The sequence below is a fragment of the Caretta caretta genome, chromosome 1, assembly GCF_965140235.1.
Source record: "Caretta caretta isolate rCarCar2 chromosome 1, rCarCar1.hap1, whole genome shotgun sequence".
In the NCBI taxonomy this organism is placed as follows: domain Eukaryota; kingdom Metazoa; phylum Chordata; order Testudines; family Cheloniidae; genus Caretta; species Caretta caretta.
The window spans coordinates 103,506,994-103,579,082 of NC_134206.1; the positions used below are offsets into that span (position 1 = coordinate 103,506,994).

The 72,089-nt window shown below is 42.4% G+C and overlaps 1 protein-coding gene across 1 annotated transcript; it reads right to left on the minus strand.

Annotated features, from left to right (window-relative positions):
* Nucleotides 1-4,272: 4,272 nt before the first annotated feature.
* On the minus strand, nt 4,273-19,521 carry SLC10A2 (solute carrier family 10 member 2). The gene is made up of 6 exons (XM_075125078.1): nt 19,127-19,521; nt 12,761-12,879; nt 11,608-11,696; nt 9,209-9,384; nt 6,127-6,284; nt 4,273-4,433 (listed from the first exon to the last, which is right to left on the minus strand). The coding sequence occupies exons 1-6, from the start codon at nt 19,519-19,521 to the stop codon at nt 4,273-4,275; spliced, it is 1,098 nt and encodes a 365-aa protein (XP_074981179.1).
* Between the last annotated feature and the right edge of the window lie 52,568 nt (nt 19,522-72,089).

Consider the following 72,089-nt stretch of genomic DNA (forward strand, 5'->3'; position numbering starts at 1 on the left):
TTTCACTGAGAAACAGTGTCCCCTTTGTTCTCTAAAATGTATCTTTTAAAATACTACCCTCCCTTTTTCTCCTCCTGCAGCAGGTGCAAATGTTTCAATGCGGCCCCTATATACTCTGTCCCAGAGGCTGGTCCAGATTAGAAGGCAGAAAAAACAAACTCAGGAAGACATGTTTGCCAAGCTCATGCAGTCCTTCCACACTGATAGGGCCCAGTTGAATGCATGGAGGCAAACAATTGAGGAGTCACATAAAGCATTACATGAATATGAAGAGAGGAGGGATGTGCGCTTTGAGAGCAGGCAGGATGCTATGGTCAAGCTCATGGGGGAGCAAACTGACATGCTCTGTTGTATGGTGGATCTAATGCAGGAAAGGCAGCAAGACCACAGACTGCTGCTGCAGCCCATGAATAACCGCCCTCCCTCCTCCCCAAGTTCCATAGCCTCCTCACCCAGATACCCAAGAACACGGGGGAGGGGGGGAGGCTATGGGGACCCACACAGTCAACCCCAGAGGATTGCACAAGCAGCAGAACGCTGGCATATCCTAATTTTTTATTTGGTTTCTGGACGTGTCCTTCCCTCCTGCTCCACCCCCCCGAACCCAATACCCTCCCTCCCCCATCTAGCTTCATATTTCTCTCAATGCTTTGTGTAACAAATACTAAAGAATGGTTTTTAAACAATTGTGACTTTATTTCCTTTCATATATATATATGGGGGGGGGTAACTTTAAGAGAAACAAACACAACTCTCACACTGTACCCTGGCCAGTCATGAAACTGGCTTTCAAAGCTTCTCTGACGTGCAGCGCGCCCTGCTGCGCTCTTCTAATCGCCCTATTGTCTGGCTGTGTGAAACTGGACACCAGGGGAGTTGCCTCAACCTCCCACCCCGCCATAAATGTCTCCCCCTTACTCTTACAGATACTGTGGCGCGCACAGCAAGCAGCAATTACAATTGGAATATTGGTTGTGCTGAGATCTAACCAAGTCAGTAAACTGCGTCAGTGTGCTTTCAAACGTCCAAACACACATTCTACCACTATTCTGCACTTGCTCAGCCTATAGTTGAACTGCTCCTTACTACTGTCCAGGGTGCCTGTGTACGGCTTCAGGAGCCATGGCATTAAGGGGAAGGCTGGGTCCCTGAGGATAACTATAGGCATTTCAACATCCCCAACAGTAATTTTCTGGTCTGGGAAGTAAGTTCCTTCCTGCAGCTGTTCAAGCAGACCAGAGTTCCTGAAGATGTAAGCATCATGCACCTTTCCTGGCCATCCCACGCTGATGTCAGTGAAACGTCCCTTGTGATCCACCAGTGCTTGCAGCACTATGGAAAAGTACCCCTTGCAGTTTACGTACTGGTCGCCCCGGAGTTCCGGGGCCAATATAGGGATATGCGTTCTGTCTATTGCTCCGCCGCAGTTAGGGAACGCCAGTGCATTAAAACCATCCACAATGGTCTGCACATTTCCCAAAGTCACTACCTTTGATAGCAGCTGGTCAATGATTGCGTTGGCTACTTGCAGCACAGCAGCCCCCACAGTAGATTTCCCCACTCCAAACTGATTTCTGACTGACCGGTAGCTGTCGGGCGTTGCAAGCTTCCACAGGGCTATGGCCACTCGCTTCTCAACTGTGAGGGCTGTTCTCATTTTGGTGTCTTTGCGCTTCAGGGCAGGGGACAGCAAGTCACAAAGTTCCATGAAAGTGGCCCTGCTCATACAAAAGTTTCTCAGCCCCTGGGAATCGTCCCATACCTGCAACACTATGCGGTCCCACCAGTATGTGCTTGTTTCCCGGTCCCGGAATCAGCGTTCCACAGCATGAGCCTGGCCCAACAGCACCATGATCTCCCAATTGCCACATGCCATGCCATCCGTGTCCATATCCTCATCAGCATAGTAATCGCGCTGTTGTCGCTTCCTTGCCCGGTTTTGCAGATACTGCTGGATAATGCGCGAGGTATTTACAATGGTCAAAACTGCAGCGATCTGATCGGGCTCCATGGCTATGGTGCCTGCATGGTTAATCCTGGAAAAAGGGCGCAAAATGTAGGAGAGCAGAGTGGCAGTGGAAGCTGTGCTGTTTGGTTCATGGTAGCCGAAAAAAGGCGGTAAATGGTTGTCTTCTGTGGCTTTCACGGATGTGGGAGCCCAGGACAGACAACATGAAGAAGCTCGGAAGCGTGGCAATAGCGGGAGAGCACAGTTGGCGGCGGAAGCTGTGCTGCTTGGTTCATGGTGTGCTGAGCAGAGTTGAGTTGGAGAGGTGTATTCATAGTAGCAGGAGAGCAGCTGTGCACCATCTGCTGAAAGAAGTATGGCGTCTGCACGCCAAAAAGGCACGAAATAATTGTCTGCCTTAGCTGTCTGACGACACATACCCAGAAACTCCCGCGAGCATGTTTTTGTCCCATCATGCACTGGAAGCTTAACCCAGAATTCCAATGGGTGGTAGGGACTGCAGGAACTGTGGGATACCTACCCACAGTGCACCGCTCCGACATTCGATGCTAGCCTTGGTACTGTGGACGCAATACGCTGAATTCACGCGCTTTAGTGGAGACACAGAAGACTGAATGTATAAAATAGCTTCTGAAAATTCGAATAGAATAATTTCTAAATAATTTCGTACTGTAGACGTACCCTGAGCTAATTCCCAGAGCAACCAGGAGGAGGCCATCTCAGCTGTGAGTGTATCCTGTGACACATGCTTTAATATGATACAAGCAAGACAAATTATGAAACTTAATATATTTTCAAAATACATTAAAAGAATGTACAGAAAATTTTCATTTCAAAAGCTCAGAGGTGAGCAGAAAGGAATATTACATGAGCAAAGCTGAATTCTGCCTTGCTTCTCAGTTTAAACAGGAACAAACATGAAGACCGCTCCCTAACCCATGTGAGGTTAACAGTAGAACTCCCATTGACCCAAGGGGAACAGAATCGGGTCCAAAGACATTTACCACAGCTGTTGGAGTTAAATGCTTATCTTTTGCTTACTGAGTTTCTTTTCACATTTATGATCTCTCCAGATTAGGCTGCTGTGCACCTGCCTGTTTAAATAAAAGTGAAGATGGTGGTATGTGCTAGTTCATGCCAAATACTGAGCACTTCCTAGAAGGTTAGGAACACTCAGCTCCCAAATCAATACAACTTCAGCCTTTCCAGCGCTTTGCTATGTGATGAATGATTTTAGGACCCTTTCCCCCACATCTAGTACACTAAAGTAATTCACTCTGATACTGAGCATGTTTCTGAAATAGTGAAAAACTGTATGGCAGGAGCTTAAATTCCTTTCCTAAATTGTGTTTTCAAAATCCATATTTTGGATAGAAAATATAAAGTGCTTTAATGTGTGCGGTAGGGAACTTACAATACCTAGAAATGTTTGCTTGAGTTAACCAATCTCTGAAAAAGAGTGATCATTTCCATGTGTTGATATTTGGCTCATTCTTGAGGTCCTTATTTAACTAACCTTTCATTGGCTTCAATGTAAGTTTTCCTTGTGCAAGGACTGCAGAATTTGGGCTATTGAATATGTTTGGGGTTTACAGAGTTACTGTGTTTGCTTGGAATTGAATTTGGATCACTCAGGCATTCAGGGGGAGATTTTCAAACAGTAGCCTCCAATTTTCAGGAATAAATAGGTGCATTTTTATTCACAATTACCGTCCATAGTTTAGATAATATAAATCTTTAAATTCTTGATATCACCAGCCTATCAGGCACCTTCATATCTAAGTGACCCAAACTGAAGACATGAAAATTTTTACTGCAGTGAATATAGGCACAAATTGAGATATTTTTTACTTATTAAAATAATAGTTTTAGTGTAAATTAATCTTTTCATTACCAATTCCTCTTGTAAGCAATGGCTTGAAATTGTGTGGTTTCCATTACCACCCCCGCACCAAGACCATGAGAAATAAACTCACTTTAATCCCTATGTCCGTGGAGGAACACTGGGAATTTGAGGGTCCTGATCTGATCTGCCTATTGTGATAAACAGCAAATCTGTCAGATTAAAAACAACAAATTGCTTATGCAAACGCTTATGCCTGAAATTTTGATCAGCTTTCCTCTAGGTTTACTCTGTTCTTTTCTTGGTCAAATGGACAATTATGGAACACTAAATATTGTAGTAAATTAGTGTCAAACCTAGATTTGCATCCTAGTGGTACAAGCTTCATTCAAAAATTAAAAAAGAAAACCACAAAAAAACCTTTCACCAGTCAATCATTGCGAAACTCTTTTACACAATGTCAGGAGACGATAATGTTGTTCATGTTTCTTGTACTTTTTTCATTTGCTGTAAATCCTCCATTCATCTGGGCATATGTTTCTGGTATCGATTCAATTTCACTTGCTGGTTCTGTGAAGTCTGTCTTTGGTGAGGCACAGAATCTTTTGTGCAAGTAGTAGACTAGGAATCAATATATATATGTTACAATAAAGGCAGAAATTATAATAAACTACAGAAGCTACTGTAATAAGATGGTGCTGTAGGGCTTTTACCTTCCTAACATTAATAACAGCTACTGTTTAATGTTTAACATAGCTTTTTAAACAGAAGTCTGTCAACAGTAACCCATCCTGGAAAAAAACATATTTGAAATAAAGATAAATATTTGTACTGCATTGGGAATTTGACTGTCTTCTGATCATCCAGTGGATTATAGGCTTTAATTGTATTGTTTAATTTAGAACAATGTCCCTGGCACCAATTCTCAGTTCTGACTGTACTTGGTACAGGAGCTGAGGGAGTGGGGGAAGAATAGTTAAGTGACACATTTGTACCTCTTGGATTCCGGGGAGGGTGGATGTGTGTGAGATTTTGTGTCTTTTTAGACGTACAAAACAGAACTTGCAGTGGATGGGGACAGTGGCTAAGGTGTCATTGTCACCTTTTTGACCTTCCAATCCTAGGGGGTTCTCAAAATTTGAAGGGGCCTGGCAGCCTAATTTATGGCAGATTCCCTAGGCTGGCTTGTAGGGCTATAGCTTGGCCTGGAATCTCTGCGGTGCTGCATGCTGTGCTCATGCCCCCTACATGAAAGCTTGTGAGGAGTTATTGAGGAGGCAGCCTTATGGCTGTCTTTCATAATGTTTGGGTTAGAGGTATCTTTCCCCTGGACAGAACTGGAACTTATAATAACACCACCGCCATCTGGCTAGTTTATAACATCATTAGCTCTCAAGCTGCTTTAAAAGGAGAGCAGTATAAATTATCCCCATTTTACAGATGGGGAAATCCAGGCACATAGCTGTGAATAGACTTAAAAGCAGCTGACCACTGACAGACTGAGGACTAGAACCTAGGGCTCCTGACTTCCCAGCTAGTGCTCTATCCATGAGGTCACACTGTCTCCCCTTTCTAAGCCCCCACTGCTCTGGCCCATTTATGTGGTGTAAAAAGATAGGAAGAGGGATGAGGCTTTTACTTTAGCTACAATTCCAGCATATCTATGTTATCACAGTATCTGTGTACCTCACATTCACTAATGGATTTTACCCTTACAATAGCCCTCTGAAGTATTATTCCCATTTCACAGATGGGGAACTGAGGCACAGAGTGACTTGCCTAAGGTCACACGAAGTCTGTGGCCAAGCCAGAAACTGAATGCAGGTCACTCGAGTCCCAGTTCAGCGCCCTATCCACTAAAACATCTTTCATACAGGAAGTAGAAAAGAGTAGCAGCAGGGGCAGCTATAGTTTCTGCTGTCCTGGTCCTGTATGGGCTGTTGCAACTGCTCAGAATAGTTGGAGTGCACTAGGTCCAGTCACATCTGCTCTGTGCTAGTGCACCTCCTTCCTACCCTGGTCATACCCTTGGCATGCCTTCCAGGGGATGCTCCTGAATTGGGGGCATTCCAGATGGCCAGTTCTAGATGTTTAGAGCCCCTTTATGCTGGAGTAAAGGGCCCAGCCAGAATGCAGAATTGAAGCTCATGTCTCCTATCTTTTGTACAGTGCCTAGCACAATGGGGACACGTTATTTGGATTATCATTTAATATTGTATTTTTGTATTCCAAATGGTCTCATTATCTCTGGGCACCCAGGAATAAATAATAATTAATAAAGCTATTAATATAGTAGAAGATATCTGTGGCTTACCTCCTACAAACATTAAAGCAAACACTATCTGGAAAATACTGTAGATGAGTGGAAAAGTAAACATCAGTGCAAGCTGTTCAGGCTTGAAGGACAGCTGCACTATAGTTGTACACAGTTGAGTGTTCTGCATGCCTGTTTCCAGAGCTACTGTACGACATCTAAAGGGAATGATAAAAAGAAAAATTTAAAATAGTATCCTATTGTTCCAATGTACTTTGAAAGAATACAAATGAATATAAGAGACCTACAATCAGAGATATCCGGGCAGAAAAGAACCATCTAGTTTACTTAATTCAGTCACAGAACTCAATCAAATGGGAGCATTGGAAAGGACCCATTTCACAAATGTACAGAGACCTCTGTAGTAATGCAGGATTTTCTTCTCAACATCTTTCACGTGGTGATATATCATTGCTCGTGCTTGGAAAATTGTCCAGTGAATTTAAGGTATGATTGTATGCCCCTTGAAGTCAGTGGGAGTCTATGGATTTCATGGGCTTTGGATCAAGTTGTTAGTGACCCACAGCATATGACATATCAAACTTATTTGCAAAGTTTGCAAATGACATAGCATAGATTGATAAAGTGGTGGAAGACTGTATAACATAGCCACAAGGGTGGGATGAGGGGAATTTACATACTGTCTAGTATATGTATAATATACAAAAAGTGGAAACATGGATAAATGTCGAAGGATGCATACAAAATAATAGCACAAGCATGTAGAAACAATCAGAAAAGCTAAGGCACAAAATGAGTTACACCTAGTAAGGGACATAAAGGCAATAAGAAGAGGTTGCATAAATACATGAGGAGCAAGAGAAAGATGAAGGAAAGTGTAGATCCTCTACTTAGCAGCGAAAAAGCTAATAACTGACGATATCAAGAAGGCTGGGGTGTTTAATACCTAGTTTGCTTCAGTCTTCACTAAAAAGGTTAATTCTGTCCAGATGTTTAAAACAATTAATATTAACACCAAGGGGGAAAAAATGGAAGCTAAAATAGGGAAAGAACAGGTTAAAGAATATTTAAATAAGTTAAATGTATTCAAGTCAACAGGTGATGAAATTCATCCAAAGGTACCTAAGGATCTAGCTGAAGCCATTTCAGAACCATTAACGAGGATCTTTGGGACCTCACCCGTCTTCCATGAGTGCTCAGAGGGCTGGAGAAGGACAAACATAGTACCTATCTTTAAAAAGGGGAACAAAGAGGATGCAGGTAATTATAGACCAGTTGGCCTAAGTTTGATACCTGAAAGATACTAAAGAAATTATTAAACAATTTCTTTGTAAGAACCTAGAGGATAACAAGGTTATAAGGAATAGCCAGCATGGATTTGTCAAGAACAAATCATGTCAAACAAACCTAATTTTCTTCTTTGACAAGGTTACTGACTTAGTGGAGTGGGGGGAAGCTGTAGATGTAATATCTTGATGTTTAATAAGGCTTTTGATGCAGTCCCACATGACTTTCTCATAAGCAATCTACGGAAATGTGGCTTGGAAGAAATTATAACAGGGTGAATGAAAAACTGGTTGGTTGACCAGATTCAAAGGATAGTTATAATTTGCTATCAAATTGAGAGAACTTATATAGTGGGATCTGATGGGGGGTCAGTCCTGGGTCCAGTAGTCAATATTTTCATTAATGACTTGGATAATGCAGTGGAGAGTGTGCTTGTAAAATCTGCAGATGACACCAGGCTGGGAGAGGCTGCAAGCACTTAAGAGGTCAGGATTAGAATTCAAAATTACCTGGAAAAATTGGAGAAATGGTCTGACAGCAACAAGATGAAATTCAGCTTAGACAAGTGCAAAGCATTACACTTAGGAAGAAAAAAAATCAAAAGCACAGCTACAAAATGGGAAATAACTGGCTAGGTGGTAGCACTGCTGAAAAGGATGTGAGCCTATGTATGCATGTGCATAGTGGATCACAAGTTGAGTATGGGTCAACAAGGTGAAAAAGGCTAGTCATTCATGCGAGGTAATTGTCCCACTCTACTGAGCACTAGTGAGGCCTCAGCGAGAGTATGGTGTCCAGTTCTGAGTTCTAGTTTAGGAAAGATGTGGACAAATTGGAAAGAGGAACAAAAATGATAAATGGTTTAGAAAACCTGACCCATGAGAAAAGGTTTTTTAAAAAAACAACTAAATGTGTTTAGTGTTGAGAAAAGAATTATTCCCCCCCCCAAACATGTTAAAGGCTGTTATAAAGAGGTTGGTGATCAATTGTTCTCCATGTCTACAGAGGGTAGGACAAGAAGTAATGAACTTAATCTGCAGCAAGGGAGACTTAGATTAGATATTAGGAAATTTTCTAACTATAAGAATAATTAAGCTCTGGACTAGGCTTCCAAGGGAAGTTGTGGAATCCCTGTCATTGGAGGTTTTTAAGACCAGGTTGGTCAAACACCCACCAAGAATGGTCTAGATATACTTAGTTCTGCCTCAGTGCAGGGGGAGAGGACCTTTCAAAATCCCCTCCAGCTCTATATTTCTATTATTTTATATTGCTTACTACTGGATCCTGTAACTGGGCTATGTCCTGTGAACCAGGAGAGCTAATTTAGAATCTCAGGGCCATTTTATCTGCTGACAGAGGAGCTACAGTGAAGGCAGTGTGAATATGTATATGCATGTGTGCAGGAGGTTGATATGCAGTGATGGCTCCTGATTTGTCAACCTTTGGGTGACACAGCGCTCTTCCAGCTGAAAGCTAGTCACAGTGATAAGACACCTATTGTGAAGGAGAAGGGCAGTTGCAAATGGGGGAAGACACCCTCCACTAAAACATCAGGTGCACAGACATCTGGGTTTCCTAGGGAACTCTACTGTATTCCCAACCACTTTGAGGAAGGCTGTGTGGAAATAGAGAATAGCCAGAAACCATAACAAAAAGTGTTAAGAACAAAAGTTTCACTTTGATGTATACACAAAGGTGTGGGCTGTGATTCCGTAACATAACTAGCTCTTAAGAGTGAGTTAGTGCTTAGTCACTAAATAAAAACATCGTATGGGCCAATTTTTTTTTATGGCTGAAATAAGATTACACACGCTTATCACAGAGCAATCTCTACCTGTGCCAAGACTGACCAGCGATGCGAGCCAGAAGAAAACCTAGAGAGTAGCCAGCAGCTGGAAATATGGTTCCAACGACCCACAGTTGAGGGCTGATAGCCCAGGATCCCTTGTACAATATTCCTCCAACCACAGCTATGATCAGTATAAGAATTAGTCCAGTAATGGAACCAGCCTGAAGGGAGAAAAAAGGGTTGTTTTTTAAAATAAACCTTGGCTAAATCAAATAAACCAACCCTGATTTAATCACGCACAAACATATCTTTCTTTTAATCATGCTGAAGTAAGTTTTACATTTAAAAAGAAAGGGTGGTTACATTAATGGTTGACAACAGCCACATTAGATAGCGTGAAAGCTAGCTGACAATACTCAAAAAGCCAAGCATCCATTGCTCTAGAGGCAGCCTCTCTGGAGGTCCCAACTTTCTTCTAACTGGTCTGCCTCTATTCATTTCAAATTAGCCCAGTCCATCAACTTAACCTAAAATGAGTCAATCAGCCCTAACCTCTAGCGCTTGCAGTCTTTCTTTGTCTCCCTGTCAGTTTCTTACTGCTGGTCTACACTACCACTTAAGTCGATGTAACTTACATCTCTCAGGGGTGTGAAAAAGACACCTCCTCCCCACAGCAACGTAAATTACATATACTTAGGTGCTGTTTACACCGCACTATGTTGGCGGGAGACTTTACCACTGACATCGCTTCCACCTCCTCTGGAGGTGGAGTAATTATGCCGATGGGAGAGCTCTCCTGTTGGCATAGCATGTCTTCACCAGATGCGCTACAGCAGCACAACTATGCTGATGTAATGTAGACTTGCCCTTAGAAGCATCCTGGGGTCAGGCTGTTACCCTTCTACCATACCAGGCCTTTCAGTCTCCCCCCACCCCCAATTCTGCTCCCTTTATAGCTGGGCTTGTTTTCCCAGCTGTGGGTGCGTGCCTCCATGATTGATAGTTCTGGCAGCTGTGCTGCGTATGGTTAGCCTGGCTTCCTGGAAGTGTGGAAGACTGTTCTTTTTTCTGGCTATGCTCTTTATCGGGTTTGTGAACCCCATTACAGCAAGATATGCTGAAACAAGGTATTAGGACATATAATTGTAAGATCTGCAGACAACAATAAAAGCAATGAGTGGGGACAACAGGAAATCCTTTGGGTTGAAATTTTAACACCACTTTAAATTCTTACTGCAATAGTCTCCAAAGGAATTATTGTCTTTTGACAACTTGTATTTACAACATTTTTTTCTTTACTTATTTTTGTAGTGCTGAGCACTTAATTTGGGTCCTTGTGATGGGATGTATGGATATCCCATTCTGAGTTTGACAAAGAAAACGCTAAATCTTTTCCTGAGGAGAAATTCTGTCTTGATAGCATACACTGTCAGAGAACGATTGGGGTTATGTAGCTGGACTTAGGTGGAGTGAATTATTCGACTATGGGGCTAACCCAGTTCTGACTGAATTCAATGGAAAGACTGATTTGAATGGTCTTTGGCCCAGCCTACAAGAATAGTGAGTTGATGTGAATGTTCTTGTTTTGGTTTGGGATGAGCTAATATCCAGATTATTCTAGGGAAGAGAAATGTGTCCGGCTGTGCAAATCTGGTTTAATTTAATTCTAGTAAATTCTAGTTGTGCCCTTCCCCCAATTTGAACCAAACCTTGTCAGCTTTGTCTCCTTCATCTTACCTTTGACCTTTACTTGACCCTTCATTGGCCTACACAAAGCAAACTGCGCCTGTGTACTATTTACTGCACACCTTCTGTTTGTGTGTAGGATGTAAACATGTCTGAAAGTTGAAACTTCCATTATTGCTGCCAAGATATTTTTTTTAAAAGAAAACTACCAGTTTTAATATGCAATTGTCAAGTCTTTTGGGCCCAAATATGTACCGTGTCCAAGTTTACAGCACAGTACACGAATATGTTAAGAAAATGAATTTGACATAAAGAGAAACATTACATTGAGCTGATATAACTGAAAGGATGACAAATATTAAGGGGAATAACTATTCACCAAAAATGATTATTTTAATGAGAAAATATGTATACTAATTAATGATTATCAGTGGGAGTTGAGGGTACTCAGGATCTCTCAGAAAGCAATGAGAACCTTGTAGGATAGGGTCCATAATCCATTTCAATTAACACCAAATCACATGGGAAATCACTGAACAATGGTGATTTATAATGGTGTATGCAACACACACACATTTTGTACAGGATGCGAGCAACATGTTGCTAGATGGGGAACTTCATTGCTATCATGAAGCTAGTTACTAATATTCTTATTTTTTGCGAGTAGAAACATATTGTTTGAGAAGTCCCATTGAAGCCATAACCTGGCCGACAATGAGCAACGGTTCAAATCAGTACTTGAAAGTTTCATATCTTACCTTAAGTATAATTTTAGCTTTCTGGGGCCATTTGTGATTAACAAATATTCCAAATGAAACAGGAATTACAAGGGCTACCAGTGAAATACCTGAAAATAAGAACAAAAGACATTTAACAGAAAGCAGCCATGATAAGAAAACAGACACCAAACAGTGAGAGTATGTTTAAATAGCAAAAAGAAAAGGAGTACTTGTGGCACCTTAGAGACTAACCAATTTATTTGAGCATGAGCTTTCGTGAGCTACAGCTCACTTCATCAGGATTCTGTAGGTAAGTTTCTGGTTATACCCATGGACATCCACACACACAGAGTAATGTAAAGCATAAGAGTATGAATTGTACTATCTTTGGAAAACTTGTGAGGTATTAGTAGTTACACACTCAGTAGGGTAAAAAAGCATACAGCCATTTTAGTGTGGTTTACCATTTGTTTACGTGCATTTTGTATTAAATGTGCATTTTGCCTGAAGGTGTTTCTTCTGTGCCATAGCAGCAACCATATTAGAGCTTCTTGTGTTGTGGGCATTTTTCCCAATGCTGATATTAAGAACACAAATGGTTTACATGACTCTCCTTTGGAGCTAAAATGTAAGTATGTGAGGTGACTACACTGGTGTGTAGGGAACAGATTCCGGAACCTACACCAGTGGGCATTAAGGGCTGAATCCTCACTACACCACTAGTATTCAGCTGTCATTCTTTTTTCTTTGGCCAGGTGAGGTTTCGTGTGTTGAATCAAATTAAGTTCCACTGCTGATGGTGCCCACTGTCAACTGTTTCAGGTTTCAGATTTGCAACCTAACTTAAATCTGAGCATGTGCTTAAGTGCAATGCTGGATCAGGGCCACAGCACCCAGGACCTTGCAGGCCTATGCCCTACAGGCATTACAAAAATGGCAAAGATATTTATCCAAAGGTAGGGAAAATCTCAATATCTGTTTTTTCTATATCTTTACAATATCTCCACAAAGGATATAGAGATTTGATACCCTACAGTAAATATCTATACTATTTTTATAATGGCTGTAGGGATCCGTCCTGTAAGGTCCTAGTTTCTGTCAGAATGGATACTGTAGGCTGCTGGTACAAAGATAGTTGCTTCCAAAAGGAGAAAGATATGAGAGAGAGAAAGAAAACATTGATTTGACTCACCTATACTGTCATAGGGGATTACGATGGACTCGGTGTCTGTCCACATTTTGGTATAGACAAAGAGACAAAGTGGCATCATCCCCAATGCAAGCAGTGTTGAACATGTTGTCATACTGATACTGCAAGGAAATTGGCAAAAGTTATAGTTCATTTCATGCTCTCCAACAGTCTCCCCCATTTTCTTATTACAATTTAATAGTTTATGAAAAATGGTGAAAGAAATGCTACTGGCTGCAGTCAATTTATCCTGCATATTAATTCACAAGAAAACTAAATTGAAGAAATGTTAGAGTGCCAGATTATACTGAAAAAAATGTGAACTATTTCAAGTTAAGATGGAATCTTCCCCTTAAACTATTCTGTTATGCCTAGGGCTACAGCTACACTATGAGCTAGGAGGTATGATTCCCAGCTCATGTATGCACACTCGTGCTAGCTCTCAGCGAGACAGTCTGAGTATAAATCGTAGCGTAGCTGCAGGAGTACAGGCAGTGGTGGCATGCTTTAGCTGTGCTGAATACAAACCTGCCTGAACCCTGCGGGTACGTACGTGGCGTGGCTAAATTCAGGTGCTGCTGCAGCTACACTGTTATTTATATTTGTGCTGGCTCTCCTCAAGCAAGTGCAAGGTAGGAACTAGACCCCTATCCCTAGTGCAGATGTAGCTGAGGAGAGTTAAAGGGTATGGTTTACTGACTGGGAGATTATCTGCTGAGGAGGTGATGGGAGCAGGGAGACCTGATAAGCTTTATGTACTCCCATCTTCAGTCCAGAATCTGCCATCTTTAGTCACATTAGACTCACAAAATCAATAAGACTACTCATGGTGTAAGGTACTACAGAAACTGGCTCTTAATTGCTGGACCACTGTGCCTGAATTGGTTCTTTGTAAGTTTCTAACTGGAATAAGCCATATGTCCAGTTATTTTTATCTGGGGAACCTTGATTTGGCTCCTTACCCCTACTATTGCAGCTTGTTTACCATTAGTAATAATATATAGCTGTTCATCAGTAGCTTCCACATCTCTTTATAAAGGAGGTAAGTAGTATTAGTCCAATTTTACCAAAATGGGGTGTAAGAGAAGTGAAGTGCTTTTTTCCCAAGGTCAAACTGCAGGCTATGGAACTGGGAATAGAACCAAGGACTCTTCGAGATCAACATCAGTGCCTTCACCATGGAAGCACACTGCCTGCCTGCCCAGGTGATATACCCAGTTATATCATAGGCTATACTCTCTAATAACATATGGTATTTCAGATCCTGTCACTTGACCCCTTCAGTATCCAGGTGCAAAGAGAGAAATTAAGGGGGAAAATGTCAGCCCGAAGGGTAGGCTCAACTCTAAATAATCAGTTTTTTCTGGTTAATATTAATGTAAAGTATTGTTTTATAATTTCCTTTCTTTAAATACTAGAAATATGAAAACAAATCAGAAGGATGTCCCATAGAATCAGTGGGAGCTGAGAGATACACCTCAGCTAATAGTGGTGTACTGTCTTTAATTATTAAAATTCACACCATCTTGTTACTTGGTAGACTGTCACAACACTGCTTCTGGTAAAAGGTACTTAGACAAGTTTAAAAATATAGTCTTCATGGGGTATTCATAGGAATTTCCAGAATATTATTTATTTATGTATATAGTACCTTGGGTTCTTTGCAGGACAGAAGTCAATCTAAAGTCTTTGTCCTCAAAAGCTTATAATCTGGGGGCTTGATCTAAAGCCTCCCTTTGACTTCAGTGGGCTTTGGATCAGGCCCTAAATATCCAATGTGCAAACAAAGGCCATGTTCCTGCAACTTGATGTGTAAGGGTTGACCCCTGTGTCCTCGGGGGGACCCCACTGAAGTTATTGGGGCTCCACAGAGGTATCAGGGGTCTCTCTATGTTCACCATATTGCAGGATTGAGGCCAAAGGATGGAGGGATGGGCTCAGTGAAAAGCAGTGCAGTTGAATAGTGAAGCTTTGCATGAGACTTATTGCTTCCTTATTTGTTCATGGATCTTTCTGTTTTTAAATGTGAATGCTTTAGAAGTTGTTCTTTCTGTTTAAGACATTCCGTTATTTGGTTAATCAACACTGCAGTGTGGGGAGGGTTGATAGTCACACCTCTTTGACAAAGCCTACCATTGGGGTGAAGATGTAGAGGGAAAAGGTAGGTGGGTAAGAAAGAGAATCTCAGGCATATGCGCAATGTAGATAAAGGCCTGGCCCTAAATTCCCTCTCCTGTGGTAACCCCATGGAAGACAACTCTAGGACAGAAATCTGAATCTGTCCCTGACTGTGCCAACAGAATAGACCATGGGACCTTCCTCCAAACCTGGGGGATCCTTGAGAGGTCAGGGCCATCCAAGTGGAAGCCCTCTGCTTTCACATTGACTCTGGCCTTTCACATTAGCCCCTTGGCTATGGCTGCCGAGAGGCTCCAGTTGGAGGGCTCCATGTAAAAGATGGACTTGGGCCTTGGGCTTTGTTACAGGGGATGTTATGGGTTTATCTCTCCTTTGGCCACCCACTCTTCCTCAAAGTCTTTCCCTTCTCTGCTTCCAACCCCTTTCCCTAATAGAAGAGGAGGGATGTCTGCAACAAGAGGGGATTCTCTCTATATAGATTGAGAGGATGAGGTCACTGGCCCATTTCCTGACCTCCCACATGCCCATTCTCACCCCCTGCTTTGCCTTTCTCCCTACCCTCTCTTTTCTCTGGTTCTTTCTCCTCACAATACAAGCATGTTTACAGCTTTCCCATCTTAAAAAACCCACCCATGCCCCTCCAACTACCACCTCATCTCACTCTTCCTCTTAAACTCATTGAAACTGTTTGTGATCATTGTTTGGAGTTGTTCTCCTCCACTTCCTTCTTCAACCCTCCCCAGTCCAGCTTCTGCCCCTTGCACTCAACTGAAACTATTCTCACAGAAGTCTCTAATATCCTTTTCCTAACTAAAGCTCAGAACAAGTATTCCAGCCTCATTCCTAGCTGTGTCAGCTGCTTTTGATGCAGTCAGCCTTGCTCTTTTTGAAATCTTGCCCTTCTTTGGTTTCTGTGACTGTCTTCTCCTGGTTCTCCTCTCTCTTTAATCATTCCTTTGGCATGTCTTTCGGAGGATCCACCTCATCCTCTCTCCAGCTTTCTTTGGGGGTCCACAGGGCTCTGTCCTTGGTCGTCTTCTCTTCTCCCTCTGCACACTGGCTCTGCATAATCTCATCCGCAAACACAAATTCACCTAATATCTTTATGCTGACAACTCACATCTCTACCCCAGATCTGTCTTGTGCTGTCCAAACTGCTATTGTGGCACATCTCTTTTACAACATCTTGTGGATTTCTAGACATCATCTCAAGATAAAAATGGCTAAAACTGAGCTCTTCATCTTCCCCTTCAAATCCTTCCATCAGCTCCTTTCTCAATCACTGCAGAGAATGTCACTATCCTGTCTGTCATTCAGGCCTGTAACCTCTGCATCATCTTTGCACTCTCTTAAGGTTCTCTCATTCAGTCTATGTCTAAATCTTGCAGATTCTTTCTTCATTGCATCTCTAAGATATGGCCTTTCTTACCCATCCAGGCTGCTAAAACTCTCATCTAGACTTTCATCTCATGTATCAATTCCTGCAACATCCTTCTCTCTGGTCTTGACAAATGCAATCTTGCCCTGCTCATGTCCATTTGAAATGCTGCTGCAAACATTATTTTCCTAGCCTGTAGCTTTGACCATGGTACACCTCTCTTTGCATCCATCCACATCAAACATAAGCTACTTGTCTTCACTTTCAAGATGCTTCGCAGCCTATCTCCCTTCTATGTATCTCACATTCACTCTGGCCTCTGATCGACCCATGATGCCAGTCTTCATTGCTCATTTTAAAACAAGCACTGTCATGCCTTTTCCATCATGCTTGGGAATTGCTCTCCGTTAACATCCACAAAGCTACCTCATTATCCCCTGTCAAAGCCCCCCTTAAAATTCTCCTTTTTCATGATGCCTAAAAAAACCCTTGACAAGTCGCTGAGTGTTCAATGGTATGTTGACTACTTTCTATTGTGCTGACCAACATTGTTTCATGGTTGCTTTGTACACCCTTGTCTCTCTTCATCTGTTGTCTCTTGTCTTATACTTAGATTGTTAGCTCTTTGGAGTTGGGACCATCTTTTTGTTCTGTGTTTGTACAATACCTAGAATAGTGGGGCCCTGGTCCATGGCTGGGGCTCCTAAGCATTATGGGAATACAACTAAATAATCATAAATCTATAATAAGGGTGATCTTCTGAGGAAGGTATAAACTCACTCGGAGTATGTCATAAACAGAAATTTATTTCTGTCCCCAGTTGGTGATCACCTTACACCCTGAAGTAAGACTTAGCATGCAATGGCCCTTTCACACTTGGGGTGGTCTGTTGTGTAAACAAATAAAATATCATCTATTTAAAGGCTAGCCACTTGTGGTATGACATGCAGGGTTTTTGCAATGCAGGCTGGCTGCAATATTTTCCTTCATGTGGTCATTCTTCTACCAAGCATGTGGATTCTTACATTGTTCCCTACTTTACACAATCCTCATCCTCAGGGCCTGAAGTAATGGTCACTGTGGGTATGTCTACACTGCAATCAAAGCTGGCCTGGGTCAGTGGACTCGGGCTCATGGGGCTTGGGCTCCAGGGCTAAAAATTTGATTGTAGACTCAATGCCACTGTTGTGGGGTTATTCTTTCTTTCTTTCTTTCTTTCTTTCTTTCTTTCTTTCTTTCTTTCTTTCTTTCTTTCTTTCTTTCTTTCTTTCAGTAAAGATATACCCTAAAGGCCTGATCGAAAGCCCATTGAAGTCTCAGGGTTAAGGTCTCTACCTGAAGAATATTCCCTTTGTAGGCATTTATCTTTCCCTTTGCAAGGGTCATAGAAATGTCCTCTCTCGAATTAAAGGCCAAATCCTGTGCTTATTTACATTAGTGTCAATCCAGATTAATGCCTGTGACTCAATGGAGTTTTTCTGAATTTACACTGATGTCAGTGAAAGCAAGATTTGGCCCTACATACACTGTTCTACCCAGATAAAATGGGTTGAGACCAAAACAGAATTTCAGCCTTTTTTGCTGAATTTCCTTCCCTTTGTGGTTTTGCCTGATCAGTGCTTTACTGAAATAAAGTGTTTTTTATAATATTTCTAGGTCTTCTCTCCAAAGCAAGAAAACTGGTGATTAGCACAGTTGATTACATACTGTGTTAAAAACCACATATTACATTAAGACCTGTAAGTTACAAAGAAATTCACTGTTTGCAGTGTGGTAAAATGCCTTATTAAAACCACAAATATTAAAATTCTTCATCTATGCACCTTAGCTCCCCATCTTTCTTACTTCTATTAGTTTTTCCATTGCTCGTTCAGACTGGCATATGATGAAGTAGAGACATGCTGTAATTTATGTTACTCTGTGGGAAGCAGAGAAACTTTTCTGTTTATTTTAGAACAAGGTAATCAGTTTCTTTAAAAATATTGCTCTTTTTTAGAGGCTGTTAAAGCTAAATGATGGGGAAAATAGGTGTCTTGGGATTTGCATCAAGAGCAGCGTTCACCTTGAGTACATATTTGATGTCCGCAAATATGCCAGCTGCCTGACATATCACAATTTCTGACTTTACAGCATCTTGAAGTTGCAGCCAAGTTACCCTGCCACTGAGATCATCACACTCACAAAGAAGTGTTTTGATTGCAACCAGTAAGTAGGCTATGGCTTATATACTACAAAACACTCTTTGAAAACTTTGCATGTGTGCTAGATGCATACAGAATTGTTACAAATTAGTTTGGATCCTGGATAAAAACTTTGAAAGTCTAGCCATTGTGAAGAACACATAGGTGGATAAGTATTTTTCCACTGGTGATTTCTTTAACAAGACATTAGAACAACAATTGATTATAGACCTCTGTTTATAAAGTTAATTGTTATGAAATCTATATTGCAGTAGTGCCTAGAAGCCTAAACCAGGTCTGAGCCCCATTGTGCATAGAACGGAACAGATATGTAGTGTAGTAAGGAATAATACTTCACTCTTATACCACACTTTTCATCAGTAGATCTCAAAGTATTTCACAATTGTAAAGGTATTTATCCTCACAACACCCCTGTCAGGTAGGGAAGTATTATTACCCTAGTTTTTCAGATGAGGACCTGAGATTCAGAGAAGCTAAGTGATTTGCTCAAGGTCACACAGAAAATCTGCCAGAAAAGAAAACTTAACCTGGGTATCCCAAATCCTAGGCTACTGCACTAACCACTGACTCATCCTTCCTTTCTGCTCCAAAGAGATTAATGGGTAATTTTTAAAAAAGAAAGTAATTCCTTTAGAGAAGTGAATTTCTTACCTTAGGTCCATGTCCCCATCTAACCAATATGCTAGAATGTTGGAAGATGTTCCACCTGGACAGCATCCCATGATCAGCACAGCAATAGCTTGAACAGGAAGCACATTAAAGATGAGTGACAGCACAAAGCCTGTCAAAGGCATAATTCCAAACTGACAGAGGAAGCCCACACATATGCCCCATGGCCTTTTTATATGTCCCCAAAATTTTTTTATGTTCACATTGCAGCCCATGGAGAACATCACCAATGCCAACAAGATTGTTAGGACAGTACTTAAAACTACATTCAAAATTTGGTTAAAATTGTCATCAGGTATAACACACGAAGTGCCATTGCAAATGGTGGCATTTGCAGAACAGTACAAAATATTTGTGGTTGAGTTTGCTGTCATCATCTTGAAATCGCCAAAATTAAATTTCTCAAAGTCACTATTGCTGCGTTTTAAAATAAAGAAATTCTCAGTTCATCCAAGTCAAACTTTTAAGCCCTCTGTAAATGCTATTCTCTTGGTAGCTCTTTTTAAATGACATGCGAGGCAATAAACAGCAATAAATACTTGAACTCAGTTTCTACCAGGTTAGGGTCTAGTATTGTGCTGAGTCACAAAGGTGTATGTAATTGGTGCTATCTTATTGAAATGGCAAACTTTTAATTAATCATTTATTCATGCCATAATGTTCAGTTCCACACCAGAATAGCAATCGTGTTAATATTTAAAAGCATGAGCTAGGTTTGTTAAATAGCTTTAACACAAAGTGAGATTCACAGTAGTGATCAAGTCAAGGCTCCAGTCTTTCCATTCCACGCGTGAGGTTGGACTGCTCCCCCTGCACAGGACCCCTTTGAAGTCAATGGGGTTCGGGAATGGTGAGCAATCCTCTTAAGTATGAGAAACTGCCAGTTTAAAGCCCATGAATTGAACTTACTACACAATATGCACAAAACTACATTTTGGGGGAGCTAGGGGTATTGCTTTAACAATAACAGGTACTTTTTGTGTGTGTTTGTACAGCTATCATCACTGGAAACTCGCATACAAAATGCCCATCATTTCAATAGGTTCTGTAGCAAATATGCAGAAAGGAACACCAGAACAAACTAAGGCTCTTATACTGCGCTGAGACTGTGGTGGGCGGGGCTCTGCACCAAGTGCAAACAAAATCAGCAAGGCTGTTCTTGTGTTCAGATCTGCCTATCTGGACAGAATTAGAGACTAAACATTTTGCTCAAATTAAAATTAGCAATGAAGACCCTAATGGTGCAAATACTCATGTGCATACTCATTGGTTCCTTGTACTCCCCCATCTGTCTTCATCTATCTATAGTCTCTTGTCTTATACTTAGATTGGGGCAGCACAACCGGGGAGTTGGGGGTGGGATAGCATTCCCACAATGGAAATATTGCGGGGGCTCTGCCTGTATAAATTTGTGCCCATCTGGGCGGTCAGTATGGAGGCGAAGTGGCTGTGGGACCCAGAAAGGCTGGAGTGGCTGCCCAGGGGCCCAGGATTAAGCCAGGGAGTTGGACCTGTGGAGGCTGGAATGGGCCAGGTCGGAAACCCTGACACCTTCTTCCCAGCCTGGAGACTGATCCTCCACACCTAGTCTCATTATTGCCCTTTACTCCCACTCCTGTCACTTCACCCTCTCATTTGCAGGGATCTTCCTCTCCTCCCCCTCTTACTTAGATTATATGCCCTATGAATTTCCTGAATAGTTTTGGCCAAAATAATTTTTTTGGCGGACTTAGGTGCTATCCCAAAATGGCCAGAAGAAGCAGCCTCCCTTATAATTTTTAGCTTGGTGGATAGAAGTGTTAACTAATCTGAATTGAGATCCCAGTCCAAGAGCCGCTTTTTCATCTTAAAGTTTCTGTGTGCGTGCGTGTGTGTGTGTGTGTGTGTGTGTGTACATACATTTACTAGGGAGGTCGTAAATTTGAAGTATAAGGAGTGGTTGATGTTCAAAAACCATTTTATTATTCAGTGTGGAAACACTTCATACCAGAGGAAAACACGTCATAACTACTTCAAACACAGTAGGCTCCCCCTCAGGAAAATCTTATTGTTCCACTCAGATCCCTGACTTTTAAGATGGTGTACCTTCATGCCTTCTAATCTTTCTATTTGATGGATTGTTTAGAACTGAGGTCCTTAGTCTGGGCCTGGCTTCTGAAAAGTCTGTCCCAGTATGCTCTGCTGGTAGCAGATTCTTTAAATTTGGAGCAGATGAACAACTGCAGCTCTAAAGTAGCCAGTTTGTTACTGATTATTGCAGGAAGCACAGTCCTCCCAAGAAGCTGGGAAGTATATTTGCTGCTGTTTCCCTCTACTTTTTCTTCTCTTATGCCTAATGGGGTGTACATGCTCATAATTCATAAATACATAAATATATATCAAGTACATAAAAGGTTGTCACAAGGAGGAGGGAGAAAAATTGTTGCTCTTAACCTCTGAGGATAGGACAAGAAGCAATGGGCTTAAATTGCAGCAAGGGCGGTTTAGGCTGGACATTAGGAAAAAGTTCCTAACTGTCAGAGTGGTTAAGCACTGGAATAAATTGCCTAGGGAGGTGGTGGAATCTCCATCGTTGGGGATTTTTAAGAGCAGGTTGGACAAACACCTGTCAAGGATGGTCTAGATCAGCGGTTCCCAAACTTGTTCCACCGCTTGTGCAGGGAAAGCCCTGGCGGGCCAGGCTGGTTTGTTTACCTGCCCCGTCCGCAGGTTCGGCTGATTGCCGCTCCCAGTGGCCGCGGTTCGCTGCTCTAGGCCAATGGGAGCTGAGGGAAGTGGCACGGGCCGAGGAACGTATTGGCCGCTGCTTCCAGCAGCTCCCATTGGCCTGGAGCAGCGAACCGCAGCCACTGGGAGCGGCGATCAGCCGAACCTGCGGACACAGCAGGTAAACAAACCGGCCCGGCCCGCCAGGGGCTTTCCCTGCACAAATGTCGGAACAAGTTTGGGAACCACTGGTCTAGATTATACTTAGTCCTGCTATGAGTGCAGGGGACTGGACTAGATCAGTGGTTCTCAAAGCCGGTCCGCTGCTTGTTCAGGGAAAGTCCCTGGTGGGCCGGACTGGTTTGTTTGCCGGCTGCGTCTGCAGGTTCGGCCGATTGCGGCTCCCACTGGCCTTGGTTCGCCGCTCCAAGCCAATGGGGACTGCGGGAAGCGGCATGGGCCAAAGGATATGGCCCACACAAACCTGTCCGGCCCACCAGGGGCTTTCCCTGACCAAGCGGTGGACCGGCTTTGAGAACTGCTGGACTAGATGACCTCTCAAGGTCCTATGATCCAGTCCTATGATTCTATGATGTACAAGTATAACACCGATGGAGTGCATACATAATGGTTAGGTTTTATTGGGATGAGTTTGGGATGAATATATTACTCACATAGGGTCAAGATAAGAAATCAGCTGTGTATTATATATGATACGTAATCAAAATGAATAGACAAAGACACCATTTGGGAATAAGTGATACTTTTTCTTTGCATTTTTTTCTTCCGTTTTGGAAACACTATGAACTAGATAACTTCCCTCTACTCCTGTGAGTGGAAGGGACTTTGATCTGGTAGGTCTCAATTAGGTTTCCATATAAAGGAGGTTCATCAGTTCTACAATCCCAGGCAGTAGAGACTTCTGTGTGTGGGATTAATCTCTGTGAGGTTTACAGACCAAGAGCCCCTCTCTATGCTAATCTCCCATTTCTAGGCAATTGCTATCCATGTTGTTACCTGGGCTGTGACTGAAATGGCATTATCTGGATGCCCCCTAAAGGATCCTGCTGCTTTGAGAGTGACCAAAGATCTATCCTCCTCCACAAGAATCTGGATACCCTTCCCCATGATTCCTAGGGATCTTTATGGGTGGCAGGTTGTGCCTCTATTTCATTCATACACCTACTGAAGCGGCAATTTGAACTACTGATTAGATCACTTATATGGCTTTTTAATGAATGTTTTTGTCAATTGGGGTGAATGAAAAAAGATTTCTTATGTCATCGTCCCATTTAGACACAATAGTTTTACTTCTGGGGATAACGAGGTAAAAGGCTAAGGTTTGTTAGTATCTGTTAATAAATATTAACCCTTTTAGTTCTTTCTTTTTGTATATTTTCATTCATTTATATGTCAAGTAATCCTAAGAATCTTTATCTTCAACAAAGAGTGTGTCTGAATTCTAAGGCCTGGAACACTGATCCTTGAATGATAAGTAATTCTATTCAGGAATTTTATCCATTATGCTGTACTTTAACAATCTTGGGTGCCTTCATGTCTGTAAAACTCCAGATATTCTTGGAAATCTGTCTGTCTGTAATGCTTACATAAGTATATATAGACTTGGGAAAATAATAAGGGACAATTGTTACAGCAGATGTTTTCTGTTGGGGAATCAATAGGAAAGAATGATTGTGAGGTAAGAAGGACCCACTGAGAGAGATTATCTTGAAGAATTGTTAGTCCTCTCAGCTGTCAATAATCATGCCTTCACACATAAATCAGGTACAGAGAGAATGTATAGAAATGACATCAGAAGATACGTTTTCAGGAGAATATTCTTGGCAAAGGTGACTTCTTTGTCTAAAACCCTATATAATGATACGGGAATGGGAACTTAGCTGGGGGAAGAGAAAATTTACACATCCCTCCAGATACAGCGAAGGAGAGAGACACAGCCAACTCTTGGTCTGACAACAAAGGGTGGTAATGTATTTCTTTCTTTCTGTATTCCGTATAGTGCTATACTAATCTCTGATTCACAATCTTTGATTAAACAATTCCAACTGAGCCTGTTATTCGACAATCTTGAGTCATTAATTCAGACATGTAACAAATTGGTGACCCTGATGTGATTGTCAAGAATGTTATCATTGGATCCAGATTACTTAGGATAATGACCTACATTTTCTGGTAAAAGTGAGCAGTAGCGCATGAAAGCTTATGCTCAAATAAATTGGTTAGTCTCTAAGGTGCCACAATTACTCCTTTTCTTTCTGCGAATACAGACTAACACGGCTGCTACTCTGAAAGCTTACAGGATGTCTTCTCTGCCATTCTAAAGCTTGAGTGAATAGCTTACTCCAGTAAAAGGTACTGAGGGTGGGGGGGGGAGAATAAAGTAAGATTAAGATAACAGTAAGAAAACCTGGAAATAGGTTAAATGAGAAAAATGTCAGCTGACGAGGGGAAAATCCTAGAGAATTTTACAATAAACTATGTTATTGAACAAGGAACTGCTTCATTTGCATTAAAAGCAATTGATGTAGGTGATCCCTAGAAATATGTGTGTAAGGGTATGTCTACACTACGAAATTAGGTCGAATTTATAGAAGTCGTTTTTTTAGAAATCGGTTTTATATATTCGAGTGTGTGTGTCCCCACAGAAAATGCTCTAAGTGCATTAAGTGCATTAACTCGGCGGAGCGCTTCCACAGTACCGAGGCAAGCGTCGACTTCCGGAGCGTTGCACTGTGGGTAGCTATCCCACAGTTCCCGCAGTCTCCGCTGCCCATTGGAATTCTGGGTTGAGATCCCAATGCCTGATGGGGCTAAAACATTGTCGCGGGTGGTTCTGGGTACATATCGTCAGCCCCCCGTTCCCTCCCTCCCCCCGTGAAAGCAAGGGCAGACAATCATTTCGCGCCTTTTTCCCTGAGTTACCTGTGCAGACGCCATACCATGGCAAGCATGGAGCCCGCTCAGGTAACCGTCACCCTATGTCTCCTGGGTGCTGGCAGACGCGGTATGGCATTGCTACACAGTAGCAGCAACCCCTTGCCTTGTGGCAGCAGACGGTACAGTACGACTGGTAGCCGTCATCGTCATGTCTGAGGTGCTCCTGGTCGCCTCTGTGAGGTCGATCAGGAGCGCCTGGGCAGACATGGGCACAGGGACTAAATTTGGAGTGACTTGACCAGGTCATTCTCTTTAGTCCTGCAGTCAGTCCTATTGAACCGTCTTATGGTGAGCGGGCAGGCGATACGGACTGCTAGCAGTCGTACTGTACCATCTTCTGCCGAGCAGCCATGAGATGTGGATGGCATGCAGTCCTTCTGCACCGTCTGCTGCCAGCCAAAGATGTAAAAGATAGATGGAGTGGATCAAAACAAGAAATAGACCAGATTTGTTTTGTACTCATTTGCTTCCCCCCCTCCCCTGTCTAGGGGACTCATTCTTCTAGATCACACTGCAGTCACTTACAGAGAAGGTGCAGCGAGGTAAATCTAGCCATGTATCAATCAGAGGCCAGGCTAACCTTCTTGTTCCAATAAGGACAATAACTTAGGTGCACCATTTCTTATTGGAACCCTCCGTGAAGTCCTGCCTGAAATACTCCTTGATGTAAAGCCACCCCCTTTGTTGATTTTAGCTCCCTGAAGCCAACCCTGTAAGCGCCCCTCCCAGCGTCAGAGCAATGGCAAACAATCATGCATCTGAGAGTGCTGTCCAGAGCAGTCACAATGGAGCACTCTGATGGGGCTAAAACATTGTCGCGGGTGGTTCTGGGTACGTGTCGTCAGGCCCCCGTTCCCTCCCTCCCTCAGTGAAAGCAAGGGCAGACAATCATTTCGCGCCTTTTTTCCTGAGTTACCTGTGCAGACGCCATACCACAGCAAGCATGGAGCCCGCTCAGGTAACCGTCACCCTATGTCTCCTGGGTGCTGGCAGACGTGGTACGGCTTTGCTGCACAGTAGCAGCAACCCATTGCCTTCTGGCAGCAGACGGTGCAATACGATTGGTAGTCGTCCTCGTTGTGTCCGAGGTGCTCCTGGCCACGTCGGCTGGGAGCGCCTGGGCAGACATGGGCGCAGGGACTAAATTTGGAGTGACTTGACCAGGCCATTCTCTTTAGTTCTGCAGTCAGTCCTATTGAACCGTCTTATGGTGAGCGGGCAGGCGATACGGACTGCTAGCAGTCGTACTGTACCATCTTCTGCCATGCAGGCAAGAGATGGGGATGGCTAGCAGTCGTACTGTACCATCTTCTGCCGAGCAGCCATGAGATGTGGATGGCATGCAGTCCTTCTGCACCGTCTGCTGCCAGCCAAAGATGTAAAGGATAGATGGAGTGGGTCAAAACAAGAAATAGACCAGATTTGTTTTGTACTCATTTGCCTCCTCCCCTGTCTAGGGGACTCATTCCTCTAGGTCACACTGCAGTCACTCACAGAGAAGGTGCAGCGAGGTAAATCTAGCCATGTATCAATCAGAGGCCAGGCTAACCTCCTTGTTCCAATAACAACGATAACTTAGGTGCACCATTTCTTATTGGAACCCTCCGTGCAGTCCTGCCTGAAATACTCCTTGATGTACAGGCACCCCCTTTGTTGATTTTAGCTCCCTGAAGCCAACCCTGTAAGCCGTGTCGTCAGTCGCCCCTCCCTCCGTCAGAGCAACGGCAGACAATCGTTCCGCGCCTTTTTTCTGTGCGGACGCCATACCAAGGCAAGCATGGAGGCCGCTCAGCTCACTTTGGCAATTAGGAGCACATTAACCACCACATGCATTATCCAGCAGTATATGCAGCACCAGAACATGGCAACGCGATACCGGACGAGGAGGCGACGTCAGCGCGGTCCCGTGAGTGATCAGGACATGGACACAGATTTCTCTGAAAGCATGGGCCCTGACAATGCATGCATCATGGTGCTAATGGGGCAGGTTCATGCTGTGGAACGCCGATTCTGGGCTCGGGAAACAAGCACAGACTGGTGGGACCGCATAGTGTTGCAGGTCTGGGACGATTCCCAGTGGCTGCGAAACTTTCGCATGCATAGGGGCACTTTCATGGAACTTTGTGACTTGCTTTCCCCTGCCCTGAAGCGCATGAATACCAAGATGAGAGCAGCCCTCACAGTTGAGAAGCGAGTGGCGATAGCCCTGTGGAAGCTTGCAACGCCAGACAGCTACCGGTCAGTTGGGAATCAATTTGGAGTGGGCAAATCTACTGTGGGGGCTGCTGTGATGCAAGTAGCCCACGCAATCAAAGATCTGCTGATATCAAGGGTAGTGACCCTGGGAAATGTGCAGGTCATAGTGGATGGCTTTGCTGCAATGGGATTCCCTAACTGTGGTGGGGCTATAGACGGAACCCATATCCCTATTTTGGCACCGGAGCACCAAGCCGCCGAGTACATAAACCGCAAGGGGTACTTTTCGATAGTGCTGCAAGCTCTGGTGGATCACAAGGGACGTTTCACCAACATCACCGTGGGATGGCCGGGAAAGGTGCATGATGCTCGCATCTTCAGGAACTCTGGTCTGTTTCAAAAGCTGCAGGAAGGGACTTTATTCCCAGACCAGAAAATAACTGTTGGGCATGTTGAAATGCCTATATGTATCCTTGGGGACCCAGCCTACCCCTTAATGCCATGGCTCATGAAGCCGTACACAGGCAGCCTGGACAGTAGTCAGGAGCTGTTCAACTACAGGCTGAGCAAGTGCAGAATGGTGGTAGAATGTGCATTTGGACGTTTAAAGGCGCGCTGGCGCAGTTTACTGACTCGCTTAGACCTCAGCGAAACCAATATTCCCACTGTTATTACTGCTTGCTGTGTGCTCCACAATATCTGTGAGAGTAAGGGGGAGACGTTTATGGCGGGGTGGGAGGTTGAGGCAAATCGCCTAGCTGCTGGTTACGCGCAGCCAGACACCAGGGCTGTTAGAAGAGCACAGGAGGGCGTGGAACGCATCAGAGAAGCTTTGAAAACCAGTTTCATGACTGGCCAGGCTACGGTGTGAAAGTTCTGTTTGTTTCTCCTTGATGAAACCCCCCGCCCCTTGGTTCACTCTACTTCCCTGTAAGCTAACCACCCTCTCCTCCTCCCTTTAATCATTGCTTGCAGAGGCAATAAAGTCATTTCTGCTTCACAGTCATGCATTCGTTATTCATTCATCACACAAATAGGGGGATGACTACCAAGGTATCCCAGGAGGGGTGGTGGAGGAGGGAAGGAAAATGCCACACAGCACTTTAAACACAGCACTTTAAAAGTTTACAACTTTAAAATTTATTGAATGACAGCCTTCTTTTTTTTGGGCAATCCTCTGTGGTGGAGTGGCTGGTTGGCCGGAGGCCCCCCCACCGCGTTCTTGGGCGTCTGGGTGTGGAGACTATGGAACTTGGGGAGGAGGGCGGTTGGTTACAGAGGGGCAGCAGTGGCAGTCTGTGCTCCAGCTGCCTTTGCTGCAGCTCAACCATACACTGGAGCATACTGGTTTGGTCCTGCAGCAGCCTCAGCATTGAATCCTGCCTCCTCTCATCACGCTGCCGCCACATTTGAGCTTCAGCCCTGTCTTCAGCCCGCCACTTACTCTCTTCAGCCCTCCACCTCTCCTCCCGGTCATTTTGTGCTTTCCTGCACTCTGACATTATTTGCCTCCACGCATTCATCTGTGCTTGGAGAACATTTCATCGCGAGTGCATTTTTTTTTTCTTTCTAAGCTTCACTAGCCTCTGGGAAGGAGAAGATCCTGTGATCATTGAAACACATGCAGCTGGTGGAGAAAAAAAAAGGGACAGCGGTATTTAAAAAGACACATTTTATAAAACAGTCGCTACACTCTTTCAGGGTAAACCTTGCTGTTAACATTACATACATAGCACATGTGCTTTCGTTACAAGGTCGCATTTTGCCTCCTCCCACCGCGTGACTACCCCCTCAACCTTCTCCCCTCCCTGTGGCTAACAGCGGGGAACATTTCTGTTTAGCCACAGGCAAACAGCCCAGCAGGAATGGGCTCCTCTGAGTGTCCCCTGAAGAAAAGCACTCTATTTCAACCAGGTGACCATGAATTATATCTCACTCTCCTGAGGATAACACAGAGAGATAAAGAACGGATTTTGGTTGAATGCCAGCAAACATACACTGCAATGCTTTGTTCTACAGTGATTCCCGAGTACGTGTTACTGGCCTGGAGTGGTAAAGTGTCCTACCATGAAGGACGAAATAAGGCTGCCCTCCCCAGAAACCTTTTGCAAAACCTTTTTACATCTAGGAGAACCGCAAATGCCAGGGCAAAGTAATCCTTTCACATGCTTGCTTTTAAACCATGTATAGCATTTTAAAAGGTACACTCACCAGAGGTCCCTTCTCCGCCTGCTGGGTCCAGGAGGCAGCCTTGGGTGGGTTCGGGGGGTACTGGCTCCAGGTCTAGGGTGAGAAACAGTTCCTGGCTGTCGGGAAAACCGGTTTCTCCACTTGCTTGCTGTGAGCTATCTACAACCTCCTCCTCATCATCATCTTCTTCGTCCCCAAAACCTACTTCCGTATTGCCTCCATCTTCATTGAAGGAGTCAAACAACACGGCTGGGGTAGTGGTGGCTGAACCCCCTAAAATGGCATGCAGCTCATCATAGAAGCGGCATGTTTGGGGCTCTGACCCAGAGCGGCTGTTCGCCTCTCTGGTTTTCTGGTAGGCTTGCCTCAGCTCCTTCAGTTTCACGCGGCACTGCTTCGGGTCCCTGTTACGGCCTCTGTCCTTCATGCCCTGGGAGATTTTCAGAAAGGTTTTGGCATTTCGAAAACTGGAACGGAGTTCTGATAGCACGGATTCCTCTCCCCAAACAGCGATCAGATCCCGTACCTCCCGTTCGGTCCATGCTGGAGCTCTTTTGCGATTCTGGGACTCCATCATGGTCACCTGTGCTGATGAGCTCTGCATGGTCACCTGCAGCTTGCCACGCTGGCCAAACAGGAAATGAGATTCAAAAGTTCGCGGTTCTTTTCCTGTCTACCTGGCCAGTGCATCTGAGTTGAGAGCGCTGTCCAGAGCGGTCAGAATGGAGCACTCTGGGATAGCTCCCGGAGGCCAATACCATCGAATTGTGTCCACAGTACCCCAAATTCGAGCCGGCAACGTCGATTTAAGCGCTAATCCACTTGTCAGGGGTGGAGTAAGGAAATCGATTTTAAGAGCCCTTTAAGTCGAAATAAAGGGCTTCATTGTGTGGACGGGTGCAGGTTTAAATCGATTTAACGCTGCTAAATTCGACCTAAAGTCCTAGTGTAGACCAGGGCTAAGTTGTTTGAAGAAGAGATAGGGGGAAAAGATAGAAAAGGGAAAGAGAAACAGTTAAAAGGCATGGCTATACAAGGTCTGTATGGAATCTGCAAGGCTTTAAATAATATGGTTAGTAAAATGAAGGAGAAAATGAGGGAATTAGAATATGATTTGAAAGGAGAAAAGGACCAAACAAGGAGTTAAAACAGCACCTGGAGGGTGTCAGCAGTTTAAACTCCTCCTTGTCTTGTAATTTGCAGGAGGCAAAGGATAAAACTGAGGAATTCCAGTCAGGAGAGCAAAGGAAAATTGGGGTGGAAATCACAAGCAGCGGATGTGAGAAGTGCATACGAAATGATGTGGAGTGAGGTTACAGCAGCAAGACTTGGCAGTGTGAAAGACCACAGCCTGTGTAAGTCTAGAGAGAAGTTTAGAGTTCAGAGTTTTCCGGGTGCAGATAGCAGCACTAAGACCAGATCTTCTGCTGTCCACAGCACCTCTGTATCCAGACCCTGGAGATGATGGTTATTGGGATTGTTAAGAGTGTGGTTATGAGTATGTGGAACTGTAGGTAGATAAGGAGAGAACATAAGAACTGCCATACTGGGTCAAACCAAAGGTCCATCTAGCCAGTATCCTGTCTTCTAACAGTGGTCAATGCCAGGTGCCCCAGAGGGGATGGACAGAACAGGTAATCATCAAGTGATCCTTCCCTTGTCACCCATTCCCAGCTTCTGGCAAATAGGCTAGGGACACCATCCCTGCCCTTCCTGGCTACTAGCCATTGATGGACCCATCCTTCATGAATGTATCTAGCTCTTTTTTGAGCCCTGTTGTAGTCTTGGCCTTCACAACATCCTCTGGCAAAGAGTTCCACAGGTTGACACTGTGTTGTGTGAAGAAATACTTCCTTTTGTTTGTTTTAAGCCTGCTGCCTATTAATTTCAATTGGTGACCCCTAGTTCATATGTTTTGAGAAGGAGTAACTAACACTTCCTTATTTACTTTCTCCACACATGATTTTATAGACCTCAATCATATCCTCCCTCAGTCATCTCTTTTCCATGCTGAAGATTCCCAGTCTTATTAATCTTTCCTCATATGAAAGCTGTTCCATACTCCTAATAATTTTTGTTGCTCTTTTCTGTATCTTTTCCAATTCCAATATGTCTTTTTTGAAATGGGGCAACCACATCTGCATGTAGTATTCAAGATGTGGGCATACCATGGATTTATATAGAGGCCATATGATATTTTCTGTTTGCTTTTTTGACTGCTGCTGCACTTTTTGAAAAATGTCTGGGTATAACAAAAATGTGTTACTCTGGGGGAAATAAACAGCACAGATCCCAATAACCTATGACAAGGTCAATCTAATGATAAGTAGTATTCCTGTTTTAGTGTTAGGAAACTGTTATTTTACTGTAGGTCACCTACTGAGTCAGGGATTTCTGGGAACTGAACTGAGCTCTCCTGATTCAGTCTGCTGTCTTAGCCATTGAACTATACTGCCTCCATTTTCTTACATAGCTCCTCCTCAGCACAGGTTATGGTGAAGCTAGATGCCAGTGGAGAACCCACTGGAGCATAACTCCTAAGGGAGCTTTTGTGGGATGTGTACTCTGTTATTTCTATTGCACACTGTAACCTTCTTGTATTCAGAAAGTCATAACTGACTTTAGCTGCCACAAATTTTGAATTTGAATTTCAATGGTGGATGATCCCTGTGGCCTGATCCTGCAAACTCTTCTGCACATGAAAGCTGTTATCCAACCTCCAGAACAGCTCTGGAAAGTCCTATCAATACTTCATGGTATTAATGCAAATGTAACTACAGTGTTCCATCAATACTTGTGACCTTGCATAATGAATACTGCTCTGTTGAATTTTCAGGAGCAATAGGATAGACCTTCTCTAGGGTAAATTGTGGTAATTCCACTGGAGCAAATAAATCTAGGCTGATTAACACCAGAAGGGGATTTGGCCCTATGTATTTTTAAACTTATGTGCTTTGTGTTAGCTGAGTTATTTATCCAGTCGTTCAAAAATACATGAACAGTAAGTGCATACTAAACCATAACCCCTGTTACAGTGTGTCCTCCTTCCTTGTTACAGAGTGTCTCCTTCCTTAATATTTCCAAAGTATTTTGTTTAACCCGAGATATTATTGACAAGGAGGATAATTGCTTAGTTTGGAGACAGTGGTACTGTATAACTGAGAGTAATGGAAGGAATTAAGAAAAGGAAAATCTATGCTAATAGTAGGAAAAATTTATTGATGTTAAAATACGTTTAGCTACATAAAATTCTTCCAATGGATGTTGGAAAATCCCTATCACCTGGGACTGCTAAAACTAGCTTGGACAAAATACAGGAAACAGGCTGTAGAGCAGGGGTAGGCAACCTATGGCATGCGTGTCAAAGGAGGCATGATTTTCAGTGGCACTCACACTGCCCGAGTCCTGGCCACCGCTCCGGGGGGCTCTGCATTTTAATTTAATTTTAAATGAAGCTTCTTAAAGATTTTAAAAACCTTATCTACTTTACCTAGAACAATAGTTTAGTTATATATTATAGACTTATAGAAAGAGACCTTCTAAAAACGTTAACATGTATTCCTGGCACACGAAACCTTAAATTAGAGTGAATAAATGAAGACTTGGCACACCACTTCTGAAAGCTTGCTGACCCCTGCTGTAGAGCACAATTTTGCATTTTCAGGGAGATAGTCTGCATGATCAAAGGCCTTTTCAATCTCTAACTTCGTCATTGCAGAATTAAATAATTTAGTTAATTTTTTTCAAATGTAAATCCCTGTAAACTTTTTCAGTTTAATTTTTTAAATCAACAAGCTAACATGCATTCACGGAATTCTACTCTACCTTCTGCCTGTCTGCTCCATGTTCCTATGCAGACTAAAAAGACATTTCCAAGACACATGCTCTCTTGCTCAAGCAACTCTTCCTGCATATAAACATGAAGCAGACAAGCCCAGCTGGGAAAAAGCATTAGGTGCTTGCATATGCTTGCATCATGTGTAAAGTCAATATTCTTGGGCACTATCCTTGAGAAGTGGTTTTTCAATCCATGGCTATGCCTGTGCGGTCAGTCAGTTTTGGGGAGTATGTTTCTGCTAAAGCATTTTTTAAATCCTGCCTACACACGAAGAAATGCAGCAATACATTTGCTTTCTGTGTTACATTTCATGCCAGCATATTGAAATCATGATAGAAAATCTAATCCAATGTATTTGTCTGTTATAGCCAAACTCCAGCATTTTGACTAGAACATAATATTGCATCTCAGAAGCATGTGATTACCTTTCTAACACAGAGCAACAGAGTGCAAATACCCTAGATTTCAAAGAGCTCTTCCCTTTTTTACTACATTTATGAGAGCGCCTGATGAGAATTGCACTTTTATACTGTGCAGTAAGGAGTGCATATTACAAGACAAATACCAAAGGTTTGCCAAGAATGTAATTTTTGGTCTTTTGGTCATTGAACTGTAAGGGTGACCTAAAATGTCATTGGCTAAATAGATGAAAGGTAAATAATTCCGTATTATTGAAGTCAGGGAAATGAGTCATCCCATAACTCTACACTTTCAAATGATTTTATTGGATTGGAATCTGTTAATACGAGTGTGTATTTCATTTTCCTTAGCAATTATCGACCTTGGACTTTGACAGACAATACATTATGCAGATTAGCCCAAAGTCTCTACTTTAGCTTTAGAAGTTATAGTTTTACTTTGTAGGAAAGATTAAGTTGGGCTTATTGGACCAAACTCTAGTGTGGTGTATTATTTTTTCCCTCTGGTTCAACAGCTTACTGAATTACAGGGTCTTTAATCTCTCTTCAAAATAAGAATTAACTCCTCTAATTCTGTATATAATTGACTAGTCTGTAGTATCCAATCAGTCACTAGGCAAGAGAGGATATGATACATTATTATGCACAATTACAAGATAAAGAAACTTTTCCCCCTAAAAACACACCCAGAGCACAGTTCATGATAAAATTATGAATGCAAATCATTAGAGAACCAATGACCATGAGTAAATTTCAGTAAGCAACATAAAATCCTGCCAACAGAAAAGACTTGGATATTGGATCTGATAGGTGTTCCTTCTTGTTGGTTGTTCGTATGTGATGTGCCTCTGCCTTTCCGGGAAGCTCAATGTAGCCATTGCAATTATCACAAACCCCTTTGAAAACTGAAAAAAAGTAAACCTTCTGGGCCAAATTCTGCCTTCATTTATCAAGGCATTTATAAAAATGAGTTGGGGCCCAACAAATGTTTAGCATAAGCAGATAAATTTGGAGGTGTGAATCCAAACACACGTAGAGTAAATGAGAACCTCTTGAATTAAGAATGGAGCTGGATGTACTTATTCATAAACCCATGTAGTTTTGGACTTAAGGTACAGAGAGCTTGTATTTATTTCTGTAATTTTTATTTAAACGTTACATAACCCAACAGTGAGATCCTGCTGCAGTCTGCAGTTCTTTGATCTCCCGGCAGTCCAGAACGCCACCTCCAAAATGTAGGATGACCTTTCGCCTCTGTACACAATGGTGTATTCTCTGTCACTATCATTAACAGTTTCACAAATAGATGACAATTTACAGTATGCCACATTATGTTGAGAAAAGATTTTAATAAGGGACAGGCTAAAAATAAAATAGTTCCAAGTTGAGAAATAAAGGGTAGAGGAAAGGTAACAAAATCATCAAGATATTGTTTGCTTTTCTGAGAAACCATATGATTCAGATGATATTCTTGTATGTGTGTGTACACAGTTAGAAATGTCACAAAGTTACTTTTCTGATTTTTAATTCAAATGAACCTTAATCAAATCTGATGTAAAACTAATATAGATTTCAGCACCTTAGAATATATTTGGAGAAACTTTCTTGTGGGATCAGGTTGTATTGGAATTATGAACCAGATGAACACTTTCCTTATTGTAGTATCTAGAGCTAGCTCCCTGCTGAGATCAGTGGCCTCCTCCTTTGTGCTAGGTGCTGTACACACATTTAATAAGCAGTGATTCCTACCTTGAAATGCTTACAATCTAAAGACTTGATTGTGGATTTACCCCAAGGGACATACTCCCTTACTCCCCTGACTAGGCACAAAGGGGCCCACACTGATAGGACAGACAAGAAGTGGGAAAAAGGAAGGATCATTATCCCCATTTCACAGCTGAGGAATTAAGGTACAGAGTAAGTGACTTACCCAAGAACACATGGAAGTAGTCTGTGTGGCTCTCAGAATTACACCCAGATCTCCTGTGTCCCTTAAACATGACCATTCTTCCTCATACCAGAAAGAGGATCACCAAGAAGCGATCACTATGAATATTGTCACCTTTGTGCTTCCTCTCCCCTTCCCCCCACCTTTTTTTTGGGTCTATGGTTCTCACTTATTGTGTCCCTTCAAATCTGGATCGTACAATCTTTGGGGAAGGATTTTGTCTGCGCTTCATTTTGTGACGCACTTAGCATGTTTTCAAAATGCTCAAAAAACTAACAGCAACAATATAAAAACAAACACCACCCTATAGTACAAATGAATGGGGGTGATCAAAGAAGAGCCAAAAGGAAGAATTTACTCAGCAGTGTTTAAAGCTCATAAAATTCCTCTATTCAGAGTCTTCTAGAAATGGAATGCTTCCAATATCCTCCCTTCCCTACAAAGACATGTCATCAAAATATTTTTGTAATGAGGAACTAATTTCCTTATGAATTACCAAATTACCAAGTGGTGGGGATTAATTAAATGATAAAAATGCTACTTATACCTATTAAACAAATTAATCAACTTTATATCCTTCAAATACATGCCAGCAATTTGTCTTATATTTTCCTGCACCTGGTTTTCTAGTTAGCTACATATTTGCTAGTTTAATGGATTTCGAGTAACATCTATTTACATTTTTAATACATGCAGTACTTCATAAACCTGGTTTTACTATGACAATTGCTTTCTTTCCAAATCCTCTTTTCTTTTAATCCTAGGTTCCATTCCATAAACTTATTTTGCACCAGTTTCCTTTTCTTGTGCCAATTTGTAGGCCCTCTTCCCCTCTGATAATCCCCATTCCAGTCCTAGAACATCTAAATCATGCAACTGTGGCATCTGGTGGAAGGAAAATATTTGGAACAACTGTAGCCTCACATGCCATCTCATCCATGTCAATGTTTATTTCTCCTCATAGACATGTGCAAGGTCAATAGTATTGGTACAACCTTAAATCCAGTGAATTTAGTTCATCCTTTTGCAAGGACAGAGCTTTTCCTTATGGCATATTTAATTATACTCAATGTAGGGGGATTTGATATCTGCTTTCAACTACCTGAAAGGGGGTTCCAAAGAGGATGGCTCTAGACTGTTCTCAGTGGTAGCAGATGACAGAACAAGGAGTAATGGTCTCAAGTTGCAGTGGGGGAGGTTTAGGTTGGATATTAGGAAAAACTTTTTCGCTAGGAGAGTGGTGAAACACTGGAATGCGTTACCTAGGGAGGTGGTGGAATCTCCTTCCTTAGAAGTTTTTAAGGTCAGGCTTGACAAAGCCCTGGCTGGGATGATTTAGTTGGGGATTGCTTTGAGCAGGGGGTTGGACTAGATGACCTCCTGTGGTCCCTTCCAACCCTGATATTCTATTATTCTAGTCTGTAAATTGTTTATAGTAACTCCTGCTATGTGCTCTCCAGACTGAGAAAAAAGAGTCATTGTCCCTAGGAGCTTGCAAAGGAAGGATAGATAGACTAGTAGACAGAGATTGGGGGAATGGGAAATAACGCTTTTTTTCCCTAATTTAAATTTTTTGTCAACATGAGTCACACTTCAATCATGGAAAAAATGGATCTTCAAGAAGGTTTGAACTGGATTTAAAGGTGAAATAGGTGGGCAGATGATCTCAGCAAGGGTATACCATGCATAGGACCTGTTCTGGTTTTAAATGTCTTAAGTGGTGGGCTTGTTGTAGCCATGTCAGTCCCAGGATATTAGGGGACAAATTGGGTGAGGTAATGTCTTTTATTGGACCAACTTCTGTTGGTGAGAGAGACAAAGTTTTAAGCTTACAGAGAACTATTAAGCTTGAAACTTTGTCTTTCAAGTGGTGAGGTCGTTTCCACTTCCCTTGAAAGACTAGTCTACAGTCCAGTAGAACTCAGTGCTAGGATTTAGTCCCTGGGATTCAGCTTGAATTACTTCAATGTAATTTCACTGCAATAAGATAATTATACCCACAGAAAATCAATGCAATAAGCCACTGTGGTGGAAACTTTGGCAGCAAAAGGACAATATAATGCTTTGTCTGTTTTTTTAACAAAAAAATTATAGGGAGTTTCTGAGAACATTGAAAGTTCACTTTGAGAGTTGGCCTTGAAAGCAAATGACAATTGTAATTATTTTGTTTTAAACTTTAAACAAAAATATAGGTAGCCAGATTTGAAGGTAATCTCTGAACCAGTTTCCTTTGACCCGGTAAATTAAACACCCCAGTCATGTTCACTCTCACTCTCATCTTCATTCCAATTGAGTGAACCAGCAAATAGGCAGCCAAATATCATTGTCAATGCCCAGTTCAGTTTCAGGAAATAAAAGCCATGTTCATTGGCAGTTCACAGAAATGAACATGCCAACAAGATCCCCATTAATCAAAGTCCATGGAAGGGTTTCTATTGTTTCTGATTCATTCAGCCATTGGCCACTCTTTCTCTTAACATTGTATCAATCAGCCAAACAGAATGGCATCAAAATCTATAAACACAGAACCCTATCTACACAATATTTTTTCTATATTTTGCAAACTACCTTTTACAACCCAGAGATGCCAATGTACTCCTGCATTCTGGGATTATCTTAAAAATAAATACAAAGTTCTCATTTTAAGGGCAAATAAAATGGGAGCTCACTGCAAACAGAGTACACTGACTGCCTAAAATCTAAATGCATTCTAATTTCTCTCTTCCATACCCTTTTATGGTTAAAGCACAATAGTCTATCACAAGCAACAGGTGTGGCATTTCATCGTCCACAATTCCATCTAACCATGACTAACTTTTGTCTGTTGAATAATCAACCTTAAAACCCCCTTCCCTCCCTCAAAGAAAAAAAATCATGTTCTTTTCATAGTGTTTCCAAAATTTACAGTGTCATTTGCTGTTTTTATTAAAAATGCACTGATTTCTGGGAAGGGTTTCCACAAGCCAGTGGAATTTATACTTCTAAATTCCATAGGAACTTCTGAAAATCTTATCCTTTGCAAGCATGTCTCTTTATAATTATTTTGGGCCCAATTCTGCTTCTTGATCTAGAATAGTCATACTGACTTCAGTGGAACTACTTTGTGTGAGTAAATACTACTCCACATAAGGAATGGTTGCAGAATTGGGTCATACATTTGCAAAAATGTATTGTACCAAAAGCTCAATAAATAAGGTCAGAAAAACTGTTGCTTTTTTACAGTTTAAAACATGACTGCTCATAGGAATACATACATATACTTACAACTGGGTTTTGTCCAGGTGTTACATCTCTACTTATAACATGAAATGCAAAACATATGCACACACAAAGTTACAACTGTTTAAATCTCCCTAATTAAAATCAGTCTATAGCTGCAGCTCCAAGACACCATAGCCAATTAATCTGAGTCAACAGCACCAATTATACCTCATTGATTGGTCATAATTTACTAGATAAATTAGATCGTATAGTGGCTTTTCATGTACTCTGAACACAGTGTAATTTGTTGTTAAGACCTCAACTCTATTGCTTTGTAAGAAAGATTGAAAGCACCAGTGTGTAATCTTTCACAATTCAATTAGAGTAATCCCCCTTCATTCTGATGCTTTACCACAATCACACCATTTCATTCCAGAGCAAACTTCTCCTCCCTTTCAGACCCCTAGACAAACAATATAAAAGAGGAGTGGGAAAAATGATAGAAAGAAAAAGGAAGAAAGCAAGAACAATGAGATAAGCTCCATATCTGTCTGTCAATCATCCCCGTCCCTCTGGTCCTCCTCCTTGGGCGTTTATTCAGAAGTAGCTCACATAGATGTTGACTGGGCTTATTGAATCCAATTAGCTTTTCATATTCACAGATGCTCTTCTGATACCAGGCAGTTATGAACAATTGTAAAATTTTTAGCTCCTATAAAATGTCCTGAATGTTGACTTAAGTGAATTATGTATGTCTAATATAGACACTTGGAGCCAGATGACTAGGCCAGTTGTGCGGACACAGCACGTCCCTCTTCCCACGTAGCTATCTCCTTTCCTGCATGAGGAAGGTCAGCACTAGCCTCTCTCTGCTTGGGACCTGATGAAGTTCAACTCTTGGACCCGAGATCCTGACTCTGGAGATGAAGGTTTGAGTAAGTGTTATAGCTTGGGTGGGTGGAGGTACACTTTGTTGCCTCAGGCCCTGTATGAAACCCAACAGAGTTTTTGAAGCCTGAAGCTACTTTACATCTTCTGCAATTCTTTACAACTGTGACCAATTATATGCCTTTATTTTTTTTGCTTTTTATCACAGTAGCTTGCACAAATATCCACTTTGCATGCACAACAGCAGCAATGGCATGTGCACCTTATTTTTTGGATAATCAAGTTAAAAAATTCTTACCTCTTGCCGTTTTGGAGAATAGGCTTTTCCCCCAAACCTGTCATCCTAGTTTAACTTTAATATGATTTCTTTCATTACAATGGGTAACTTTTGTCAGTACTGCACAACAGTATCTAGATCCCTTCAGCTTACCAGGGGGTTCATTCCAGTGATGGATTGGTTGTTCAGATAATTTTATTACATCTGAAAGACCGTTGTCACGGCAGCTGTTAAGGGAGAATTCTTGAAATAAAAGTTTTAAAGTTGTGATTTTGTGGCCATTAAAGCCATTTTTTCAAAAACTTAAACGTATGCAAATCCCTGTGTGGGAGCTGCTAGGTTCTGATCATTTTGGAAAATTGGGCCATTTACGTAGGTGTCTAAATATGGATTTAGGAGCTTAACTTCAGTCACCTACTTCTGAAAATGTTGCCAGGCAGCTATATGGTTGTAAGAGATACAAGCAGGCAGGAGTCATGCCCTTGAGGGTTGTCAAGTTTCCTTCCCCACTCTGAACTCTAGGGTACAGATGTGGGGACCTGCATGAAAACCTCGTAAGCTTACTTTTACCAGCTTAGGTTAAAACTTCCCCAAGGTACAAATTAATTTTACCCTTTGCTCTTGGATTTCCACTGCCACCACCTAACTTTATCTGGGTTTACTGGGAAACGTAGTTTGGACACATCTTTCCCCCCAAAATCCTTCCAACCCTTGCACCCCACTTCCTGGGGAAGGTTTGGTAAAAATCCTCACCAATTTGCATAGGTGACCACAGACCAAAACCCTTGGATCTTAGAACAATGAAAAAGCATTCAGTTTTCTTACAAGAAGACTTTTAATAGAAGTAAAGGAATCACCTCTGTAAAATCAGGATGGTAGATACCTTACAGGGTAATTAGATTCAAAACATAGAGAATCCCTCTAGGCAAAACCTTAAGTTACAAAAAAGACACACAGACAGGAATATTCATTCTATTCAGCACAGCTCTTTTCTCAGCCATTTAAAGAAATCATAATCTAACACATACCTAGCTAGATTACTTACTAAAAGTTCTAAGACTCCATTCCTGTTCTGTCCCCAGCAAAAGCATCACACAGACAGACAGAGACCCTTTGTTTTTCTCTCTCCTCCCAGCTTTTGAAAGTATCCTGTCTCCTCATTGGTCATTTTGGTCAGGTGCCAGCGAGGTTACCTTTAGCTTCTTAACCCTTTACAGGTGAGAGGATTTTTCCTCTGGCCAGGAGGGATTTTAAAGGGGTTTACCTTTCCCTTTATATTTATGACAAGGGTAGACCAGTATTGGCCGTGATGCTACTCATTTGGTTGGGGATAGGGTTAGTAAGGAAAAATCTAAGTAAGGGTTAGTCTTTGGGGGAGGCAAAGTCTTTTTATTCTGTGTCTGCACAGCACCTGGGGTAATGGGGTACTAGTCTCTGACCAGGGGTACTGAGTGCTATCACACTACAAAATAATAATAAAACAGGTAATTGTTATGTAATTTTAATAAATTTTTGCCATGTGGCTAGCATTAGTCACCTAAATCTCTATTTAGGCACATAAGTGGCCTACATTTTAGGCCATGTGCAACTCTATTTAAATCAGCTCTACTTAAAGCATGTAAGTTTGTAAGTGTAGGACTTTGTTTTTAAAGCACTATTGGAATTAAGTTTCTTTTCAACAAGATATATGAAGTAACTTAGTACTCAGATTTGTGGCTGTATTCTGATGCAATTGAATATCTACTACTTGGAGTCACAATAAAAATGGATTCATCATGTCCCTGGAAAAAAGAGTAAAACTGAGTTACACGAATGCTTTGCCAGTCATTCATGAGCCAACAATAGAGAGGCTCCAGCCAATTTCCGCCAGCTCCCCAGCCTTGCACCCCAAAACTGCACCATCTTGCCCTGGTCAGAAGGTTGACCAGTATAAGTACATTACCCAGTCTGCCCCTCCCTTGATGTGGGGAGAACACACACTAGCCTTTGTAACCTGAGCTGAGATTTCCCAAGCACTTCAACCAAAGCACACTGTTTCAGGTAACAGAAAGCTAGATTTTAACTGATTATAAGTAAAATATATAAAGTATATATATAGTATTTATCAATATAAAAAGTTGGGTACTTAAGAAACAAAAATAATTTCGCAGTCTGAGTTCTACAAATTAAACAGGATTTGAATCAAGCAGTGTCTCATCCTGACATATCGAAAAGCATGTTACAGATCCTCAGTACACAGGCTGGGACTCTTTTCCAGCCTGGGACCACTCTCCCCAGTTAAAAGTCTCTGTCCTCCATATGTTTCTTCCAGGTGTTGAGTTGAGGGGAGAGGTCAAGTGACGATGTCACTTCCCCTCTTTTACAGTTTCTTCCAGCTTGCTGGAAAGATGGATGCTTGTGATGTGAGGGTCCACCCCCATTGGTCAAGCAGTCTCTATTGTCTATGTGCTCTCTCTGAGACATTTTCTGCTGGTAGAATGGATTCCCTTTAATGGGCCATCAGCACATCTGTGCCATCAGCACTCCATTGTTGTACCTTAAAGGCTGATTGTGGGTGTTCCTAACCTCACAACATATTTCAGTAGCTCACACATAGTAAGACTTTATAACTTCCCATACAATGATAGTACATACAATCCAACAGGATATTACTGCTCAACAGATCAAGACTTTAAAAATGATACTTCACAAGGCATATTTTGTACAAAACATCATAATTATGACAGTGGTGAATATGGGGGTTCCAGGGTGCTGCTTTGAGGTACAGAGGTAGCACCATTGCAGTCCTCTGCAGTGACTCACAGTAGAGCCTCAGAATCCCGTTCTCACTTGCCATAAAGACTTTTGAGTCACTTCTCACTGCCAACTCTCACAGGAGAGAAATCAAGAACACTTAGGACTGTCAAGGAGAGTCTTGCCTGCTTGGACATAAGCTCCTTGCTCCAAAGCTCTCTGGGAACTCACTACTCCCAAAAATCCAGGTTTACATATGGTTATACTGACTCCCCAAGTGTCACTGAAGGAACTGTGTGTAGGTAGTCTATCCAAATGAATCGTTTTATGGCCCCATGTACACTTTGACTGTACATGGTTACACAGGTATTGTTGTGCTATAAGCCCCCTACTGTCCATAACTGAACCCAGGAAGCATGTTCCTGAAGGAGAGTCAGTGTGCAAAAGTTAGCATTCAGCATAGGTGCTGGACTAGGGATGCCGGGTTGGGGGTGCTGCAGCATCACTGGAGTGAAGTGGTTTCCATTATATACAGAGTTTACAGTTTGGTTCAGTGGCTCTCAGCACCCTACTATACAAATTGTTCCAGCCCCCTGGCATATAGGAGAGGGGTGGATATATACATGCCAATGCTGTAGCATGGCTCCGTACCCATTCTACAGTGCAGTGTGGATGGGGGCAATGGGAAGGTCACGGATATCTATAGTCTTCCAAGCCATTCCCACAGTGCTCCCTTTGGTGCCTGACACCAAAAAAAGATATAAAGGTGCCTGACCCACTGTTGCTGGTAGTAGCAGTGACCCACACTGATCCCTTTTCAGTTCTCCCGTCATGAGTGCTATTCATCAGCACAACCTGGAGGGTATTGACCCTAGTTCAGCTGGAGGTGAAATGCTTCTGGGCACTGCCTACCACCCTATCTGCTGCTTTTGTCTGGGAACAAGAAGCACCTCCTCTATCTTCTCCTCCCCCTCATTCTCCTCCAGCTGCCTGCTAGGCTGCTGTTGAGCCAGTGAATCCCATCCCCCATCCTGACAAGGATGATCAAGATGGAAAACTGGCAGTGCATTCGGGGGGGCAACAATGAACCCAATCCTGACCCTGGAGCAAAGCCTGTTTGGCACCTAACCCCTACGCAGGAGACTTCCCGGGTTGTCCCCCTGCACAGTGTTCCCTCCTTGTCAAGGACAGTGGGAAGGGAAGGGCTTGTAGTTGTGCCTAAAGACAGCAATGTTTGCCTACCATCAGGGAATTTGCCTGGGTGATTTTTTTAGGATTGGTTCCTGTAATAAAGCATTTTTGCAGTTAGTTAGATGTACGTTTGTAAAGAACAGTTTATGTTCACTTCACAGGTATGTGTGTGCCCCTCGTTTTCCAAAGATGATCAAAGTGATTAGTTCATAGAGGTTTGGGATGGGATAGCAGGAACCACAGCATATAACTGTGTTATCTGTATAAGCCTGGAGTCATTGAAATGCAAATAATGATGCAAATGTTTTTCCTGACAAACAGAAGTTACCTCAGTTATCCCAACTGCTTTGGATGCCTGCATTTACAATGTCACATTTTTGGTGCTTTAAAAAAGAAAAGAAAAAGACCAATCTGAAGAACTAGTTTGTAGAGCGTGTGCTGCTGCTTTAGAATTGAGTTGAATTGGGGATGTTGTATTAAATTAGATGGAATATATGGTTTCAGAAAGTCAAAGGTGTTAACATGACCAACATTAAACAGTGTTAAAAAAAAGTCGGGAGACCTCAGCCTGCTTGGAACCCTGGCAAACACACCATAAAAATCCTTTAAATTTCTGATTAGAAATACAGAAAAAAAAGGAGAACGGTTAAAGCATTTGAAATATAAAGTATTTAGTAAGGCTTTCATTTTAGCAACGTTCCCTGTTCCCTTTCCCTCTTGCTGGAGAGAGTTGTTAAAAGGAAAATGCCTCTATTTGACAAGTCTTGTAGATGGTAATAACTGTTTTTGGGGGGCAAAAGGAGAAGAAAGTTATTGAGATAGGCTGAAGCTGTTGCTGCTGTTAAAGTCTGATGAGCTGGCTGCCACTTCCTGCAGCTCCCATTGGCCGGGAACGGCGAACTGCAGCCACTGGGACTGCAGGGAGCCATGCCTGAGGATGGTCAACGTAAATAAAATGTCTCACGGCCCGCCAGCAGATTACCCTCATGGGCCACGTGCCGAAGGTTGCCGACCCCTGTCTTAGAACACAAAACAAGACAAACACACACAAGAGAAAAGAACAGCAAAGATAGAAAACGCAGCTTCTGTCTTTAGTATTGACTTTCATGTGCAATCTCACTTCTGGAAAAACACAGACACAGCCCACGGTCTAATCAACCATCCTGAGACCTGGAAAACTAATACCAGCATTGATCTATATAATAATATATATACATATAAGGCATTGCTTTTTTTTGCCACTTTGCTCACAGGCTCAAAGCAGTGTTGCAAAATGTCATCCTGGCCAGCTGAGCCAGACTTTTATTAGTCAGAAGGCAAAAGGTGAAGGATAGGAAAGAGAAAAATAAGACAGGGAGGAGAGAGGACACATGCTGAGGAGGGGAATGGGGAAGGAAGTGACAAAATCTCACATCCCAGGTGGTGGTCAGGATTCAGCTGGAGTCAGTGGAGGTGGCAATGCTATTTGGATTCCTCTCTGCAGACTGGTCAGGACATCTCTCAAGGCCAGCACTGTCAGAGTGGATACTGGGGTCCCAGGAGACAATGCGGGTGGCTGCCATATTGGTGAAGCTCATTCCTTCCTGTTTTCCCATCCTTCAGCTAGCTAGCATCCACATCTGTCCTCTAATTTTTATCTCCAAAGCCTTTTCTTTGAAGGACCCTGTCAAGGTTCCTTCCCCACTCTGAACGCTAGGGTACAGATTTGGGGACCTGCATGAAAAACCTCCTAAGCTTCTCTTTACCAGCTTAGGTCAAAACTTCCCCAAGGTACAAAATATTCCACCCTTTGTCCTTGGATTGGCCGCTACCACCATCAAACAAATACTGGTTACTGGGGAAGAGCTGTTTGGACACGTCTTTCCCCCCAAAATACTTCCCAAAACCTTGCACCCCACTTTCTGGACAAGGTTTGGTAAAAAGCCTCACCAATTTGCCTAGGTGACTACAGACCCAGACCCTTGGATCTTAAGAACAATGATCAATCCTCCCAACACTTGCACCCCCCCTTTCCTGGGAAATGTTGGATAAAAAGCCTCACCAATTTGCATAGGTGACCACAGACCCAAACCCTTGGATCTGAGAACAATGAAAAAGCATTCAGTTTTCTTACAAGAAGACTTTTAATAGAAATAGAAGTAAATAGAAATAAAGAAATCCCCCCTGTAAAATCAGGATGGTAGATACCTTACAGGGTAATTAGATTCAAAACATAGAGTACCCCTCTAGGCAAAACCTTAAGTTACAAAAAAGATACACAGACAGAAATAGTTATTCTATTCAGCACAATTCTTTTCTCAGCCATTTAAAGAAATCATAATCTAACACATACCTAGCTAGATTACTTACTAAAAGTTCTAAGACTCCATTCCTGGTCTATCCCCGACAAAGACCCAGCATATAAACAGACCCACAGACCCTTTGTTTCTCTCCCTCCTCCCAGCTTTTGAAAGTATCTTGTCTCCTCATTGGTCATTTTGGTCAGGTGCCAGTGAGGTTACCTTTAGCTTCTTAACCCTTTACAGGTGAGAGGATTTTTTTCTCTGGCCAGGAGGGATTTTAAAGGGGTTTACCCTTCCCTTTATATTTATGACAGACCCCAAAAGGAGGAGCAATGGGTGGAATAGCCAATCCCCTTATTATTTTGTCTAACAATTAGTCCTAATTTCTGACACATCAATTTGGCTCCATTAATTTCCAGACCACTTCTCTTGTTTACCAGGCATGACCTTACTAAAGTCCTCGAATTATATCAGTAGGCCTTCTTGTTTGTACTATTTCAGCCAGTCTGTCTCCCTTTTGAACCTTTTCTCATCAACATTTGTTGTTATAGGCTATTTTGACACTTTATGCACTTTTATCAACTTTCCCCCAGTTGAGTTTACAATTAGGGTAAATTTGTAGGCACAATTATTGCAATAGGCCTCTCTCTTCATGATGTCATTATTCAGTAATAGGTCACCACTGGGACTCATTTATACTTCTACTAATTCTAAAGGAATTCGATAGACTGCAAATCTGCCCATTAAACTCACATCATCCGTATCTTTTTGACATTCAATGCTCAATTGTACTCTTTGCTCAGATCTGTGAATTACAGGTGTTCATTTCTAGTGTAATCTTAGTTTTTTTTAAAGAAGTTCTAACCTTTTTTTTTTCATTATTGTATACCTAAAAGATATAATATCAGTAAGACAGTCTCAATGCCAGGACATGAATGGAGGACACAGTCCGGCATCACATCTAGTCCTTCAACTACATACAGTTCACTAAGCAACATTTAACACAAACCCAGCCAAACACATACAAAAGGGAACAGAAAAAAAATAGCAAAGATCAAAAATGCAGTTTCTATCTCTAGTGTTGACTTTCACATGCATGGGAGTGCAGGGGACTGCACAAGATGATCTATTGAAGTCCCTTCCAGTCCTACACTTCTATGATTCCATGATTTGAAATAAATGGTGACAGCGTACCGTACTGCTAAAACTAAAAGGATAATTGGTTCCTACCACTGTTTAGCTTTTGGTTTTCAAGTTGGGCTAGACTGGGAAGAAAAGGGTGGATGAAAAGCAAATTGTGATGAGCTGCTGGTGCTCATGTATTATAATGATGAGAGCCCTAGAAGGGCCCAATCCAATGTCCACTGAAGTCAATGTAAAGATTCTTTGACATCAGTAGGCATTGCATCATACCCTGAATCCCTAGATAGTTATATCTCTTAAAGTGTATATAGTAAGTTTTTTTTACTTCCAGAAGCTGGCCAGGGTAGCTTCAGTAAAAGAGTGGGAGAGTAAATCCATAGGCATAATTTACTTCACTCTTTGAAAGGGGACCCATTATGATTGACAAAATCTGAACATGCTTGTAGTAAAGTAATATTGCTACTTAGCAATTTCATTCAAGGACCTCAAAGTGCTTCATGTATATTGGGACTTGATTCATTTCCCACTGGTGCAGGTGGCGGTAATTTGACCCTGAGATCAGTTGTGGTCTGATTCCCCTCTGCGATCATCCAGGGTCCTTAGAATGCAGTTGGCCTGTGCAGAAGGCTCATCTGCTAGTGAGGAGTAGAGAGGTCTTCTCTGATGGGCCTTTTGATTCAGGCAGTATCATGTAAGCTTAGTGGATACCAACAACCCTCCCCCCCTTCCCACTCCTAAACAAAAAAAGCTCTGACCTGTTCTGAGGCTCTTATTGCAGGCTGATTGGAAGGATGAACTCAAGAAGTAATAAAAGTGTGGTGGAGTGAGCGTACGTAGGAGTTATTGATTAGATAACGTCTATTAGTTTGTTTGAGAAATAAGCCTAGATACAAGTAGGGCTTTTATCCCCACTGAGCCAACAGTTTCCTCCACCTGTGGATCAGAGGCTGCCTGCCATCACTAATTTGGATTTAATCTAAGAACCCTTTATGTGACAAAGCTACTAAGAATCAGCAATGAGAAATGCTTGGGAAAAAAATGACTCCAGTACTTCAAGATAATTATTTGTTGCAGAGACTGAGTTTGTATGGGTAGTAAATGAAATAAAAAATTGGGTGGACTTTTTAAATGGCTTTGTACATGCCAGGTAGAATTCAGAGATTGTGTTACAGGCCCCTGTGAGTTATACAGATAGAAGTGGAACGGATTAAGGGGACTGTATCTCAGGCATGCTGCTACATCTCATGTTGCCTGTTGGCAGAACTGAGTTGGTAGCATTGCCTTGCTGAGAGCTATACAGGCGTGTTCTGTGATCATGAGGAAGTTAGATTTTTTTTGCTTTTCTGTTGAAATAATTATATAATATGATGATGATGATGATGATGATCCACATGGGCAGACTGTTGAACCCACGTGGAGCCCTACTAGATGGGGAAATTAAACGCACATCAGATTTAGGTACTTTCCCATCCTGGGAGGTTCAGGGTGTGTCAGCAGCCTGACACTGAGGATGTTCAGGTCTATAGTACCTAAATCTTTCCACAGGAAGTAGAATAGGAAAATGAATGTTGATGATAACTTCAACAAAAAGACAATTTTAAAGAGTTTACTCAGGGCTGCACTGTGGCAGCAGTAAAATGGTGCTTTCCAGGGTCAGCAGGGACCTTTGGCAAACATAAATGACTTTTCTATAATGAAACTAAAGCACCTGGTCAATTGCACACTGCAAATATCCCCTGTCTGTACAGTGTATTAAACTGTCATTGCAGTTTCTTTTGGGGGAGATGGTGCTGAATAAATTAACGCCTGCACAGTCTCCTCTGTGGCTATTTCACAGCCCATGGGCGGGGGGGTGGAGGCCGTGAATCCTTTGCCAATAGCAGTAGGATTTGTAATGGAGCTGTGCTACCAGCCCTGAGGGCCTGCAGAACAGCCATTCATGGGACTGCCTCCAGCCAAGGCCTTGTGTGCAGAACCCTAGGATTTGAGGGAATGGGAGGCTGCAGCCCTTGCCCACTCTGTACCGGGAGAATCTCTCTTACCAGAGAGAACAATTTCCTGGAAAGTCAGCGAGGTCAATCTTTTGGAATTTCTTGCCCCTCCCCAGCAACACTTCCTGCATATTGTAGACCTCTCAACAGGGTTTCATGGGACTACCCTGCTTCGACCTACAACTCCCCTATTCTGGTGGCAGCGGCTCCTGTCCTGTGGGGCTGGCTGGGCATGGCTTCCCACTCCGGGCATTGCAACTTGGCACATGGAGTTGCAGCACTGCTTAGGTATGGGCCACCGCTGTGCCCCCCCCCCCAAGTTAGTGTGGGGCAAGCTTGCTCTGCAACAATTCCACCACTCCAGTCTTTCTACTCCCCCCACCCCCACTCCAGGACAGCATCCAAACTTCCCTGGTCCTTCCACCCCCTGGAGGAATAAACAGATTTTCTCAAACTTGGCACATGCCACACATGTTCATGGCCTGTGCTAGTAGTTCATGTAATGTCATTTAAAATAGTGAGGAATTACAGAAAGTTACTTTCCTCTAATTCTGAACAAGGAACTTTATTAGAAAAAGAAAAACAACACGACTGTAATCCAAGCAATAAAAATATTATCCCTAAAGCTACTCTACCCCACACTCTGCTTCTCTGTACTGTGTCTACCTATTACCTCATCCTTCTTCCTAGCTTCCTGTGACAGTTTGAGAGAAACAGTGCACATCCATTGGATAGCAAGACCAAATTTTGACCCTTAAGGAATAAATGTTACGGTTTAATTTCCAGCAAAAATGCGCACATGTTTTAAAGCAGAAAAACAATAAGCTTTTCCAGTTTTGATGATGCCTGACACTTTCTTATTCCTCATAGCTCCTGTATTAAATATCTGACTGGGAATGTATGAGTAAAACATGTCTGGGTTCGCTAACGAGCTGATGGATTTTATTAATCTTGAATTTTGCATACGCCAATTGTTTTATAATTGTAGCGAGATCTGTAAGGTAATTAGACACGCTCTCTTAATTTTTGTTACACTGTAAGTTGCATGATAGGATTCTTAGCAGTTATTTAGTTTTCTATATGGATGAAACTGGATACCTGGCTCTTACAATAGACCCCCCCTGACAGTTTTGTAGGATCAGATCTTAAGATTCTGCTATAGTTACATTTTCTTCCCTTGATATATTTTTCTAATTACTTAATTCATAGTGCAACATCCCTCATTTAATAGTCCCTTCTTATGGTAATTTTTTTTTTCTAATTGGAGACTATTATTGAAAATAGAGGAAAAGAGCAATTTGATATTATGGAACCTAAAAGGAAATACTATTTTCCCCTTCTGTTTCTATTTTTCTTTAATATGCTTACTAATCTATATAAAATGATACATTAAATAATGAAGAATACTAAACAAATAATTTCTCATTAAATATTAGGAAGCTTGCATTTGTGAATAGGTGTTTATAATAGAATATATATACAACAGAGAAATAGAGTGCAATGTTTTGCAAATTAAATACAAAATAAGCTTATCTGGTTTCCAAAGTTTTTGGCACATAAGCAATTCTTTAGGGGTTTCCTAAAATACCAAAAGATGACAAAAATAAAAATGAATGCTGAGTTTATGGCAAATACTCCCTGGAATTGCTAAATCACCTTTCCATTCTCAATAATGTGAGTCCAAGACCTCAAATCCATATGAAATTTTGAAACAATCAATCACTGTAGCAGCAACTGATTGCAGAAAACATGATTTCAAAATCAATTTGTCATGGTCCAATATGGATTTAATGGTTTATTTATTTTGACATTTCTCATTTGCTAAGTGCAGGTATGCTGCAGTAATTGCCCTATCCTGCATTTACAAACCAAGATGCTGGGAGGCAGAAATGGTTTTGAATTTGTACTGGATATGGAATTACCTGATAATGTTTTAATCTGATCAGTTTCCCAGCACTACAAAAGAAATATATACGCCATCTGATTTCTATGGCGAGACCTTTTGGATGTCCAGTTCACATCACAAGAAATCCTAGGGGACGGCTTTGACAACACAAATGCCTTATATGGCCTGCCTGCAGAAAAGAAACATGAAGATGAGCTTTAAAAAGTTAAATTACATAAAGGAAAGGGTTGGATTTTGATTCTGTTTATGCAATGGGGCACACACAGGCTGGTTCAAACACTTCCTTATTTAAAGTCCTAATTTGTGGGAGAACAGTTTTTTATTTTAGTGGGAAGAATTTATTTTTACTGCTTTGATATCGTAAATTGAGGAGGCGGCAGCCAATTTGGTGGCAGCTATTTGGAGGGAAGTGGCCAGTCATTAGTATGAAGTTGTAGAAGATTCAAGGAGTGCCGTTAGTGACTGTCCTGCTTCCAGGAAAACTCCTCTGTGAGTTACTCATCACAGAGTTAAGTTTAAGTAATCCAGGAGGAGTGATGAGAAAGTGGAGGACCTGTGTGCCTTCAAGCAGCATGTGGGAGTTCAGCCTAATAACTTGGCTCTCTCTGATGGTTTACACTGTTAAAAGCCATGCCATGTTTGAATGTGGGTGCTTAAAACTAGTTACTTGGTTAAGTGTCCTGATTTTCAAGAGTGCTGAACATCCCAAGCCCTGTTTTAATGATAATCGAGGGTGCTCAGTGCAGTTTGTAGGGTTAGGGCCTACATCTGTTTCCAGAAGCTCCTTTATGAAGAATAAAACCTACATTTATTGCATTATTTAAAAACCAACATCTATCTGGCACTATTTCACATGATTTGTTCCTGGCTGTGCGCCTGGTTTCTCTTTGATGGCCCCAGGCCATTCTTGGTGAAGTGAGTGTACTTCACAGGATGTTCACTTGATGGCTATCAGACAATATCTCAGAAGAGGAGGAAAGAACAGCAGCCAAATGGTTGGTGCTGAACACGATATGCTTTTGAAATGCTCTTGAGAATTTGTCCCCAGCCATCACCTACTCCTCCCCTTTGCACAAACATGCACTCAGGATTCTCCAGAAATCATGTTGTCTATTTATTATTTAGTTCAGTTTATAAATAACTATAACCAATAAGTTCCTATCCCACACTCCAGGTGTCTTGTAGGAAATTTTACACAAAACACCATATACAGAAATTTAGCAGCATATCCGCTCCCCATATCATGACATATCCAACAACAACAAAATAATCTACGAATACCTTGGTCTCCCCAATCCTCAGTCATTTCCCACTTCCCTGATTCCTAAAAAAAAATATACAAACCTTATATGTTGCCCTCAAAGTCAAGAAATTCCAGCTCTCTTGTATCTTGGAGGGGAGTGAAATCCACAGCTGAGGGGCTCACATGAAGACCACTCTACCAGGAAGTTAAGCAGGTACTGAAGAACTTAACTAAAGTATATAGGTATGGGCTTAAGAACATGCTTAACCTTTTTTGCTAAATCAAGGCCTTATTACTATAAACCCTGCCTTATCTTTTCTGTGCTCACTGATAGAGTGCCATATACAGTTATCTTAGTAATTACTAGTCTATCTTCACAGAATGACCTTCTGCATTTTGTTTTGTTTTACCTGGATGTAGCATCCCATGTTCAAATTAATCCCTGCTATAACTTCATTGAAGCCAATGAAATTACACCAGGTTTGAATATGCCCTTAAACTGTCCAATTAAGCAACTGTTCCCATGATATTAAAATACCAGCTTTAAAACAGTGAGTGCTTTGCTAGGGAGCAGTCAGACCAGTTCTCCATCCTGTTCTAGGTCCCTTATTTTGAGAGTAATGTGAATTTGCTATCCTACAAAATCATGTGTTGTTACTCTGCTCACATCTAGGCTTTCTTCAGTTCTGGTTGTTTAGAAAATACTGTTCTAAAGGCACTGTATGACTTGAAAATATGAGAGAAGGTCTCTTCCTGATCTCTCTTGGGACTATATAACAGAGTCTCAGATGTGCTGTTTAGAATGCTCTAGTTCAGTAATCTGATTGTGGGCTGAGAAACATTTTGCTGACGTTGATTATCCGCACGCATGGCCTGCTGCAGCTTCCAATGGCCATTGTTCACCATCACCAGCCAATGGGAGTTGCAGGAAGTGGCAAGCCACAGGGACATGCAAAATGCTGAAACGTTAGTATTATATTGAAGCAAACCAAAGGCCCTGCCCTATATTCCTCAGGCATCCAAGTATCCCACTGACACAACAATGTTTCGGTTTTTGTAATTTTATTACAAAAATTATTTTTCTGACCTAAACAAATTTGCATTTTTCTATGGCTCAGTCTTCATGTGAGTACCAAAGAAATCATCCTAGTTAAATTAATTCCATCTTACTTTAATTTTCCACCTCAAATCACAATTAATCAATATTGTTCACATCCCTTTATTTCTTTGGTTATATTATTAAACTAAGCCTGATGTTTTGCATAGATGGGCTAAAACACTGACATAGACTAATATTGTTCATGTTTCATTCACCCTGGGCTGTGAATAATAACTTTCCAGCAGAACAGAGTAGTAATTCATTTGATAAATAATTGAAAGCAAAATATGTTGCATTTGGGGGCATGCTTATGTAAAAAATTGTAAAGGGAAAATTGGCAAATGAATGCAGAAGTGTCAAATCAGGCTGCTGATCATGCACAGCAGCAGAAAATTATGGATTCAGATTGTAAGATTTTTGTGTCAGGGATGTCTTCTCATGTTTGTACAGTGACTTATAATCGGGCCCTGATCTATGACTTGGATCTGGGTGTGGTATTGGCATACAAATAAGCTTTTGTATGAGAGACATATTATCTATTTATTGGGAATATTTGGGTAAAAGTCTTTGGACATAAAAGTTCTTATCTTTGAGAAGGTTCTGGAAAGTTCTCATATTACCTGAACTTGGCTTACTTCTTGGAATTTAATACGTCTTTTATGATTATGTGGTAAACTTGTGAATCACTGTAGCCCATTGGCATAAGCATTGTATTATTTGGAAAGAAGAATCCTCATTTTTCTCCACAAAATATTACCTAATCCAAAAGGCTAATAAATACCATATCCCGTATCCAGATTATGTGTTAGGGCTTCTTAAATTATGTAAAAGGACTTACATAATTTACTTGCATAACCTCTTATTACTCATGATATGGCTTGTCAAGGTTTTAGCTCCAGATTGAATTAGCACCTATAAAATGTATAGATCTCAGTTCTTCATTCTGATTGGCTAGGGATGCCAAGAATACTGGTTCAGAATGAAGCTGAGACTTATTTAAAACAGGTTATAGTAATGATTTGTTTCATAGGTACAGTATTACACCAGTGCTGTGATAAACTATAGCTAATTAGTCCTAGCAGACATATTTGTGTAATAATGCTGAAGAAAGAGGAGAAGCCAGCAACAGGAACTTATAGCAATACTGAAAATATCAAATGGAAGTAAAAAAGGAATATTTTCAGTTAAGTATACTGCTTAATTGAGTCACACGAGAATAAAATACATGTAACCTGATATTGTACGAAACCTTTGCAGTCTTACATCAAACTTCTAGAAACATAAGCATTTCAAAAAGGAGAGAACAACACATGAAAACTACCAATTTTGCATTGTAGTGGAACCTTAAATATCCAAACTTCAATTGTCTAAAATTTCCGATTAGCCAAATCAGAGTAATCTTATCAGGCAGCTATAAATTACATGGAAAATCATTATCAGAAATCTTGGGTTTCGAAACATACTTATTGTCTATGATAATCAGATAATTAAGGTCACAAAGATTTCCAAAAAGATAATAGGCCATTTTTATCCTGTGATGTAACACAGTTGTCTGCAGTGCATGTAAATGGAGATCATAGAATCATAGAATCATAGGCTTTAAGGTCAGAAGGGACTATTATGATCATCTAGTCTGACCTCCTACACAACGAAGGCCACGGAATCTCACCCACCAACTTCTGTAACAAACCCCTAACTTATGTCTAAGCTACTGAAGTCCTCAAATCGTGGTTTAAAAATTTCAAGGTTCAGAGAATCCTCCAGCAAGTGACCCGTGCCCCAAGCTGCAGAGAAGGCGAAAAACCCCCAGGGCCTCTGCCAATCTACCCCGTGGGGAAATTCCTTCCCAACCCCAAATATTGCGATCAGCTAAACCCTGAGCATTTGGGCAAGACTCACCAGCCAGACACCCAGGAAAGAATTCTCTGTAGTAACTCAGATCCCACCCCATCTAACATCCCATCACAGGCCATTGGGCATATCTACCGCTAGTAGTCGAAGATCAATTAATTGCCAAAATTAGGCTATTCCATCATATCATCTCCTCCATAAACTTATCAAGCTTTGTCTTGAAGCCAGATGTGTCATTTGCCCCCACTGCTTCCCTTGGAAGGCTGTTCCAGAACTTCACTGCTCTGATGGTTAGAAACCTTCGTCTAATTTCAAGTCTAAACTTCCTGATGTCCACATTGTTCTTGTTCTTGTGTCCACATTGGTACTGAGCTTAAATAATTCTTCTCCCTCCATGGTATTTATCCCTCTGATATATTTATAGATAGCAATCGTATCTCCTCTCAGCCTTCTTTTAGTTAGGCTAAACAAGCCAAGCTCATTAAGTCTCCTTTTATAAGACAGGTTTTCCATTCCTCGGCTCATCCTAGTAGCCCTTCTCTGTACCTGTTCCAGTTTGAATTCATCCTTCTTAAACGTGGGAGACCAGAACTGCACACAATATTCCAGATGAGGTCTCACCAGTGCCTTGTATAATGGTACTAACACCTCCTTATCTCTACTGGAAATACCTCGCCTGATGCATCCCAAGACAGCATTAGCTTTTTTGACGGCCATATCACATTGGCGGTTCATAGACATCCTGTGATCAACCAGTACTCCGAGTTCCTTCTCCTCCTCTGTTACTTCCAAGTAATGCATTCCTAGTTTATAACAGAAATTCTTATTAATCCCTAAATGCATGACCTTGCACTTTTCACTATTAAATTTCATCCTGTTGCTATTACTCCAGTTTACAAGGTCATCCAGATCCTCCTGTATGACATCCCGGTCCTTCTCTGTATTGGCAATACCTCCCAGCTTTGTGTCATCCGCAAACTTTATTAGCACATTCCTGCTTTTTGTACCAAAGCCAGTAATAAAAAGATTAAATAAGATTGGTCCCAAAACCAATCCCTGAGGAACTCCACTAGTAACCCCCTTCAAGTCTGACAGTTCACCTTTCAGTGTGACCCGTTGTAGTCTCCCCTTTAACCAGTTCCTTATCAACCTTTCAATTTTCATACTGACCCCCATCCTTTCCAATTTAGCTAATAATTCTCCGTGTGGAACCGTATCAAATGCCTTACTGAAATCAAGGTAAATTAGATCTACTGCATTCCCTTTGTCTAAAAAATCTGTTACCTTCTCAAAGAAGGAGATCAGGTTGGTTTGACACGATCTACCTTTTGTAAAGCCATGTTGTATTTTGTCCCAATTACCATTGACCTCAATGTCCTTAACTACTTTCTCCTTCAAAATTTTTTCCAAGACCTTGCATACTACAGATGTCAAACTAACAGGCCTGTAGTTACCCGGATCGCTTTTTTTACCTTTCTTAAAAATAGGAACTATGTTAGCAATTCTCCAGTCATATGGTACAACCCCTGAGTTTACAGATTCATTAAAAATTCTTGCTAATGGGCTTGCAATTGCATGTGCCAGTTCCTTTAATATTCTTGGATGAAGATTATCCAGGCCCCCTGATTTAGTCCCATTAAGCTGTTCGAGTTTGGCTTCTACCTCGGATGTGGTAATATCTACCTCCATATCCTCATCCTCATGCTTCAAAAGCTGGTGCCTGGAGCCGGACCTGCTTGTGCTGCTTGTATCACTGTAGAATCTGAGTACCTTCTAGTAGTCCTTTATATGATATAACCAACATCTTGTTGAGCAGAGTTAGTGAAGAAGCGCTAACAACTGCTGTTGCTAATAATTCAATGCTTTTTCCTTTTAGGAAAACATCTCTAAGAAAAAGGCAAAGAATAGCACTGTCCAAGCTATCTACATGGAAGGTAAAGAGTCTACATCTCTTTCTGAATAAAGTAGGGAAACAACTTGGGTGTTCTATCTCCATGAATCAATAAAACTAACTCTAGTATCCAAAGGTGCATCTGATCTCTGGAGCTCACCAGTGTATGGTCAGAGTACACCATCCTCCCTGACTTCGCCTGTACTGGCAGGAAAATACACCTGTACCAGGAGATTTCACAGAGACTGGAGGAGGTGGGAATTCAGTGGACTCTGTCCCAGTGCTGGGAGTTCATGAAGCACCTCAGGCACCTGTACTGGAGTGTGAAGGACTCTTAACAGTTTCTCTGGGAGGGGACCTAGCAATTGCCCCTGCTATGATGAGCTGGGCTTGGTGCTCTTCAGGCTGAACCTGAATTCATAACCCCCTCCTTGACCCTGCTGGCCTCATTGCATAGCAGGATCCTCATGAGGGGCAGGGCAAGGAGGCAGGAGGGTCCTGGGACGAAGTCCTGGAGGAAACCCCTGGGGACCTGGAAGAAGAGGAGCATGTTACTCTGCACCTCTCTCTGATGGACCTTGTTGAGGTTGCCCCCTCTGAGGAGCCTGAGGAGGAGCCCGAGCTGCGGCAGGAACCAGAATCTGAGGCTGGTAAATTACAATTTATCCCGCCCCAGAAATATCCCCTGACTCTGGAGTTACATGCCTGAAGCCAACCCTCTCAACACACCACCACTTCACCTTGACATGGTTCACGAGCAAGCCACGGCTGTAAATCATTGGTTGTATTGAAACCCCATGAACCACTATAAAGCATTAAGTGGAAGCTATAACAGAGTATTAACAAGCAGTCCCTGTGCCCCTAGGTCTGTTCACTTGTCAGTCAGCACTCTGAACAGTGATCGTCCCTGGGCCAGGCCGACCAGGGGGAAAGGAAGGAAGGGAGGAGGCAGGTCCTGAAAGGGCCCAGGTGGGGAAAGAACAGTTTTATGATGTATGGTTGTACAAAGACCCCAAACCACCCTCTCCCGCCACTTTTCTTCCCCTTGCAAATGGGATCTGCGTGGGAAGGGGGCAGGGATGGTTGGGGGCTTGGATGCAGGTCTGGGAAGGGAAAGGAAATGTTTTGTTTGTCTGAGGAAAGTCAGGGCAGTCTGTTTTCCCTGTGACCACTGGAAATATTTATTACCATTCCCAGTCCCAGGTGTGCGACTTCTCCTCTTGCAATGGAATGCTAAACTGTACTGTACTGTTCAGCCACTAGGTGATACTGTGTGTAAAATACCTTATTTAAACAAACCTCAGCCGTATCTGGCAGAGCATTAAAGGAACTTATGATTAGGGCCCTACCAAATTCATGGTCCATTTTGGTCAATTTTACGGCCATAGTGTTGCCGGCACCCAGTGCCGAGAGGCTGAACAACAGCTTGAGTTGGTTCGTTACCCGGTGTGCTACACCCAATAATCACAACGGGGTGGAGAAGCAGAAAAGTTTATTTGCAGCTGCAAAAAGGTACAGGGAGAATAAAATCTCAAATCCTGCACAACAGAGCAGGAAGTTACACAGGCTTTTATACATCCTTTTTCCCAGCATACTTATCCAATAGCAAGCTGCTCCAAGTATCCATATAGCCAGCCAATCCAGTTCCCAGCTAGTTCCCTGATTCTCTGTATCATTTGTTAAACTATACATAAAGCTGCTTTATTCAGCATTGTTCTTCCATATCTCCCCTGTTTGGCCTTGCTTAGTTTCAGGCAGTCTGACTCTGCAACATACTGTTGCAGATTCTCAGCATAACTGCTGTGTGTGCCTCCAGGCGGGGGGGCCAAGGACACTTGGGCCTAGCACGCAGAGCTGCTGCGAGTGCCTCCAGGCAGGAGGAGGGGGGGCCAAGGACACCGGGGCCTAGTGCGAGGGGGTTTCATCGACACTCGTGGTCTTCCATCCCCTCGAGTTACCTAGTGGCCATGCCCCAGTGTTCCCAACAATAGGATTTGAAAATTAGTCAATTTCACATTTTCAGATGTTTACATCTGAAATTTCAAGGTGCTGTAACTGTGGGGGTCTCGACCCAAAGAGAGGTTGGGGGTGTGTGTGTCACAAAGCAGTTGCAGGGGGGTCATGGGATTGCCACCCTAACTTCTGTGCTGCCTTCAGAGCTGGGCTCTAAAGGTAGCAGTCGCGGAGCTTCCTGCAGCTGCAGGAGGTTCCTGGAGGTGGATCTGATCCCCTCCTGTGCTTCTGTGAGCACCCCAGCTCGGGGCTCCAGCTGCTAGTCCCAGCTGGGCTGAGGCAGGACAGGACTTGCTCTTCCCCTGCACGGCCACTCTCAGGGGGGAGATCAGACCCACCTCTGAATACCTCTCCTTGCTGCAGGAAGCTCTGGAGCTGGGCAGCCTTGGAGCTTCCTGCAGCAGGGGGAGGTCCCTGGAGGTGGATCTGATCTCCCCCCAAGACTGGCCATGTAGTGCAGGGGAAGAGCAAGTTCTGTCCCTCCCCAACCCAGGGACTAGGAGCTGGAGCCCAGGGAACATTAGGAGTTCCCGGCTGAGGCGCCCCAGCCCTGCCTCTTCTCACCCCTCCAATAGCTAGATTTAATGGGGGAGGGCTTATTTCACGGTCTGTGAAAACGTTTTTCATGGCCGTGAATTTGGTAGTGCCCAAATGAACGACGAACACATCTGGTGTATATAAGCAAACTCTGTGACCAGTCCATGTCTGGTACAGGAGCATGAAATAGTGTCAGGAGTAAACTAAGAACAGAAAGAGTGGGAACAACAACAAAGACTGAAGAGAGAAGGAACACAGCAACAAAAGGTTACAGAATCTTTTCAAAATGCCACTCTTCCGTGCTCCAGAGAACTTCAGCTTTTCCAAACTTTCAGAATAGACAGGCTGGAAACAATATTTTGCTTTGCTATCAAGCTGCACAAAGAAACTGGAGATATACAGGTATCATTTTTAATTTATGCTATGGGGAAGCAAGCAGAGCATATCTTTAAATCCCTTGACTTTACTGAAGACAAAGATGACTATGAAAGTGGTCTGGCTATGTTTGATGCATACTTTATATCTCAGGGAAATGTGGTTTATGAAAGACCATGTTTCCACCAGACAATTCAAAAACCAGGGGAAATGTTTTATAAGAGCTCTGCATATGTTGGGTGAAAACTGTGATTTTGACAATGCAAAACATGAAAATATCAGAAAAGCTTATTATTGTGTTAACATATAAAAACATTTCACAACAGCTACAACTGAGGAGAAATTGAACCCTAGCCACAGCTATATAGACAGCAAAACAGTCAAAATTAGTCAAACAATAGAACAAGAGGCAAGAGCAACTTGAAAAACCTGAAACTACCTTAGAAGCTATAAATAGACACTTGAGTGTTAAAAGTCATTATCATAAAACTCCCAGGCTAGGAGGCACAAAATCCTACAGGTACAGGATGTGGAAAGAATCATATCCCAAGAGATGACGCATGTCCAGGGTGTAATACATGCATGAAATAGCTATTTTGCAGCTGTTTGCTGCACCAAAGCAGCCAGAGAATTGACTCTTATTACAAACAATCAAGAACCATTGTTTCTGGGATCTATCACTTGTGATGATATAGAGCTTGCCTGGAATATTCATGGCAAGACTATCGACTTTAAAATTGAATCAAGAGCTAACATCACAGTCATCTCAGAATGGATTTACAGTCACCTTCAACCCCTCCCAGAGCTGAGTCACTTGACACAGCTTTGACTAGCCCTGGAGGTATTCTGAATTGCAAGGGCCAGTTCATCATAGAAACAACTTACCAAAACTAAAGCTATGCATTCAGAGTGCATGTGATCAAAGACCAATAACCTTCTCAGTTACAGCATGGCAGCCACGATGGGCCCAGTGAGAAGGGAGGAAGAACTGGATTGAGGATTTGATGACAGTGGACTTTTGAAAGGAGATCCAGTACAAATCAACTTAAGAGAATGCTGGAACATGCAGTGTGCAAGCATCCCTACCAGAGAGACCTTGTAATGGGCTAGCTGCAATTTAAGTGAATTCAAAGGACATCATTACATAGTCATTAGGGACTATTTTTCCAGGTATATAGAAATAATGTATTTGAAAGACATAACATGTTCCTGAGACCTGAGATGAGCACTTTCAGTTCTCCCATGAACAGTATTGATCAGCACTGAAGAAACTGAAGTGATTTTTTTGCTCACTTTGGCCTTCCAGAACAACTAGTGACAGACAATGGACCAAAATTTGTTTGAAATGACTTAAATTCTGCTGCAGTGAAATATGATTTTGATCATATTACTAACAGCCCACATTACCCACAAGTGAATGGAGAGGCTGAGAGAGCTGTACAAACAGCCAAGAAAATGGTACAGCAAGAAGATCCATTCCTTGCTCTTCTGAGTTACGAACTAACACCAATAGCAGTTACTGGATATAGTCTAGCACAACTCCCAGTGGAAAGACAACTCAGAACTACTGTTCCCACTTTGGAAAAGAATCTATCTCTAAAGTTGCCAGACATGTAGAGAGTGGCCAAATCAGATCAACAGGCAAAAAAAGCCTACAAATACTTTTGCAACAGATGTTATTCAGAGAACTGCCAGGTCTAGAACCTGGCGACTGTATTTCTGTCAAATTGGATGGAGAAAAAGAATTGACAACTCCAGCTATCATAAAGAAAAAGAATGCAGTGCCCCAATCATATGCGACTTGGACCAAAAGGGGAGAGTTCACCAGAAACTGTCGACATCTACAGTTTGTTCCTTGGAAAGAACAATCAACAGAACAAACTCTATTCATGGCAGATGCTGAATAAGAAGACGACGACTCCAGGATTCCAAACCTAACACAGCTGGTAGTTGCAACTAACGGATGGCCAGATGATTAAGTTGTTATGTGTTTGGGTCATGGAATGAGAAAACCAGTAGTTTTCAGACGCTTAACAGCCTGATACATACTGAATCTCAAAGGCAGTGTGATGGTATAAATGTTTTAAATGGCAGGAATGTAGAATTTAAAGGGGGAGAGGTAATGGAATGCTAAACTGCATTGTACAGTTCAGCCACTAAGTGGCACGGTGTATAATATCTTATTTAAATGAATTTCAGCTATATCTGACAGAGCATTAAAGGACCTTGTGATTAAGGGTAAGCTTTTGTCACGGTTATTTTTAGTAAAAGTCACAGGCAGGTCATGGACAATAAACAAAAATTCACAGGAGCCTGTGACCTGACCCTGACTTTTACTAAAAATAACTGGGACAAAATGGGGAGGGAGGGGGGTTGAGCACCCACTTCTGCTGGGGCTCTGCCCCTCCCCCACTGCCCACAGGGGCTGAGAGCACTGGATTCCCCCCCATGGCCTGCAGTGGTTTGGAGTTGCGAGGCCCATGTCTGGGAGCTCCGGGGTCTGCTCGCAGTGCTCAGAGCTGAGGGGGTCCCCCACAGCCCATGGCAGCTAGGAAGGTGAAGGATCCACTTTGAAAACACAGTGCTGGTCCCTTGGCAGTGTAGAGATGACTGGGTTGTGGTGTTAATCCAGAAATTCAGGGAAGAAAATACACTTGCAGTGCTCTGTTTCCCTCACCCTTTCAATGCTGTTTGACTTTCTGGCAATGCAGAGGGGGGGGGGGTGTTAGGAGGTGGGTGGATGTTTTCTGTGGTTCTTTGTTCCTCTTCCATGGAAATTCCATCTGCTAGTGTAGAATACAGTCAATTTCCTCTCAAATTGCCATCTAGCCCTATAAGCATAATTCAGTACATTTTTGGTGTAGCAGAAATTCAAATTGGTTCTTCAGATTTAATGGCAGGGCAAATGTGCTTGGCCTACCTTCATAGCTCACCAAATCCCTCCACTCAGCAATATGTAGAAGGGTCACCATCATCAGAAACATCTCTGTGGCATAGTTGGCCGGGTGTCCTGCAGAGTACTGGAAAGTGCCTTCTTTTTTCCATTCTGGTACCTTCAAAACTGCTATGTTCTCCAAGGGGTGGCCAGCCTTTAAAGAACAGAAAGGTGACTTGGTAACATTACCCCTGAAGGAACCGAACCCCACCCCAGTGGTCCATCCATGCACTGTAAACATTGCAATGTTTTAATAAAAGTAATGCCAGTATCTTACCATTTTGAGCCTTACCATTATTTTGCTCATGGGCTGCGAAAATAATTTGATGGAAGGAAACTGTAACAGCTGCATTCCTATGATTTGAAAAAGTGTCAGTATTGTGGCCTTTGCCAGCAAAATTGCATTATATGGGTGGATTTAGGTACTTTCCAAGGAAAAATGAAATATAATGGTACCCTTGTTTGTTTGACTTGCCAGGACATTCTGATGCCAAGAGGGAACCTTTTCCAACGGGAGGGCAGCGGCGGCACGAAAGAGATAGCAAAGGAAGACTCTGGAGGACCTGTTTGTTGGCAGAGACAGAAGAAGTCAGCAGCAGATGAACTTACAGCAAGGAAGGAGCAGGCTCTTAGGCAGGAGAAGGGATTCCTGGAAATGGAGAGACAGTACAAGCAATGGGAGTGTGCACAGAGGGAACAGGATCATACACTCATGCAATCCCTGGTAGAACATTTTCAGGGTCTGCCTGCTGCTGTGGCCATTGCTCCTCTGTGGGAACAGGCAACACTTCCTCCTTCTCCAGGTGCCTTCTCAGACTGCTGCTGAAGTAGTGAATACCACATTCCCCCTTACTGGGGAGGAGCATGCTAGGCGCCGGACACCACTTTCTCCAAAGTCCCTCTCCGGGAACCCCCCAGAGCATTCAGGAGCCTGATGAGCCTGATCTAGTCCCTGTAACATGGTCTGTATTCAGCCCCTAAACCCCACACAGAACAAGTTCACGTTTTTTCCCTGCACACTATTTCACAGCCATTCCCCCTCCATCAGGGTGAGAGGGAGGGGAAGGACACAGAAACTTGTCCACAGAAAGTAATGTTTGCCTACTTCTGAGAGAATTTGGCCTTTTTCTTTTTTTTTTGGTTCATTCGTTCCTGTTACAAACAAGTCTAGTTCTATATTCCATGTATGTACTGTTCACTTCACTTGTGTGTGCAACTTGTTTTCCAAGTATGATCAGTATGATACTTCCCAGAAGATTGGGATGAGGTAGCAGGATTCACAGCCCATGAATGTAATTTCTTTAAAAGTCTGGTGCTGTGGAAATGTGAACAATTCCATCCATCCCACAACCCTTTCCCAAACCTCTCCCCCAGCCATGAGTTTACTTATTTTTGTTTAAAAGGGTTCATGGTTCATGACAATAAAGTAAGCTGTGCACTAACTGTTGCTGTCCAAAGCACCACAATGAAAAACAGAATTTACTGAAAAGTTGTTGTCTTTGTTAGTAATTAAATGACAGCACAAAGGAAACAAAACTAAACTAACAGTGAAGATATCTGCCACCGAGTGGTGCTTTAATGACTCCCGTCCGCACCAAACAGTTACCACTGGCACAACCATCATGGGAGTACTTGTGCTTTGGGAGTAACCATGCATAACACCTGACAAGTGTGGTGAGCCATGCTGTCAGAAATAGGTGTGAAGAAGACAACTGTGAAGTCCCTCCCAAAACCATACAGAACTGTTTAATTACATTAACATTGCTTAAGTGCATCCCATAAACCAACGTGAAACAGAATAGTTAAACATGTAACAAAAACATTGGTCAATGATGGCATTAAAGTGTATGAACAGTCACCACAGCACAAAACCATGGCCAAGGTGGTTAATCTTGAGGGTCCTCCCTGCAGTTGTCGCCTTTCAGTTAGTACATTAATGTCAGCAGCAGGGGATCAAAACCCACCATCTTGCAACAGAAGTTTATGGTAATGCTCTTTTTTCAAGTAGCACCAGAGCATCATAATAGTGTCCCTCAGCACAGTCCTAATTCACCTTCTGGCTTCCTGTTCCATGATGTATGAGCATACAACATCAAGAATTTCCCTGGTTCCCTGGAAACCAGGAGCTCTGTGCACATGTGTGGGATCTGACTGTTTGTATAGGCTCTGAAAAACAGATCTGTCCTGTGCCCATTTGCTGTGGAAGTATTCCCTTTTTGCCTCCCATACCTTATGGCAAAGCACAGAATGCCATGATAATCCAAATTGAGTTGGCCATATTGGCATCTGGACAGGTTCAGAAGCATCACCAATGGGCTATCAGCTGCCCAAAGGTCCACTTCTCCAACAGTCTGCAACTACTAGTCTGTAGTTGATTTCCTTTTTCCCTGGATCAGCAATGTCAGGATAAGGCTTCCTGAGCCACAAGAAGAGAGGGTATGTGAGGTCCCCCAGAATAAATGTCATCACAGAAATGCTGTACATAGTCATGTCGTTTCAGGGGAATAAAGTCCCTTCTTGCCACCTGCAGTACATTCCTGATCTTCTGAGCACCCTGGCGTCATGGACTTTTCCTGTGTCCAGCTGACCCCTGTGATCCACTAAGCCTTGCAGAACCAGTGAATAGTAACCTTTGCTGTTCACATATTCACTGGCCCCTTTTGGTAGGCAAAGTGTAGGCATGTATATTCTGTCAGTGGCCCTCACAGTTTGGAAACCCATCCTCTATAATTTCAGGGATTTGGGTTATAACAACCACACATGGACAGATCACAGCCTTGATGGCCTGGCAAACCTGTACAACCATTGCCCGAAGAGTTGACTTCCCAATCTTGAATTGGCTGGCAACTGACCGTAGCTGTCGGATTTTGCCACCTTCCACAGGGTGATAGCCACCTGCGTGTGCACTGGTATGGGTTTTCTAAATCAAGTGGTCTGCCGCGGAGGGTGGGCGCAAGATGCCAAGTGTGAAGGTCTGCCTCCTCATTCTGAAATTCTGTAGGCATATTTCCATAGTGATGTGGTCCCACTATACCATGCTGGTTGTCCAGGATCAGAAGTGGTGGTCCACCCATGGGCATACCATTGCAATCATGACATTCAATGCCTCTGTTCCATGGGACTCAAGTGGATTTTCATCCCTCCCCTTGAGTCAGTCATCTACATAATCTGAAATCTCTCTGGAGCGGTTCTGTCCAGTATCTGGCACTGCACTGCATTTGTCCAGCTAGCATAGGACTTGCTCTATGTTTCCAACACAGTTTGGCAGAAAAGAGAGATGACAGGGAGCAGCCATCATCAAATGTGTGAAGGTAGAGTACAGGTCCAGCAAAATTCAGCAAAGCAGTTTCTAGAGTGTCTCCTGTTTTGCACAGGACTCTGGGATACTGCCCTATAAATGTTAGCGCTAACGTTGCATACTGAAAAGAATATATGCCTGTACACAGTGTATAACCATTCCCAGCACAACATATGTACATACTCAACACAAGTACTGGGTAAACACTTTAGCAGTACATGGACAAGTAACTGAATATACTTGCAAGTGTAGACATACCCCAAAATGTTGTCTGAGCTCTTGAGTATATAATTCACCTGCTCTCTGAAAAAAATCATTGCACTACCAGCCTCACCTCATAACTTGGTCAAACATTTTGATTTCTCAAGATTTCCATGGGCTAGACAACACAAACTTCTAGTTCATTCTGCAAAAGGTAGAATTACAATTATGTAGTCTATTAGGACCGAACTGCTGAAGACAACAGCCACCCGAGGGCAACAAAACACACACCATACAGATGCCAGCGCTGGAGCTTGTATAATAGAATTTAGCCACCAGGGCGTGATGTGACCCCACAAGCTGAGCTGGTTTAACATTTCATTGAGAAGAGGGCACTATGGCAGTATAGAAGTGAGTGCATTGTGTCACTTCTATAAAAGGTTCCATTTCTTTGTTTAGCTAATTATTCCATTAACTATGGTTTGCCAACACAGTATTTCAAAAATATGGGACAGAGCTCAGCTATCCTCAGTCTTGGTGCCCGGGGGGTTGCGGCAGTGCCAAAGGGGGTCAGTCTCTCATGTGTGAGGAGCAGCAGGTAGTGTCTGAGGTCGGGGGTTGGCCTGGTGTTGGTGCCCAGAGATTGAAGGATATTGGTCTTCCCCAGTGAGGAGCAGGTGTCAATGCCCACTTAGGTTGGGTTGGGGGTGTCAGTCTCTCCTGGCAAGGAACAGGGATTGGTGCCTGGTATGTATTGGTGCTGGGGGAGGTAACCGGAAGGTGGGGCATTGAATTCTCCTGGTGAAGGACAAGGGTCAATGCCCAGGGACGTGTGTTGGTCTCTCCTGTTGAGGGAGGGGTAGGGGTTCCTCTGCAGGGCTGAGCTGGGCAGGGTCTCCCTGTGGCAGGGTGTGGAGAGATGGCACTCACTCACTGTCCTGTCTATGCTCCTCCCCACTGGGTCCCGGTATGTCCCACTCCCGCAGCTAGGGCCCCGGCTCCCACTCCTGGGTGTGGGGAGCCTGCACACTGCTGTGGAGAGCGTGTGTGGCTGTCTGCAAAGCGTGGCCAGTTCGGGACTGGAGAAAAGAGTTGCCCCTGCCAGGGAGAGCACAGCAGGAGTGGAGGAAAATTCTGTGCTGGGCCCTGGCTGAGACCCTGAGACACCTCTGCAGACACTGACACTCCCCCGCTGCCAGGGATTGGGCACCAACACCCTCCTCACCCCTAAGGACTGAGCATATCTCTAGTTGAAATACAGGACAAAAGGCATCCTGTACTGACTTAGTATGGGACAGGTGATTTTTTACTTGAGTAAGGGGCATCCCTTAATACAGGAGTGTTGGCAATCCTACTCTTAACAATGATGCTAATTTATTACATTCACTTTAGGAAGCACAGTTTAAAACACACATGTAGATTGTATTTGTTTAACTCATGTTTAATTTGTTAATCAGTCAACAATAGAGCTATTAGCTGGTGTTATCACATAACATCACTATTACTTAGACTGCAAGTTCTTTGAGGGCAAGGACTATCTCTTTGTTCTGTGTTTGTACAGTGCCTAGTACAATGAGGTCCCGGTCCATGACAACTTCTCCTTGGCACTATTGTAATGCAAATAATAAGTCATAATAATATTCCAGTGACAGGTGCTTTAGCAGTGTAGATAGATATTTTTTGTATTGCATGTAAACTGACTATGCCACTGTTTTCATCATTGATATGAACATTTTCTTGTGGTGCTTATATGGAAACCGCATTAATCTCTATCTATCCAGGTGTTTATAGTGCGCTCATTGCCATGGTATCCGAGTGCTTCAATAAGAGTAGCATGCACAATGAGAGGATAATATACTCATTAGTGTCTAATACCTCTCAAGGTTATACATAGGGTATAGAAGTTTAATGAGAACTTAATGAGACTTCTAGTACTTACTGATTAAGTGTATCTATTCTTTTGAGGATATGGATAAAACTGCTCAATGCTATTAAAGTTAGAGAAAAGTGAAGGTCCAGTATGTCATCCTCTGATGTCATTAATCATATTTATAAAGGGCATTCTGATGACAACAACCTGATCCATAACTACTGAACTACTGGGAGCATTACGGGTAGTAATCTGCTGAATTAATAGTAATTAATTACATTAACTACCATGACTGTTTTTGGTTCTCTCTGTCATATACTGTTTGTAGCTTAAGCCAATTGCAACAGAATTCAGAGTATGGTACTATACTGTGTACATAGTTTTCATAGCACTTTATAGAATTCCTACTTTCCTGCACATGGAAAGACAGTGCCAGTCAGGCCCAAGCCAGGATAAGAGGCATTGAGCAGTTGCAATGCTTCACAGAGAGAGAGGGCAAAACATATTTAGCCTAAGGGAGAATGTTTCCCTTAACTCTCCAATGCACAGGGGTGCACATGCCAGCTGCTCTTTATTTGCACACAGTCCTGCTGCAATGGCTGATGCAACATAGAGGTAAAGTTACAGCCTTGTCTCCTGCCTCTTTTGGCATGCCAGTTGCCCATGGTGTAAAGCCGGAGCAGTCCCTTTGCAGGACCTGCAGCTCTTCCTGGATTTTATCTGGGCCACATAGGTGTGGGAAGGATCCTTTTGATCTCCCTCTGTGCTGTGCACATTCATAAGGGCTGAGCATAATCTTTCCCAGTGTTTTATAGACATTTTTTTAACAGAGTTTGGTTTTACAATGGGATTACTCATGAAAGTAAGGTACTACTCATTGTGAGTTGGGATGGAAGAACTTGAAACCATAATAAATTAAGTTCCAAACACTGAAATAACTATTGCTTCTGTATTTGATAATAAAAAGAGCAATGGTTAGCATTTGCCATTGAAAGTCAGTATACACCAAACATTTATTTACTGTGGGCCATGAGATATGATAGTATTTCCCTATGGCTAGAATAGGAACGCTGAGAGAGATTATGTGCTCTGCCTCTACCAGTATGTCTATACTGCAATTAAACACCCATGGTTGACCTGTGTCAGCTGATGCAGACTTGCAGGGTTTGGGCTATGGGGCTGCTTAAGTTTAGTGTAGACATTTGGGCTCAGGCTGGAGCCCAGGATCTGGGACCTTCTCCCCCCATACCCTCCAGCATAGGGTATTGAATGCCTGTGATCCTTCCACAGGAGGAACTGGGGATTTCTGCTCTGTCTCATATACCCAGTGTAAAAGGGCTGGGGTGGGGTGAAAATCTCACCATACGTGTTTGTAATTATGAGGCTGTATGATTAAAGGTGCCCATTTTAATCATTGATTTTATCACTATTATATCATTACCATACATCTCCGTACAAAGTATTTCATGAATGGTATCAATAGAAAAGTTATGCTTTGCTAAATAGGATTATACTATTTATATGCATGTATCATCTTTATGAATATAGCCTATGTGCTTGTATCTTAAATCTGTATTGTATTCCTGGGCGACACCCTCCAGATAGAATTTAGATCAAGGCTAGACACTTAATTTGTAATGAAAGAGGTGCGCAGGCTCAAGAAATTAGTGGCTGGGGATCAAGTAAATGTTTTACTTTCATAACTGACATGGCAAGCCCAGAGGTGCCAGGGCTATGAACTGCCAAGATTAGAGGTGCCGGAGCACATAGAAGAAATGGGCCATAGAAGAAACGCATCCCACCCGATAGCTCTGCCTGAGGCTGCCTCAGACAGCGAGGCGCCAGTGGCCACCCCTGTGAGTCAGCAAACCATGTAAGGACATGTGATGTGCTCATGTGACCCTGGACTCCATCTTGGGCCAGTAACTTTCCACAAACAGGGGCTGTGGGCTTTGTTTGGGATAGTAAAATTCCATGCACATGGCAGAGGATATAGAAAGACACTGGAGACATCTCCATTTTGTCTTCCTTTCCTGCTTCATTTCTCTGGACTGCCTTTCTAAAGAGGAAGCTCTGAACAAGGACTGATGACCCCAATCTGTTTGGTGAGTCCAGAGAGACTTTTGCAAGCCAGCAGTTTATTCCATCACTGCTATAAACCTGATACAAGGACTTTGCAATCATATGTATGTAGATGATCTATTAACCATTTATAACTCTCTTCTTTTCTTATTAAATCTTTAGTTAGTTTACTAAGGAATGGCTGATAGCATGATATTTGGGTAAGATCTGAGATTCATATTGACCCGGGGATATGTGTCTGATCCCTTGGGGTAGAAAGAAACTTACTTATGGTGAAATGGGTTTTCAATAACATCTCACTATATCAGACCTGTTTCAGAGTGGTAGCCGTGTTAGTCTGTATCAGCAAAAAGAACGAGGAGTACTTGTGGCACCTTGGAGACTACAAATGTATTTGGGCATAAGCTTTCATGGGCTAAAACCCACTTCATCAGATGCATGCAGTGGAAAATACAGTAGGAAGATTATATATATATATATATATATACACACAGAGAACATGAAAAAATGGGTGTTGCCATACCAACTCTAACAAGACTAATCAATTAAGGTGGGCTATTATCAGCAGGAGAAAAAAAAACTTTTGTAGTGATAATCAGGATGGCCCATTTCAAACAGTTACAAGAAGGTGTGAGTAACAGTAGGGGAAAAATTAGCCTGGGGAAATAGTTTTTACTTTGTGTAATGACCCATCCACTCCCAGTCTTTATTCCATGTACATTGGCCAAACCAGATAGTCTCTATGCAAAAAAATAAATGGACACAAATCAGTCGTCAAGAATTATAACATTCAAAAACCAGTTGGAGAACCTCCCTGGTCACTCAGTTACGGACCAAAAAGTCACAATTCTTCAACAAAAAAACTTCAAAAACAGACTCCAACGAGAAACTGCAGAACTTGGAATTAATTTGCAAACTAGACACCATTAAATTAGTCTTGAATAAAGACTAGGAGTGGATGGGTCATTACACAAAGTAAAAACTATTTCCCCCTGCTAATTTTCTTCCTACTGTTACTCACACCTTCTTGTCAACTGTTTGAAGTGAGCCATCCTGATTATCACTACAAAAGTTTTTTTCTCCTGTTGATAATAGCCCACCTTAATTGATTAGTCTTGTTAGAGTTGGTATGGCAACACCCATCTTTTCATGTTCTCTGTATATATATATCTTCCTGCTGTGTTTTCCACTGCATGCATCTGATGAAGTAGGCTTTAGCCCACAAAAGCTTATGCCCAAATAAATTTGTTAGTCTCTAAGGTGCCACAAGTACTCCTCATTCTTTATATGAGACCTTTTGATCTGGATGGGATTCAAGGGCTGGAATGCCTAAGGGAGACTAAATTGGCTTCTGATTAATTGGTGCGGCACTGCAGAAGCTATTTTGTTACTGGCTTGGTGAATCTAATTATAGAATAAGCCACTAGTTTTGGGTATTGTCTGCCCTATTTCTTGCATTCTGCCCTGAGTGTGGCATTCTCAGCAAGGCCCATTCCTGGCAGCCAGTCACAGTAATGTTTTTCAAATGATGTCTCTCCAATGGCTTCTAGTGTTAAGTACATTTCTAAGTGTAATATATTTCAAGATCTGTCAGACACAGAACAGATAAATAAAAACTAAAATTCACATGCATTTTATAACAATGTGAATGGTCTAGAGCAGCTTCTTTTAACTTAAGCTATT

Bases quoted from the DNA above. Each gene is read 5' to 3' on its own strand.
- SLC10A2 (XM_075125078.1), bottom strand. From the start codon at position 19,521: ATGATGACAGCAAACTCAACCACAAATATTTTGTACTGTTCTGCAAAT. The intron at 12,880-19,126 runs GTAAGAAATTCA...ATTTCCTTGCAG, and splicing joins GATGGGGACATGGACCTAAG to TATCAGTATGACAACATGTT. The intron at 4,434-6,126 runs GTAAGCCACAGA...ATTGATTCCTAG, and splicing joins TGCTTTAATGTTTGTAGGAG to TCTACTACTTGCACAAAAGA.